At 42.7% G+C, this 54237-nt stretch overlaps 2 protein-coding genes across 2 annotated transcripts; both read left to right on the top strand.

Moving 5' to 3' along the window:
- Positions 1 to 8612: 8612 nt before the first annotated feature.
- On the top strand, positions 8613 to 40811 carry UBE4A (ubiquitination factor E4A). Its single transcript, XM_004585121.3, has 20 exons — positions 8613 to 8733; positions 16316 to 16477; positions 18995 to 19168; positions 19704 to 19816; positions 20858 to 21010; positions 21500 to 21659; positions 21908 to 22110; positions 22235 to 22426; positions 23345 to 23678; positions 26622 to 26742; positions 28376 to 28680; positions 30222 to 30354; positions 31384 to 31571; positions 33284 to 33384; positions 33476 to 33589; positions 34650 to 34824; positions 37019 to 37199; positions 37639 to 37786; positions 39242 to 39399; positions 40616 to 40811. Exons 2-20 carry the CDS (start codon positions 16357 to 16359, stop codon positions 40743 to 40745), a joined length of 3204 nt encoding a protein of 1067 aa, XP_004585178.2. The 5' UTR covers positions 8613 to 8733; positions 16316 to 16356; the 3' UTR covers positions 40746 to 40811.
- Positions 40812 to 46161: 5350 nt separating this feature from the next.
- On the top strand, positions 46162 to 52657 carry ATP5MG (ATP synthase membrane subunit g). Its single transcript, XM_004585122.3, has 3 exons — positions 46162 to 46319; positions 51081 to 51241; positions 52439 to 52657. The coding sequence occupies exons 1-3, from the start codon at positions 46268 to 46270 to the stop codon at positions 52535 to 52537; spliced, it is 312 nt and encodes a 103-aa protein (XP_004585179.2). The 5' UTR covers positions 46162 to 46267; the 3' UTR covers positions 52538 to 52657.
- The last annotated feature ends 1580 nt before the right edge of the window (positions 52658 to 54237 follow it).

Below are 54237 nucleotides of genomic sequence, written 5' to 3'. Positions count from 1 at the left end.
GTTCTGGCTTTGAACGCGCCAAGATCCCATATGGGTGCCGGTTCTAATCCTGGCAGCCCCGCTTCCCATCCAGCTCCATGCCTGTGGCCTGGGAATGCAGTCGAGAACGACCCAAAGCTTTCAGACCCTGCGCCCACGTGGCAGACCCGGAAAGAAGTTCCTGGCTCCTGGCTTTGGATTGGCTCAGCTCCAGCCATTGCAGCCACTTGGGGAGTGAACCATCAGACAGAAGATATTTCTGTCTCTCCTCCCTTCTGTATATCTGCCTTTCCAATTAAAAAAAAAAAAAGAACCACTGATCTACATTCATTTTTCAACTAACCAACAAATTAATCAATCAGAAGTTCTAGTTCAATTACTCCATTGGAAATTTCAATCAGAAAGTACTGAAAGTATGATTTGGTTTTCTGAATCAATTTTCAATTTTCTTTTCCCCAATCTAGATGTTCTCCCTTCAGTCCAGTTCACAGAATCAAAGCAATGCATTCCAAAGAGCTCCGAGCAGAGATATCTTCATCCCTAAATTTAAACTCAAGGCTCCCAGAGGTGACAAATGGAGAAGCAAGGCCACCAGAGAAAATTTTGGGTTTTCCCTATAGCAAAAGCGAAGCAAAACCAAATAGTGTTTTGGGAGCGCCACCTATTGGGAGATTTTGTACATGAAAAAGGAAGCGATCCAATAGCCCCAGTTAGAATGATTGTTTTGTTTCCATTTTTCTGCATTTTGGTACAGGTCACAGTTCATATGGTTTAAATACACACCCTCCACCTCCTTCTCTAGCCATCCAGCTGCCCTCTCCAGAGGCAAACTTTTTTCTTTTTTGCATATCTTTCTGGAAGCATTTTCAGCACATCTGAGCAAATTCTCAAGAGCATATTCACAAATGATATCAACTGTCCATCTTACATTTTTTTCCCTTAGTAAAACCTGAAGATTATTTCACACAAGTATATAAGCCACTCCTTTTCTAAGCAATTACATTATAGAGACCCACTTGAACATTTAAAATACGTATTTATTGACATAGCAGAGTGAAAGAGATACAGAGAAGGAGAAAGATTTTCTAACCACCATTTTTTAAATATATATTTATTTTACTTGAAAGTTACAAAGAGAGGTAAAGAGAGATCTTCCATCCACTGGATTACTGCCCAGATAGTTGTGAAGGCCAGAGTTGGGCCAGTCTGAAGCTCGGAACAAGCTTTTTCCAGGCATCCCATGTGAGTGCAGAGATCCAAGGCCTTGAGCCATCCTGCCTTCCCAGGCCATAAGCATAGAGCCCAGACTGGAAGTACAGCAACTGAGACTCATGCTGCAGGTGCAGGATTAGCTTGCTACAACCACTGCACCAGCCCCATACCACCATTTCATTCCCCAAATGGCCTCAATGGAGCTCCCCCAAATGGAGCTGGATCTGACTGAAGCAAAGAGCATTCTCCAAAGAAGGTGGCAGACTCCTATGGGTACTTGCACTTGGACCATCCTCACTTTCCAACATACACTTTCCCAGGTACATTAGCAAGGAGCTGGATCAGAAGTGGAGTTACCAGGACTTGCACTAAACCCACAGCTGCATATCATACTGTGTCACACAGGCCCCTCACTTGAACATATTCATCAGTCATTATCTACTAATAATAATTTATGGTGATTTAAATCTTCTGCTGTAACAATGACATTGTATAAATGTATAGACATTTTAAATGATTACAGTAAATATAATTTATATATCATAACATTCATTCATATTTTTAAAATTTTACCTCTTTTTCATAATTCTTAGTCAAATTACCCAGTGATAGAATCTAGCTTTAGAACATTCCCAATAGGGTTGACACTGTGAAACAGTGGGTAGAGCCTCAGCCTGTGGAGCCAGCATCCCTCAAGCAATGATTCAAGTCGCAGCTGCTCCACTTCCAATCCAGCTCCCTGCTAATGCACTTGGGGAAGCAACAGAAGACAATCCAGTTCTGCCCATGGCAATCATTTGAGGAATGAACCAACATATGGAAGATCTTTTTCTCTGTCCCTCCCTTCCTCTCTAACTCCGACTTTGAAGTAAAAATAAATAAACCCTTAAGAAAAAAAAAAAAGGTTGTGGCAGGGCAGATGTTGTTAAGTTGCTTCCTGCTAGTTTGGCACCCCTTGTTAGAACATCAGTTTGAGTCCTGGTTACTCTGCTCCAACCCCAACTTCTGGTTGAAGCACCTGAGAAAGCCGCAGATAATGACTCAAGTACTAGGATCTATGCTGACCACGTGGGAGAGTCAGTAGTGTCTGGCATTAGCCTGGCCCAGCCCTAGCTGTTAGAGCCATTGGGGAATGATGTACCAACAGGAATGTACTAATGGAAAATCAATCTCTCACTACCCTGCCCCCTCTAATGTTCTGACTTTCACCCAAATATTTTCTTATGAAGTTCATGGAAAAGCAAAATCAAAAGGTAAGTTTAATGCAAAAAACTTTAAAATTGATGCACAGTTTTTATGTAACACAAATTTTCCATGAACTTTTTTTAAGATGTATTTAGTTGAAAAAGAAAAGGAAAGAAGAAAACACAGAGATCTTCAATCTACCAACTCATTGCCCAAATACTGACAATAGCCAAGACTGGGTCAGGATACAGCAAGGAGCCTGGAACTCCATTCAGGCCTCTGACATGGGTGCCAGGGCCTAAGCACTTGGCCATCTTCTGCTGCTATCCCTGGTGCATTAGCAGGGAACTGGATCTAAAGTGGGGCAGCCAGGGGCTGGCACAGTGGCACAGCAAACTAATCCTCTACTATGTGGTGCCAGCATCCCATAGGGGCACCAGTTTGTGTCCTGGCTATTCCACTTCCTATCCAGCTCCTTGCCTATAGCCTGGGGGGGGTGGGGAGTCGAGAAGGCCCAAGACCTTGGAACCCTGCAACTACATGGGAGCCCTGGAAGAATCTGCTGGTCCCTGGTTTTGGATCAGCTCAGATCTGGCCATTTGGGGAGTGAACCAGCAGATGGAAGACCTTCTCTATCTCTCCTTCCCTCTGTAAAATCTTCCTTTGAAATAAAAATAAACAAATCTTGAAAAAAGAAGTGGAGCAGCCGACAAACTAACACCCACGCAGGATACTGGTGTTGCAGGCAGTACCTTAATTCACTGCAGCTCAACAACAGACCCTGTCCATGAACTTTTTGAAAATCACTTTATATATGATTTCAAAAATTTGTATACCAATATGAACTTACCTTTTAATTCCATTTCATCACAGACTTTCAATGTCTTTGTATGAACATACAAAATACACATTCATTCTTTTAGGAGTGAAGAATTGCTTGTTCATATTGTAAATGTATGTGCAACTTAAAAAAAAACTGCCAAACTGCTTTTCCAAATGGCTGAATGATTTTACATTCCCACCCATAATGCATAAAGGCTCTTTTTTCTATGCTCCCTATTGACATTTGTCCCTATCTATTGGAATACAGTGATGTAAATATAGTGATTTGCTACTATCTATTGGAATATAATGATGTAAAAATGCATCTCATTATGGTCTGTCTTTGCATTTCCCTAATGACTAATGATGTTGAACATCTTTTTGTGTGTGTTTTTAGTTACTCATATATCTTTACTGAAGTCTCTATTCAAATCTTGCTTAAGTCTTAATCGGGTTGTTTGTCTTCTCACTATTGAATTGTTAAGTTCTTTACTTTAGATGCAATTTCTTTATCAGATGATATAATTTGGAACTATTTCCCACCAGACTGTGATTCTTGTTTTCAGCTTTCTTAACTGCTTTTTCTGAAGTACAAAACTATGGAATTTTGACAAAGTCTATTTTATCATTTGTTCCTTTTCATATATTCTATTTTTAAGTATCATATGCAAGAAATCTTTGCCAAGCTCTCAGTCACAAAAATTTGCTCCTGTTTTTTTAAAACAGTTCTTGGAGTTTTGTACTTCTAGTTATAATAATGTCATCTTGGTCATGCTTATTTGCATTTGTAATTAATACAAATAAATGAAATCATTGGACCATTATGCATTTGCACTTGTAATTTGACACTGACAAACTATAATTTAGAGGCTATACTAATATACTATCAATAACAATAAGTGAGCGTGTTTATTATACCATACATGTTTCAATAGTGTATTATTAAACTTAAATTAAAATGATTTATTTATTTGAAAGGAAGAAAGAGACAAACAATAATAGCTCCCATCCACTGGTTCACTCATCAAATGCCTGCAACAGCCAGGGCTGAGCCAGGCTGAAGCCAGGAGCTGAAACTGAACCCAGTCTCCCAAGGCAGGGACCCCCACTCCTTGAGCCATCATCACCTGTGACCTTCCAAAGTGCACATCAGCAGGCATCTGGAACGGGGAGCCAAGACTCAAACTCAGGAACCAGAATATGAAATGTGGACATCCCATACCGCATCTTAACTGCCTCATTTCTGCCCCTATTACCAGATTTTTAAAATTTATTTTACTTGGGCCCGGCGGCGTGGCCCAGTGGCTAGAGTCCTTGCCTTGAACGTGCCAGGGTCCCATATGGGCACTGGTTCTAATCCCAGCAGCTCCACTTCCCATCCAGCTTCCTGCTTGTGGCCTGGAAAGGCAGTCGAGGATGGCCCAAAGCCTTGGGACTCTGCATCCGTATGGGAGACCTGGAGGAAGTTCCTGGATTCTGGCTTCGGATCAGCATAGCACCAGTCGTTGCACTCATCTGGGGAGTGAACCATCGGATGGAAGATCTTTCTCTCTGTCTCTCCTCCTATCTGTATATCTGACTTTCCAATAAAAATAAAATAAATCTTTTTAAAAATTTATTTTACTTGAAAGGCAATGAAAGAGAATTCTCTTGGTTTACTTTCCATATGCCTGCAACAGTCAGGTAGGGCTAGGCAAGGCCCACACAAGGAGCCTATGTGAGTGACAGGGACCCAAGTACTTGAGCCATCATCTGCTGCTTCCCAGGGTGTTAATTAATGGGGAAGCTGGATCAGAAAAACAGTAGCCAACAGTTGAATTAGGTATTCCTATGTAGGCTGCAGACACCCTAAGTGGCAAGTTAACCTCAGTGCCACATGCCCAACACAAACTTTTTAACTGTACCAATCTTTTTTTTAAAGATTTTTGAAGATTTATTTTAGCCACTAGGCCATGCTGCCAGGCCCAAACTGTACCAATCTAAGTTTAAAATGGCATCTCAGGGGACCTGGTGCAATGGCTCAGTAGCTAAATCCTTACCTTGCATGCACCGGGATCCCATATGGGGATCAGTTCATGTCTGGCTGCCCCACTTCCTATCCAGCTCCCTGCTTATGGCCTGGGGAAAGCAGCAAATGATGGCCCAAAACCTTAAGATTCTACACCCATGTGGGAGACCCAGAGGAAGCTCTTGCCTCCTGTCTCCAGGCTTCAGATCAGCTCAGCTCTAGCCATTGTGGTCACGTGGGGAAGTGAATCAGCAGACGGAAGATCTTTCTGTGTCTCTTTCTCTCTGTAAATCTGACTTTCGAAAAAAAAGGAAAATCTTTTTTAAAATAAAATAAGAATTAAATAATTAAATTAAATGGCATCTCAGGGCTTACAGTATGGCAAGGTAGGCTAAGTCTAAATCTTTGTCACTAGCATCCATGTGGATGTTCGTTTGAGTCTCAGCTGCTCCACTTTCAACCCAGCTACCTGTTTGTGGCCTAGAAAAGCAGCAGAGGATGGCTCGAGACCTCAGGACCTTGGGTCCCTGCATCCATGTGGGAGATTCATAAGTTCCTGGCTCCTGGCTTTGGATCAGCTCAGCTCCAGGTGTTGCAGCCATCTGGGGAGTGAAATCTATCTTTCAAATAAAAATAAAATTTTTTAAAAAGACAATTTGGCATGATTTTGTTTACTTTTTTATTAAACATGGGAGTGAGTCATTTGTTTTTCCTTTTTCATAAAATGCAAGCTGCTCTCCTTTGGTCATATTTTTATTTTATTGATTTGCACCAGCTGCTTAAATATTTGGAAAACTAGACCTTTTGTGATATTACTTTAAATTTGGTTATATATATATTTTTTTACTTATGTTTGGTTTTTATATGTACATTTTACAAGTCTGCATATAGTAGAATAAATTGGTCTTCTGTGGCTTCTAGATTGTTTCATATTTAGAATGGTTTTATCCCATTTTAAGATGGTTCCTTTTGGGGCTGGCACAGATGCACAGCAAGCTAAGCCTCAGTCTGTGGCACTGGCATCCTATACAGCTACCAGTTACAGTCCAGCTGTTTCACTTCCAATCCAGCTCCCTGCTGATGGCCTGGGAGAGCAGTGAAAGATGGCTAAAGGTCCTGAGCCTCTGTTCTATGTGGGACAGCCAAACGTTCCTAGCTCCCAGCTTTAGACTAGCTAGGCTCTACCATTATAGCATTTTGGGAAGTGAAACAATGGATGGAATATCTCCCTAACTCTGACTTTCAGGTAAAATAAATCTTCTTTTAAGGTAATTATTTTTTAAAAGATTATCCTTTTTAAAAAGATTTATTTATTTTTATTTAAAAGGCAGATTTTACTAAGAAGGAGAGACAGAGCTGAGCCAATCTGAAGCCAGGAGCATCTTCCAATCTCCCATGTGGGTTCAGGGGCCCAAAGACTTAGCCATTCCTGCTGCAGGGAGCTAGATCAGAAGTTGAGCAGCCAGGACACAAAGTGGTCTCCATAAGGGATGTCAGTGCCACAGGCAGAAGATTAGCTTGCTAAACCATGGTGCCAGCCCCAAAGATCAGTCTTTTTAAAAAGGTCTTCCATTAAATCTTTTAGCATTTTGTTGTTTTGTTTTGTACATTCAAATGTTTGAATTAATGTTATTAATTCAATATCTAACATACTTCACCAAATTTAAACCAGATAGTTATCTACTTAGGAAATGTTTATTTAATGACCCACCTTGTGCCCATTAATTTTAGATACCATGTAATTGCATCATTCTTCCCCCATTATAAGTTGCAGGAAGGAAGACCTGACTTTTATGTTAAAGTCAGAACAGTGACAGATACTCAAAAACAGCACCGTGCATTTGCAAGTGTGTATTGCAAATTTTCTGCAACATATTACTGACTACTTTAGCTATTTAAAATGCACTATTTAGTGTATTATGTAATCCACACTGTTGGGTAGCCATCACCACTACTTCCAGAACTTCTCCATCTTCCTACACAGAGACCCTGTACCCATTAAACCCTGTACCTTTTCCATTACTCCCAACCATTCTACTAGCTTTCTCCTTAGCCTTGTCTATTCCAGGTACCAAACATATAAGCACCTACACATTAGCTACTACGCCTGTGTAACCTGGTGTCACATTTTCAAGGACCATGCATGCTGTTCTTTTCAATCCTTTCTCGTGTTTCCCCTAGAACATCATTCCCTTTTTTAAGGCTGGAAGATAGCCAACTACACTTACATACCATATGCTGTTTATCCACTCATTTACTGATGAACATCTCAGTTGTCTATCTTTTGGTGAAAGTGAGTAGTCCCTGTGGATATTGATCCAGTAGTGTCTGTGAATTGCTGTTTTCAGTTCTTTCAGGTATCTGCCACCAAGTAGAATTGCTGGATCACAGTTGGATACTGTGCTTCTGTTTCAGAGAAACTGCCAAACTGTTTTGTCCCAAGTGGCTACACGATTTGACATTCCCATCATCAAAGCCTTAAGGTTCATCAGTTTTACCCACATCTTCAAGAAATCACTTTTCTTTTGCTTGAAATAGGCAATATGGTAAGTGTGAAGTCATGATGTCTGATTTTTACGATTTTTTTTTTAATTTGGGACAGAGACAAAAACTCTGCCCCATCCTTCAAACACACATACCACTTCCCAAATCCTGCAAAAGCCAGGAGCCCATCACTCCATCCAGGTCTCCCACGCGGGTGGCAGCAACCCCTAGTACTTCAGTCCCAAATTGTTCTCTACCAGGCAATGCATAAGCTGGAAGCTGGAACTCTACAAGTGCAGCAGGATTCCACGAGGCCTTCAGCCACAGGGACCCAGGAGACCCAAGCAACTAGTAATCACTGGGCCACAACACTTGGCCCCCTGTGCCTGTTCTCGGATTGTTTGGTTTCTCTATTGTTACATTACGGGAGTTCTTTCTATACTCCGGGTATCAATCCTTTATCAGACAGATGACTTGCTAGTATTTCTGTTATGCAATGAATTGTCTTACATGTGCACTGCTTTTAATTCTGTAAAAGCAGGCCTCTTCCAGTCACCTTTGTATCGCTTGGAATAACCTTGTAAAATGTCGACTTGAAGAATAGAGTACCAAAATCCAACCATGCTTGCAATCATTATCAATGTGAAGAGTAACAGAAGCGGCTTGGAAAAGTACAAGACCCATGGAAAAATAGAAAGCAGAAATCCAGAGACTGCGATCAGAGGCCGGGCCCACAACGTGATATCAGGACTCGCACTCCCACAAGTTCCCACCCACAACCCCAAAGCCGCCCCAATAGGATCCCCCAGACCCGTTCCGGGCACTTCCGCCCCTGCTTGGCCAACCCCAAGTCGGCTTCCAGCCAACTGGCGCGTGCGCCGTGAGGGCAGCGCAGGCGGAGACGACTTGCTTCCGGCGCGGAAGTGAGATTTCCCAATCCCCGGCGCTGAGCGGTGACGTCAGCTCCGGTTGCCGTGAGGAGTCGGAAGTGGGAACCTTCTGGCCCTAGAGACTGTCGTGTCGCTGCTGGCCCTCAGGCTCTGGTAAGAGAGAAGGCAGCTGGACGGGAGGGGTTGTTGAGTCTGCAGTGGGGTTTTTCTCCTGTGCCGTACAGGCGTGTGCTGCCGTCCTTGCTGCAGATTCTTTATGCTTTCCCAGCCTGGGATCTTCCTTCTAAACTTCGACCTGCCTGATTAGGAACCCCTGAGACGACCCCAGCTCCTGGGGTCCGCGCTTCCCTCCCCTACTCTGTGCCGTGTCCCCTCCTGGAAAGGCAAGGATACTGCATTGCTTGATCTTTGCACTTTCCTGGAACCTACACCAGGCTGGTGTGTCTCCCCCTTTCCCATGAATCCCTCCTGGAACCTAGAGAGATACAGTGTAGGAGGTAGACGACAAATCGGTAAACGCCAGAAAGGTACAGTTAAGTACCAGACATAGTAGTCAGACCAACTGGATGCATGTGTCCGTGTACATGTTTCTTAAGGTGAGCAGTGTCTTCCCCACACAAAACTTGTGGTAGTCAGCTTCCTCTTCACTTGGGTTTGAAAGACACTCCGTCTAGGATCTGGAGTGATGACTCTATGGCTAAATCCTCACTTTGCAAGCACCGGGATCCCATATGGGCTCCGGTTCATATCCTGGCTGTTCTACTTCCCTTGCAGTTCCGTGTCTGTGACCTGGGAAAGCAGTATTTGATGGACCAAAGCCTTGGGACCCTGCACCCGCGTGGGAGACCTGGAAGAAGCTCCTGGCTCTTGGCTTGGGATCAGCTTGGCTCCGGCTGTTGTGGCCACTTGGGGAGTGAACCAGTGGATGGAATGTCTTTCTGTATCTTCTATTCTCTGTATGTCTTTCCACTAAAAAATAAATGAATCTTAAAAAAAAAAAAAACAAAGAAAACTAACCTGGCTTCTCCACGTTTTCATCAAGTGATCAACCCTCTTTGTTCCTGTAACTTTTTTATGAGTGTACAGTTTTAGCTCTTCCTAATATATTTATTTTTGTAACTTTTTCCATTTGTTATTTAACACTTTTAAAAACATTTATGTATTAATTTTAAAGACAGAATTATAGAGAGAGATGGAAACTCTCTGTGTATGGAAAGACAGATCTTCCTTGCACTGGTTCACTCTCCAGATGGCCACAGCTGGTTTGATGGGAAACCAGGAGCCTGAAGCTTTGTACAGGTCTCCCATGTAGGTGCACAGATCCAGCTTGGGCTACTCTCTGCTGCTTTCCCAGGCACATTAACAGGGAGCTGGAAATGGAGCAGTGGATTTTCAAACCAGTGACCATATGGCATGCCAGCTCTGCTGGTAGCAGCTTTACCCATTACACTATAGCACTGGCCTGAGTCTGAGCTTTTTCTTTTCTTTCTTCCTTTCTTTCTTTTTTCTTCCTTTTTTTTTTTTTTTTTTTTTTTTTTTGGAAGAGTTTATTTTTTATTTGAAAGTCAGAGTGATAGAGATCTTCCATCTGCTGGTTTACTCTTCAAATGGTCAGAGGGACCAGAGCTGGGCCTGTCAGGAGCCAGGAGCTTCTTCCGGATGTCCCATGTGGGTGCACGGATCCATGCCCACTGCTTCCCAGGCCATTACCAGGAAACTGGGTTGTAAGTATAGCAGTTAATTGCCAGTGCCATGGGTTGATACTACTTGTTATGCCACTGTGCTAGACCTTAGCCTTTTCTATGAAAAGAGTTTGTGTGCAGATGTGAAGTGAATATGAAAAAGATTATCCTGATGATAAGGGGAAAAAAAAACCTGGAAGAGGCTTCTAACTCCTGGGTTTGGATGGGCCAGGCTCTGGCCATTCCTGTCATTTGAGAAGTGAAGTGGCAGATGGAATCTTGGAATCTCTTTCTCTTCCTCTCTCAGATTAAAGGAAAAGATAGAATGGAATAAATCTTAAAAAAAAAAAAAACTGGCTTCTGCACTTAAGGGAGTTTTATTGACTTATAACTGATAAGTCCAGAAGATGTTCTCTTTCTATGTCGTAATATATTTTTTTAATGTTGACTTAGTTTTGGGTTAGATATTTCCTCAAGGCTGTAAGGATGGCAAGTCTAGGTTTGTACTTGCCAGCTAAGCAGTCCAAGCAGGAAAACAAATTTTGTTTTCTTTCTTTCTCTATTATTATTTTTTTCTTCTTCTTTTGAGCTTTATTTATTTACTTGAAAGGCAGAGTTTACAAAAACTAGGGGGAGAGAGACAGAAAGGTCTTCCGGGGTCTGGTGTGATGGCGTAGCGGTTAAGGTCCTCCCCTTGGACTCCCGGGATCCCATGTGGGCACTCCGCTTCCCTTCCAGCTCCCTGCCTGTGGCCTGGGGGGGCAGTCAGGGATGGCCCAAGGCTTTGGGACTCTGCACCCATGTGGGAGACCTGGAAGAGGCTCCTGGCTTTGGATTGGTTCAGCTCCGGCCGTTGTGACCACTTGAGGAGTGAACCATTGAATGGAGGATCATCCTCTCTGTCTCTCCTCCTCTGTGTATATCTGACTTTGTAATAAAAAATAAATACATCTTAAAAAAAAAAAAGAAAGAAAGGTCTTTCATTCACTGGTTCAGTCCTCAAATGGTTGCATTGGCCAGAGCTGGATCAAAACAAAGCTGGGAGCCAGGAACGTCTTCCAAGTATCTCATGGGAATGCAGGGTTCCAAGGACATGAGCCATCTTTCACTGTTTCCACAGCCTGTTAGCAGGTAACTGGATCAGAAGTGGAGCAGACGACACCATAGGCTGGCCACTAGAGTTTTTTTTTTTTTTTCCTTTGGATCCAGCCAGAGCCTTGAAGTCTTTGTGCATTAAGTCTCACAGGCCTCAGTAGGGTCTTTTGCCCCATCCTGGTTTAGTTGCTTCAGCCAGAAAATGCTATACACTTTCTGATCAGGACAGAATTATTTGCCCATTCCTGGATCTAGTGGGGGAGATCACCCCTTCTGTACATGTGATCTCAGGGGAGAGGATATGCAAAGGAAAATGTAGGGTGTCATATTGAAATAGCATGATGGTGTTTCAAAACAGAGCAATAGTCACTGCACATTCTGCATTCCTTGGATTCAGAACGCCTTATGATAAAGGTTGGGTGGTGATCACCTGACAAGGAGATACTTCTTGCTGCCTCTAAGTGAATTAGGGGCCATTAGTTAAGCTGATACAGTAGTTACATGGGGGAAAGCCCTCTCAAGAATTATTGTTAATTTTTTTTAAGATTTATTTTATTTTTATTGGAAAGTAAGATTTACAGAGAGAAGGAGAAGCAGAGAGAAAGATCTTCCATCTGTTGGTTCACTCCCTAAGTGGCTGCAATGGCTGGATCTGAGCCCTTCCAAAGCCAGAAGCCTGGAGCCTCTTCTAGGTTTCCCACACGGATGCAGGGTCCCAAGGCTTTGGGCCATCCTCTACTGCTTTTCCAGGCCACAAGCAGGGACCTGGAAGGGAAGTGGAGCAGCCAGGACATGATCCAGTACCCACATGGGATTCCAGTGCATGCAAGGCTAGGACTTCAGCCACTAAGCTATCGCACCAGGCCCAATTGCTGTTAATTCTAACACCAAATAAAATGCTTTCCTTTTTATGCAGTAATAAATCCAAATATATGATAGATCAAAGGTTCATGGAAATTGAATTAAAAGATGTTGTTTTTGTGCAAAGTATTTTTAAAATTTTTGCCCAAGTTTTTTCTTAATGCATGTTGTCCATTCAGTTGTGAAGATCTCTAATATATAGCAAAAAATAAAAATACCATCTAAGAGTCTGATTGCTAGGATTAGCCTTTGGTACAGTAGTTAAGACAGTATGCCAGAGCTGCCCACATGCTGCGTTGGAGAGTCTGGCTCATATATAGGCTACTCTGCATGGAATCCAGCTTCCTGCTGATGGCATCCTGGGGCAGCAGATGATGGTTCAAGTATCTGGGACTCTGCCATTCTCAGTAGAAACCTGGGTGGCATTCTAGGCTCGTGGCTTCAGCCTGACTCAGCCCTGGATATTGTAAGTATTTGAGGAGTTAACCAATACAGGTGGAAGTCTCTCTCTCTCCCCTTTCCTATCTTGCAGATAAAACAGGAAATAAATAAGTTGTTCAAAGGATTTCTATTCCTTGAAGCAGTAAAGTCTTATACCACACTGAGAGGAGACCAGATGCTCTGCCCAAGACATTAGTACTAACTACTAATTTTTAACCAGAAAATGTAGTAGAGGAGTGTGAAATAACTGGTGCAGATGCCTCAGACTTGTTAAGAACTGTTCTCATCTCTTTAGCTTCTCCTGCTTGCACTTAGTTTTGTTAATACTCTGTAAGGTAGATTGTTTTCTTGTTTGTTTTTCATCTTTTGTATGCCTCTACTGTTTTTATGCAGTGGCCTTAAAAAACTCTGAAAGGGGAGAATGCCCTTTAGGGAGCTGCGTTTTTCCTGTTGTACCACTGAATCTGGTTGGCTTTGAAAAACAATATTGGAGCCACAAGAATGCAAATGCAGGCTCAGTCAGCTCCACTAAATACCTTGGAGCTATTTATTTGTTTTTGTTTTTATTTTTTATTTTTATTGCAAAGTCAGATATACAGAGAGAAGAAGACACAAAGAGAAATATCTTCCATCCGATGATTCACTCCCAAAGTGACTGCAATGGCCAGTACTGCGCTGATCCGAAGCTGGTAGCCTGGTACTCTTCTGGGTCTCTCATGCAGGTGCAGGGTCCCAAGGCTTTGGGCCGTCCTTGACTGCTTTCCCAGGCCACAAGCAGGGAGCTGGATGGGAAGCAGGGCTGCCGGGATTAGAACCGTTGCCTATGTGGGATCCCGGAACATTCAAGGCGAGGACTTTAGCCGCTAGGCCACTGTGCCAGGCCCTGTTTATTTGTTTTATATGAACATTTTGGGTCTGACAGAATTTGTTTCTACAGTATTATTTAAAAAAAGAAAAAAAAATTGGAGACTTGATGAAATTTAGAGTTGAATTAAAAGTCACTATTCTTTTGTTTTTTTATTTTTTTTAATTTATTTTTAATATTATTTACGTAGTTGAGAGAGATACAGGCCCATGTGGGTCTTGATTAGGGGTGGAGAGGATCCAGGTATGGAGGAAGGTTAGGTGGGACAGATGTTTTCATTGCTTTTTTCTACTGTCTGCAGTGGGTAAGGGGAGGGTGTCAATCCTTGCTGTCAAGTTATATGAGCACCGGGGCACAGAGAATGGTCCTTTGATAACACACCTTAGAGACGTCCAATATAGGATGAGTGTTCTGAGGGTGTTACTTGAGTAGTTTTGGTAGTTCTGAGATGTTATTAGCTTCATTGCTCCTGGGTTGAGAATAACTTTCCAAGATCTATTGGCTGACCAAGTCCATCTTAGCACATCCACAGACCTAAATGCTTGCTTCAGAGCTTGGCCAGAAGAGTTGTCCAGTCTGTTCTTGCCATCATCTGATGAGGCACTTGACATCCTAGATGAGCTTGCTGTCATGTCCTCCGTGTGCATGTGGGCATGCTGTCCACTACACAGGAATCAGCAACTGAAGAAGCTAAGTCCTGACACATGCACTCTAAGGTCATACCACATATAATGTGATTTTCCCTGTGGCCAGAGATTGAGTTCAGTGGTCTAGTTGAGGATTACCCCAAGAAACCTCTCATTTGAGGGGATCCCAGACTTGACTTGCATGTGCCAGCCAGTACAGGGTCAGGTTTGGTCCATCACCTGCACCAGCCCAGCATACATACTGGTGGATGCAGCTGCCTAGCCAGTTTCAATCCTATCTCTCAAATGAACTGATAGGTGTTGCAGCCTAGCCTAGCCCAGCCTGCCATAGGCCTGGTCTTCATGAACACCAGTGGGTGCCGCAAGCTAATCGGAAAAACCCCCAATAACCTCTCCCATCCCTGGTTTTTGCAAGTACTGCAACCCAACCCAATCTGTCCTACATCCCATCTAGCTCTCATGTGCAACCATGGATGACATGGCTTAGTTCAGCCTGACCTGCCCACAATCCTGGCTCACATGCTCACCAGAGAGAACTGCAACCCACCAGAAGAGTGCCCACAGTTCTCCTACCATGCTGCCCTGCCCTGGATTTTGCCCTTGCCAGGGGATGCTGCATTCCAGCCTAACATGACTTGCATCCAGTCCCAACACTTGCTAGAATGTGCTATGTCCTAGCCCTGCTGGACCATACCCATCTGGCTCTCCGCACGCCAGCAGGTATGGCATCCTAGCACAGCCTGGCCTGCCCCAGAGCAGCCCTCCCCCAATCCCAGCTCTCATGCTTACCAATGGAAGCAGCAGCATCCAGCAAGGGAGTCTCTGAGGTTCCCCTACCAGGCCCACTCCCAGCCCCAGATCTCAGGCATTCTGACTGGTGTAACAGTCCTGCTTAACATGATCTGCCCTCAGTCCTGGCCTTTGCATGTGCTGGTGGGCACTGCAGCCTGGCACAGCCTGGACTCTTCCAGCCCTGACTCCCACAAGTGTCAGTTAATGCCAAATTTGTGTTAACTACACCAATGTGTAACTATGCTGGCACATTGGTGTAGTTAACACAAATTTGGCATTAACTGTAACCAGGCACCGGATGCCCACCAGCTATTAGCTACTTATCTCCCAGCAATATAATACTTGCCTAGGTATAAGGCAACCTAGGCAGTTGCCTACAACTGGGAGCATTTCATCTTACTTCAAGAAGTGTCAATAGTTTTAAGCCCGTAAATAGAGATAGATTGCTTAATGTGTATTTTTTTAGGTTTTTTTTTTTTTAAGATGTACTTATTTTTACTGGAAAGACAGATTTACAGAGAAGAGAGACACAGAGAAATCTTCCATCTGCTGATTCACTCCCTAAGTGGCCACAATGGCTGGAGCTGAGCTAATTCAAAGCCAGAAGCCTGGAGCTTCTTCCAGGTCTCCACAGGAGTGGAGGGTTCCAATATTTGGGCCGTCTTCAACTGCTTTCCCAGGCCATAATCAGGGAGCTGAATGGGAAATGGAGCAGCTGGGATATGAACCGGCGCCCATATGGGATCCCAGCATGTGCAAGGCGAGGATTTAGTCATTAAGCCATTGTGCTGGGCCCTACTTAATATATGTTAAAGATATATACCATATAGCTACTCTGGTTCTGGTCGTGGTTTGCTGTTCTAAACCTAAACGGTGGGATTACAGTTCATCTTTATGAAACCGAGGAAGTCTGAGCTCTAATCCTAGGTCATAGGAGTCTGAGCAGATGCCACTTTTCCCTCCGCACAGTGAGTAAAAGCAAGTGTGCCAGCTGAGAGTCTTACACGAGATACATAGGTTTTTCTAAGTGCCACATTGTTGTGACAGTGGGTTCTTTATGCTTAACTTGCATTCTTGAAGGAATAGCAATAGATAAATACATTCCAACTAAATGCTCTTTCTAGGCTTTTTGGTGTTTTACTATGTCCAAATTAGGTCATTGTGTCCACTTGGTAGGTTTATATTGATTGTACCAAAAAATTGTGTTAAGCTTTGAAGCAAACTTTGTGAAGCATTAACCCAAAGCCTTTTGACATGTTTTATGTCTGAGAAATGGGGAAGGAAATAGGTGTGGGTGCCTCATAGCTGTTATCTGTTTGCCCTTCTGTGTTTGATACCTGTCCCTTGTATAGCCCCTCACCCTAGGTCTGGATGGAGAATACTTTAAAGTGAAATGACAGACCAGGAGAATAACAACAACATCTCAAGTAACCCCTTTGCTGCTCTTTTTGGCTCCCTGGCTGATGCCAAGCAGTTTGCAGCAATCCAAAAAGAGCAACTGAAGCAGCAATCTGGTAAGTATAAGAGCCAATAGTAGCAGATGAGCTGACCTGGAATGGGGTCTTCCCAAATGAAGTATTTCTTGGGTTCTTAATTGCAATTGGAATCTAAGTTTGAGAAAAAAATTGCTTTTGGTCATTTGGGGAAATTGTTTCTGTTGGTGATTTTTGACATGGGGTTCTGTGTATGAAGAGACTGGATAATAGGTAATTCCATAGGAATGACTGTCGGTTGGGACCTCAAAGCTGTCAAGCCATTAAATTTTTAAAAGGGGGGAAAAAATCACTGAGCAAAAGACACGTAAATAAATATTTTTAACGTAGTAAATTGAAGAGGTAAGTGAGGATATGGAAAGCAAGTCTTAGGCAGCTTTAGAAAGCATGTGTTAAAGGAAGATTACGAGAGCTTTTGACCTGAAGACAAATGGAATTTGTTCTTGTTAAGCTCAGAGCTTAAGAGGCTCTCGCCAGTAAAGTTCCTTCTCAGTGGCTTCTTCTGCAGCTAACTGATGTTTAAACCAACTTCTGGAAAAGTCTGCCCCTTATTAGCCTTAATGTGAAAAAAGTCAGAGTAATATTTCATTGATCAGAAAAATGATTGTCTTTATGTGGAACCAAGTTTAAGACAAGTCCAGCTTCCTCCGATCAGGAAACACATAGGCTAGAAGAATTCCAATATACAGACCCCAGGACATTCACAATGCTTAAAACTAAACATTACACCATTCCTCCTATGTCCAAAAGGGAGGAGAGGAGTTTGTCTTTGAGAAATAGGAAAGTGTTTATGTTTTCACTTTAAAAGGTGTATGTATTTTTTAAATGCATAGCTGAGTTGTGATCTTGCTTTCTAGCTAAAATTAGATAGGGTGACAGAGCTAAGACAGAATAAACACAGTGCTGACTTTTTAACTGACTGTAAACAGATCTAAGCTTGGCTAGTGGTGGGAGAGTTGCAGGCAGCAGGAACATGCCCTTCTGTTTCTATTTTGGCACCTCACCGCCTTAGCTTGTTTATCCTGAGTTTAGCAGGCCACCAGGTCCAACCTGTTTGCCTTTAGCAGTTAGTCTTCTGCCAAAACCTTTGGCCTCCTATACTGAGCTTTACTTTTACCAAACTCGCCACAGGAAGCAACACTTTCTTCTGGCTATTGTTTGAACTTTGAGAATAATCACCTGATCAATAGAGAAACTCAGGTAGCCTCGTGTGAATTGCAGTGCATAATAGCATATTTGTAGTCAGTCATTATGAGTTCTATTCTGAAAGAAATTACAGAAATTCAGTCAGTGGGTGCAGAGTCCCAAGGTTTTGGGTCATCTTCCACTGCTTTCCCAGGCGCATTAGCAGAGAGTTGGATCAGAACTGGAGCAGGCACAGTGGTACAATTACTCAATAGCTAAATCATCACCTTGAGGCGATCCTATATGGGTGGCAGTTCATGTCCTGGCTATTTCACTTCCTATCTAGCTCCTGGCTCTTGGCTTCAGATCCGCTCAGCTCTAGCTGTTGTGGCCGTTTGGGGAATGAGCTAATGGATGGAGGATCTCTGTCCCTTCTCTGCAAATCTGCCTTTCAGCTAAAAATAGATCCTGTTAAAAAAAAAAACCTTAAAAGTCAAATAATGGGGCTCAGTGCAGTAGTTTAGTGGCTAAAGTCCTCGCCCTGCACGCGCACCGGTTCGGTTACCAGCAGCCCCACTACCCATCCAGCTAGCTCCCTGTTTTGGCCTAGGAATGCAGTAGAGAATGGCCCATTGGGACCTTGCACCCACATGGAAGACCTGGAAGAAGCTCCTGGCTGCTGGCTTCAGATTGGCTGAACTTTGGCCATTGCAGCCACTTGGGGAGTGAATCAATGGGTGAGAGCTCTTCCTCTCTGTCTCTCCTCCTCTCTGTATATCTGACTTTCCAATACAAATAAAATAAATCTTTTTTAAAAATAATGAATGTTAGCACTGGAATAAAGGGGAAGAAATTCTAGAACATCGAGAAAATAAGTGGTTGCTTATGAGCAATTGGTTAGAGGAAACTTTCTGCACTATAGTTTCCTATAATTTGGAATTATTAAAACAAACATGCTCCAGATACACACACACAAGAAAATGTGGAAACAATGGTCTTACCCACTTGCCTGTAACCGTTGACCCTTTGTGTCCTAATCAACTGTGTAAAAATTATCAAAATAAAAGAATAATTTTAAAAGAATGTGCTACTCAGGAGAAAGCTAAGGATTTTTACCTGCTAAGTAATTCTTTGTTTACTAACAGTCCCTTTGGAAGAAAAAGTCGCTAGTTTTGGCAGTGTGGAGTACGATTAGAAGTAATAAAACTTCTGCCTTATAAAGAATGGTAAGATTATAGTCATGGATTTTACAATCAAATAATTAACTGGCCTGACTTAAGATGTTCACTAATTAGATGTTTCACTTGTTTCACGTTGAAATTATCCTCCCCTTGGTTACTTTTATCCTTTTTGGTGACATGTTTGATTCTTTGTAAGAAGGATGTAAGATTTAACAGCTTACATGTTCTGCAGATGAACTCCCAGGTAGCCCAGATGACTCAGATAATAGTGTGTCAGAGAGCCTGGATGAATTTGATTATTCTGTGGCAGAGATCAGCCGCTCATTCCGGTCACAGCAAGAAATATGTGAGCAACTCAACATCAATCACATGATCCAAAGAATCTTCCTCATCACTCTGGACAACAGTAAGTTTTAGGCTTGGGGCTAACCTGATCATCATTTTGCCTTTCCTACTTGGACTTGGTCTGTAGACTTGCTCTTAGAAACAAGCCTCATCTGATGGTTAAACAAGCCTATTTTGCCCCTCCCTGCAATGCAGGGTTTGTATTTCAGTGAAACTTAGGACTGACTTTTGATACTGACTGGGCCATGTAGCTACTTGGCTTTACCACCTTAAATGGGAAATGTGAACGGTAGTCAAACCCAGTTTCTTCTCTGATAGAAGCCTTGAGAGAGTTCAGTGTTTTCCCTGTGTACTCTCTCTGTGTAGTTAAATCCCAAAGTTAGAATAACGGCCAGGATTTACTCTGAATGTTATGATGTCAGAGCCATGCTCTGTGACTGAAGGGAAAATACTTACCTTTCCATAGTACTTTGTATATTAGTATCATCAGCCAAACTTGGGAGTTCAACAAAAATGGGGTCCTCATAAAATCCATTTTCTGTATGATATAGACAGGAATGTTATCCTTAACTTACCTGATTATAATCATTTCCCAGGTGACCCAAGCTTGAAGAGTGGGAATGGTATCCCCAGCCGCTGTGTGTATTTGGAAGAAATGGCAGTAGAACTGGAAGATCAAGACTGGCTTGATATGAGCAATGTTGAGCAGGTGCCAATCTTCTGTTTCTAATGTTGTGCCCTCAGCAAAAAATGAGCCCTCTCTGATGGCTGAACACTGCCCACCCTCTTCAGCTGTGGTTTTACTGACCTGTTTCTCTCACAGTGTGTATGGTGTTCCTCTTTTGTAGTATTCTCATCTACCTCATGTCTAAAGTCATCTTTCCTTAAGAATTGGTTAAAGTTCCATCTGTGTACGAAGCTTTGGCAGGGAGAAGTTGGTACTCCCACCTGCAAGTTCTTACAGTAATTACAAGAATCGTCATTTTCTGGCTGATATTTTAGCTTTTTTTTTAATGTACCTGACTCATCTCCTTTATTGCATTTTTGAGCTTCTTTCTTTGTTTTTTGTTTTGTTTTGTTTTTTGTTTTTTGTTTGCTTGCTTGCTTGTTTTTAACTTATTGGAAAATCAGATTTCAGAGAAAAGGAGAGACAGGAAGATCCTCCATCCACTGACTCACTCCCCAAGTGGCCACAACAGCCAGAGCTGAGCTAATCCGAAGCCAGGAGCTTCCTCTAGGTCTCCCATGCGGGTGCAGGGTCCCAGGGCTTTGGGCCATCCTCTACTGTGTTCCCAGGCCACAAACAGGAAGCTAGATGGGCAGTGGAGCAGCCAGGATACAAACCAGTGCCCATAGGGGACCCCATTGCATGCAAGGCAAGGATTTTAACAGCTAGGCTACTGTGCCAGGCCCTCTTGAGTTTCCTTAGGGCAAAGCCCATCTCTTTTCAGCTTTATATCCTTTCAAAATTCAGAGCAGTGCATTTTTCCTTACAAGTGCATCATTACAACTAAAGGAATAACAGCATGGTAGGGAAAACACGTACCATCTTGCAGTTTAACATTATGCACTTAGAAGCTTGAGTTAGGATAGCTTTACATCTATCTCCTGAAGTAATAAAATATTGGGTCCTGTGTTTCCCCTTCACTCTAAACCCAGATCTGATTATTCAATAACCTGTGTCAGAATTGTACAACTAATGTTCTAAGATTACAATGGGTTTTTTTGTTTGCATGCTTTTCTTTAATAGGCCATCTTTGCTCGCTTGCTACTTCAAGATCCAGGCAATCATTTGATTAACATGACTTCTTCTGCAACGTTAAACCTATCTGCTGATCGAGATGCAGGGGAGAAGCATATATTCTGTTACCTGTATTCCTGCTTCCAAAGAGCCAAGGAGGAGGTAAAGAAATAATCTGATAGGACGCTATGTTATCCTCTTGGAGTTAACTTTAGTGTGTAAGCCAGAGTTGGCAGTTGCATCAGTTTATATACATTGTATTCTATCTGGAACTGGAAATCACAGGCACTTTCAGTTTGTCTTCTAATTAGAAACTGTAGACTTTCTGTGGCTTGGAATCACCCCTCTCCCACATGAACCAATGCCTCCTATTTTTTCTACAAACTTCTTTCAGAATCACATCTTAAAAAAAAAGCCCAAATTCATTTTCATTGGGTAGGGGGAGGATGATAAATATTACAGTAGGCTAAGCTTGAAAATTTCAGGATTGGAATTATATCAGATACATTCTTAGGCAAAAGAATAAACCCTGTGGATTTTGATGGAGCCACAGGAATCCAGTATTACTTTGGGACACAGTATGCACTATGTCTGCCCTTGCTTCCAGTTGTCACAGAGCTGAACGCTCCTCTCTTCCTTGTGCTGTTGCAGATCACCAAAGTCCCCGAGAATTTGCTGCCATTTGCAGTGCAGTGCAGGAACCTCACTGTGTCTAATACCAGAACAATTCTCCTTACCCCAGAGATCTATGTTGACCAAAACATCCATGAACAACTGGTAGAGTTGATGTTGGAAGCCATCCAAGGAGCCCGTGAGTAAATAAACAAGAGACATGAGTTTCTACCTCTGAATTTTCAGATTTTAAATTCCTTTATTTGCCCTAGAAAGTCTAGAATCATTACAGTTCCGGTCTAAATTAGGACAGAGGGCTCACACTTTTATACTTGGGTTTAAATACCAAGAGATTTATCAGATACACCAGAAAAGTAAAAAGCCAGTGTATACAAGCATTTCAAAAATCCAAGTGACCTCCTTTGTCTCTGCTCTGTCTTTGGTTAGATTTTGAAGATGTCACCGAGTTTCTGGAAGAGGTCATTCAGGCCCTGATATCAGATGAAGAAGTTCGAACGTTTCCAGAGGTCATGATTCCCGTATTTGATATTTTATTGGGTCGAATAAAAGATCTTGAGCTCTGCCAGATATTGTTATATGCATATCTGGATATTCTCCTCTATTTCACCAGGCAAAAGGACTTGGCAAAGGTAGGTCTTAAAGGTGTTACAAATGCAGTTACACTGGAAATGTTTCCCTATTCTGAGAACACTATTATGATGCCTTAACCTTTATCACACCAAACAGATCACTAAGTAAGGTTTGTCTTTACAGGTTTTTGTAGAATACATTCAGCCCAAGGACCCTAGCAATGGACAGATGTACCAGAAAACCTTGCTAGGAGTAATTCTGAATATTTCCTGCTTATTAAAGACTCCAGGTGTGGTAGAAAATCATGGCTACTTCCTGAATCCATCTCGCTCCAGTCCACAGGAGATCAAAGTCCAGGAGGCCAACATCCATCAGGTGGAACTGTTTACTGGGGTATCCTAGCCCCCTGAGCTTAGATTAAATAATTTCCTCAGGAACCAGGTACAGATGAGGCTGCTTGAGTCTATTTGGGAAAGCAAATGGATCTGGTTGGCTTTTAGCATAATTATGGGGGAACACTAGCCTCTTTTCAGCATATGCTAAGAACAGAGGGTAAAGCTTTATATAAGATAGAATCAACTGCCAGGACTCTGCCCTGGCTGTAGCATTGCAACTTTCCTTAGCCACCCCTTGTTCTCACCAGGTTGTATCTTCTAACATTAGCTCCTAAAGTCACGTGAACTCTCTCATATACCCATATCCCGTTTATTTTATCTATGCACTCTTTATTTGGGCTTCTTAGTCTAAGTTATAGTAAGTAGATGTCTGGCCAACATAAGACATTTAAATGGTTGAAGCAAGGAAAGTCTCAATCTTTCATTCACCATTTCATCACAACTCTCTAAAGCAGGTGTCGGCAAATTACAGCAGTGGCCACATCTGGCCTGCCACCTGTTTTGCAAATAACCTGTGATTAAATACAGCTGTATTTATTCATGTATTGGTTATGGCTTGATTTTATACAGTGACCAAGTTGAATAATTACTTCAGAGACTTAAAATAAGCAAAGCCAAAAATAGGTGTCAGCTAGCCCTTTGCAGAAGTTTGCTAACTACTGCTCTGAAACTCTGATATTCACTGCAGTTTGGCAGCTGATCAGAAAAATCCCCTTCCTAAGTGCCCAGAAATGTAGTTTTTAGAAATCAGAAACAGAGCCTAAGGGGCAGGGACACCGAAGAGAAAGATTGGGATTAGTATATTTTTAGAAACTGCCAGTTGCTAAGGTTTAGAAGTAAAAAAATATTAGGATTGTGAAACTGGAATGTTCTGTGGTTGTGTTTTCTGGTTAAACAGTTCATGGCTCAGTTCCATGAAAAGATCTACCAGATGTTGAAGAACTTACTCCAGCTCTCTCCAGAAACCAAACACTGTATCTTGTCCTGGCTTGGAAATTGTTTGCATGCAAATGCAGGACGCACCAAGATTTGGGCCAATCAGATGCCAGAGATCTTCCTCCAAATGTATGCCTCGGATGCCTTTTTTCTGAATCTGGGTGCTGCTCTCCTGAAGCTCTGCCAGCCATTTTGCAAACCCAAATCTTCTCGGCTCCTCACCTTTAACCCCACTTACTGTGCCCTGAAGGAGTTGAATGATGAAGAACGAAAAATTAAAAATGTACACATGAGAGGTAGGGAGGTAGGGGAGGACTGGGCCTCTTACACTGTGTGTGTGTGTGTGTGTGTGTGTGTGTAATATGCAAGATGTTCATTCCCTTCTCTTTTTTTTTTAGCAATACACTCTTTCCAAAAAATGATAAGGCAGAAAGAAGAGGGTTTATTTGTTTTGTTTTGTTGAAGAAGAGCTTTAAAGAAAATTGAGGTTTTAAAAAAAGATTTTTTTAAGGTGTTTTTGTTTTTTTGTTTTTCTTATTGGAAAGTTAGATATACAAAGAGGAAGATCTGTGTGCTGGTTCACTCCCAAAGTGGCCACAATGACCGGAACTGAGCCAGTCTGAAGCCAGGAGCCTGGAGCTTCTTCCGGGCCTCCCACGTGGGTGCAGGGTCCCAAGGCTTTGGACTGTCTTTTACTGCTTTCCCAGACCACAAGCAGGGAGCTGGATGCAAAGTATAGCAGCCGAGACACAAACCGGTGCTTATATGGGATCCCAGTGCATGCAAGGCAAGGACTTTAGTCACTAGGCTAACATGCCAGGGCTGACCTGTGCGTTTTAACATTTAAGACAATAGTTGACAGTCCTCAGGGGTCCAAGACTTAGGCCCTCCTCTACTGCCTTTCCATGCCATTAGTGGGGAGCTGCCAGACTGCAAGCCTTTGCCCCCAGGGGATGCTGACACCAGCATCTGCTTCTGTTCCTGGGGGGTGCTGCGGCCTTAGATGCCACCATGCCAGCTCCATTCACTCATTTTTTATAAAAATGAATAAAGCATAGTCCCGGTTCATTTTTTAACTCGGAAGCTCCAGAAGAAGGCAGATATATTAGCTGATTATTATAATATGGCATGGGATTACTCTGAGAAAACAGAGAAGGGATAAAGAGTTCTGCAGAAGGAGAAAGTTTTCTCTTTTCAAGAGCAAAGTGCTTTATAGAGGGACTAACAAATGAAAAGGTACAAGACCTAGGAAAATTTTGACTGAGCAATACTGAGAAGCTCAATTTGGGTAGAACAGGAAGCAGATTGGGGTTGGAAGGTGGGAAGTAGAGGAAATGGTTCTGGGAAGGAAGAAAACTGGAATCAGAACATAGATGCAAAATAGTGGAAGCAAATGACTCAGATCTACTCAAAGTGAATCATGAAAAAAATTGGATTGTATTTCCTTCAAGTTTTTTTTCTAAAAGATTTATTTATTTTTATTGGAAAGGCAGATATACAGATAGGAGGAGAGACAAAGAAGAAGTTCTTGCGTCTGATGAGTCACTCCCCAAGTGGTCAAAACAGCTGGAGCTGAGCCAATCCGAAGCCAGGAGCCAGGAACTTCTTCTGGGTCTCTCCCACGTGGATGCAGGGTCCCAAGGCTTTGGGCCATCCTTGACTGCTTGCCCACGCCACAAGCAGGGAGCTGGAAGGGAAGCGGGGCTGCCAGGATTAGAACCGGCACCCATATGGGATCCCAGCACATTCAAGGCGAGGACTTTATTTTTTTATTTTGTTTTATTTAGTTGAAGTGCAAAGTGGCAGAGATCTTTCATTTGCTGGTTCACTCGCTAAGTGGCCACAGTGGTCTGGGGTACGCCAGACTGAAACCAGAAACCTGGAGCTCCTTCTGGATCTCCCAAGTCCTCTGCTCTCTTCCAGGCTATTAACAGGGAACTGAATCTGAAGCATAGCAGCCAGGATTTGAACCAGCACTGCAGTATTGGACACCTGCATTGCAAGTTGTGGCATAGCTCACTACAGCACAACACTAACCCCTGTAACTGTTTCTAAGTATAAAAGTGATAACTCTCTCAGAAGCATATAGTCTTATATATAGAAAGCCCAAAATAAAAGCAAACGCATTGCCTTTCACTTGAAAACCCTGGTTCTTGTGTTCTTTGTAAGTTTGGTGATTTCATGATCAGGCAAAAGAAATACAGCTATTTCTGTAGACAAGGAAGTAATATGTTAAGATTTGTTGTTAAAGAGAGATAACTGGGGCCCAAAGCGATAACCTAGTGGTTAAATCCTCACCTCACATGTTTTATCTATGGGGTCTGGTGCAGTGGCTTAATTGGCTAATCCTCCACCTGCACGTGCCAGTATCCCATATGGGTACTCGTTCATGTCCCAGCTGCTTCACTTCCCTTCCAGCTCCCTACTTGTGGCCTGGGAAAGCAGTAGAGGATGGCACAAAGCCTTGGGACCCTGCACCCAACTAGGAGACCTGGAAGAGGCTCCTGGCTCCTGACTTGGGATCGGCTTAGCTCCAGCTGTTGTGGCCATTTGGGGAGTGAATTGGTGGATAGAGGATCCTCCTGTCTCTTCATCTCTCTATAAATCTGCCTTTCAAATGAAAACAAAAATCTTTGGGCCCGGCGGCGTGGCCTAGCGGCTAAAGTCCTCGCCTTGAAAGCCCCGGGATCCCATATGGGCGCCGGTTCTAATCCCGGCAGCTCCACTTCCCATCCAGCTCCCTGCTTGTGGCCTGGGAAAGCAGTCGAGGATGGCCCAATGCATTGGGACACTGCACCCGCATGGGAGACCCGGAAGAGGTTCCAGGTTCCCGGCTTCGGATCGGCGCGCATCGGCCCGTTGCGGTTCACTTGGGGAGTGAAACATCGGATGGAAGATCTTCCTCTCTGTCTCTCCTCCTCTGTGTATATCTGGCTGTAATAAAATGAATAAAATCTTAAAAAACAAAAAACAAAAAAAACAAAAATCTTTAAAAAAAAAAAATAGGCTGTAGTGGAAATCATACTGTGGGACTTCCTCAGCTAAGTTAGAGAAAGCCATACAGTTTATGCCTGATTCTCTTTCTCTCTGTCTCTGTCTCTCTCTCTCTCTCTCTCTCTCTTTTTTTAATAAAAGAGATCACTGCCAACAGTGGCAGTCTGAAAGCTGAATGAAAGCAAGAGGACACTAGAGGCAGATGTCTATGACAAGCCCCTTACTATTCTTTTTAACTTTTTGAGGTTTGGACAAGGAAACCTGTTTGATCCCAGCTGTTCAGGAACCAGAGTTTCCCCAGAGCTACAACCTTGTGACAGAGAACCTTGCCCTGACAGAATACACCTTGTACTTGGGATTTCACAGGTAACTCTCCTGATGTCATTAGGAATGAACTCCTTGTACTGCTAACCAGAAGGTTAAAAGTGAGTCTTAAGAGAAGATTGCACTGTATTGTTAAAGCTCTCATTATTATCTAGTACAAAAAAGGCATTGTATATATTTAGATTTACATGATTCAGTTTCATCCAGATTACTTAAATTTGTTTTGAAATTTCAGTCTGTGAACTTTAGAAAAGTATAAGATATCTAGTATTTTTCTCTACATTTGCAAATTTTTGATTCACCATCTTCCTGTTGTCATTTGGGAAAGTTATACTGTAGAGATGAAGTTGAAAAAAAATCAAGAAAATATAGGGTTTTGATGAGAGTAATAGGATCATAAAAAAACCTGTGCTCTAAAATAAGAGAGGTTTTTTTTTTTTTTATTAATTATTTTGCATTATGTGACAGTTTCATAGGCTCTGGGAATCCCCTCACCCCTCCCCCTCCCTTTCCCCCTGGTGGATTCCTCCACCTTGATGCAGTATTACAGTTCAAATTCAATCAAGATTCTAAAATAAGAGAGTTTTAAGAAATGTGTAGATTTGAGAATTCGAGTGTATAGGTTCCAAAAAATGATTCTGGTTATGGCTAGCCCCATGTTGTCCGAAAATATTTTGTCTGCTTTAACTGATGATGGCTACAAATATAGATAAAAGGGGAAAGTATGTTGCTTCTCAGCCTTTTGGCTCAGGTCAAGTCTAAAAGAGAAAAATAGCAATCCAGCCATAGTTACAGTCTATAGGAACATGTTAATACAGCAGGATTTTCATTGCCTTCCCCAGATACTTAAATGACATAGCATTTTTCATATCTCTTCAGTTAATAAATCAGTAGGGAAAAATGAAATTTTGTCTTTATGAGAGAGTTTTCTAGAACCCTTGACATTTCAAATGATACAGGAGATAAACATTCTCCATGATTGTCAGTCATCTGGATCCAGCACAGAAATGAATGTCACCTGGTTTCTGAACTAACTAGCACTAGACAATATCCACACAGCCAAAGGAGATGATATGGAACTGTGTACATGGAGAAAATTATCCATAAATTGGAATTATGGCCTTTCCTTTTCAGTGGAGAATATTAGGATGACTTTTGGTGAAGAATAATTTCATACTGAACAACAGAAAGCTGGGAACTGCACTTAGCTTGTACTCCAGTGGGTCACTAGCTCATACCTGACCATTGCTAGCTGAAAGTCCCTTTGCACCAGCTTAGTTTTCTTCTAATCATAGGAAGATCATCCAAACATCCCCACTGCACTTGTATGATGTAAAGCTGTCCTGAGGCCTTCTTGTACTTTGCCTAATAAATATTTACTTTGCGTGATAACAACCCACTGTACATGCTGCTCAGCTGTTTGTTGGGTGGTAGATTTCAGCTTTAAGGCTATTTGTAATTACCTTTACCGTCTGTAGCGTTTTCCCCAGTGCCAACCTCCCGGCCTCTGTCCCGTCTGAAACTTGTGTATGTGCCCTGTTTGTCATCACAATAGCTGCTCTCCACATCCTCACAGAGAATAAGTAAAGGGAGATTTGTTTATCAGGAACAAACTTTACGAGATTGTCCTGTATGACCCTCCCTGAACCAATGTCTTCTGCTTTCTTGGGGCCAGGTTGCATGATCAGATGGTAAAAATCAACCAAAATCTGCATCGGCTACAGGTCGCCTGGCGGGATGCTCAGCAGAGTTCTAGCCCTGCTGCTGACAGTCTCCGTGAGCAGTTTGAGCGACTGATGACCATCTATCTTTCTACCAAGACAGCCATGACTGAGCCGCAGATGCTGCAAAATTGCCTCAATTTGCAGGTGTCCATGGCTGTTCTTTTGGTTCAGCTGGCCATAGGCAATGAGAGCTCACAACCCGTAGAACTAACTTTCCCTTTGCCAGATGGCTACAACTCCTTGGCTTATGTGCCAGGTAAGCATGTTCTAACCTGAGGTACTTTCTATTTATAGTCATCTAAGTGTAACTGGGTCACTTCGGAAGTTTGCTCTTCAAAACAGCATTCTTTTTTTTTTTTTTAAAGATTTATTTATTTTATTACAAAGTCAGATATACAGAGAGGAGGAGAGACAGAGAGGAAGATCCTCCGTCTGATGATTCACTCCCCAAGTAAGCCACAACGGCCGATGCTGTGTCGATCCAAAGCCAGGAGCCAGGAACCTCTTCCAGGTCTCCCACATGGGTGCAGAGTCCCAATGCATTGGGCTGTCCCCGACTGCCCTCCCAGGCCACAAGCAGGGAGCTGGATGGGAAGTGGAGCTGCCAGGACCAGAACCGGCGCCCACATGGGATCCCGGGGCATTCAAAGCAAGGACTTTAGCCGCTAGGCCACGCTGCCGGGCCCAAAACAGCATTCTTTAATGATCATCCAGTTATTTTTGGAAAAACAAACTTACACAGGCTACCTACTGAGCAAAATGTGGTGGGAACAAATGGTTTGTTCCTCACTCTTGTGGCCCCATTGCTGTGCATATCAGAAAATGAGTCTTCAGAGGATTAAATGCAGTTCAGGATTTCTATCAATAATATTGTTTATTTAACTTAGAAAATCGATGTGCTATAATTAGAAAAAAAATATTGTGTCAGTTAACCCAGAAGGGCAGTTGTATATGGATATGAATGTCAGTGAGGGGGCAGCAGGTATTGTCCATTGAGTCAGTTTCCATGTCCCGGAACACTGGTTTGGTCATATATGGCTGTATAACAAACCACCCCAAAATATTGCAGCTTAAGACAGCAAACATCTCCCCATTTCTGCACCTCAGGAATCCAGGTACACTCAGCTTCATGACTGAGTCACAGTTGCAGCCAGACTGTCCGTTAGGACCCGGTTGAGCCTGGAGGATACACCTACAAACCCCGTCATGTGGTTGCTCACAGCCCACACTTAACTTATGTTGCTGTCCAGCAGCCCCTTCTCCAGGGCATATGCATCCCTCCTCAGTACTAGTCAGGATCTGACACTGGCTCCCCCCAGTGCAGGTGACCAAAGGGCAAGCCTTTTACAGCATAATCTGGGATGTGACATACCACCAGTCTCACTGCCCTCCGGGTGTACCTTCTGCCCTGGAAGAGTGAGATAGGCCCACAAGGGTATGAATACAGGGGCAGGATCATCAGAGGATCCTCTTGGAACCTCACTGCCCTGACCATCTAATGTAAAAATCTCATTAGCACGTCTACAAACACCTGAACCTTTGTTGGAATCACAGTTAACCTTGAAAGTGAGAAGCATCTTAGTATACTGGTATGTTAATGATCTTTTCTGTCACTAGAGTTCATGTATTTGCCTTGATAAAAATAGAAATTGACATGTGTGAAATATTTCCTAATTTACAATCATCCCTGACACTAACACTTTGCAGTTTTTTTACCTCACTGAATGGAGTGAAAAGAAAGAAAGAAAGTGTGGTACTGCTGGATGACTGATTTCAGGGATTATCTTTCTCCCACAGAATTCTTTGCAGATAACCTTGGTGATTTCCTCATTTTTCTCCGCCGCTTCGCTGATGACATCTTGGAGACATCAGCAGATTCCCTGGAGCATGTCCTTCACTTTATCACTGTTTTCACCGGAAGCATAGAAAGGTGAAGTGCTGAAAGCTTGGGTCTGTCACTGTTTAGAGCTGCAAAAACATTCAAGAAACTTCTATACCCAGAAATAAACAAGCCTGAATCATAAAGGGTTGCCTTCAGAAGTTATGTTTACATTAATGAATCACCTAACCATCCTTATGGATACCCAGAAATCCCACTGTTGAGAGGCCTAATAAGCAAAGGACTTTGCCCACAGAGAATGTGAACCTGCAGATAAGGTACCTGATGGGAATTCTACTGTTAGTCCCTGGTTAAACTAGTTACAGTAGTGCCAGAAGCCTTGTCAGTTGCAGCCAGGTGCTAATTAATGATCTTGTAATAATCATGTGACAACAAAGTTTGCTCTTTTTTTCGAGTGGGATAATCAGGAAACTTGGGTCACTTTATTTCTGATCTCAAATCTTCTCACTCACAGCTTTTAATCCTCTTTTCCAAAGGAATATACTATCATTTGTATATTTTTTTGTGCATTGTGTATGTAGGCTGAAGAAAGCAGAAAGTTTTAAAAAGGAAAGATTTGCTGCACAATAAAGACAATGACCCACAGTTTCCTAGGCCATGGCAGTGAGAAGTAGATAGGTTTGCAAACTGGATGAAAAGTCATCAGTCTACTATTTTTTATTAGGCACACACTGTGCGTTACAGGTAATATAATTATAGCCCAGTCTTGACCCCCAGCAAGTTTGGAAAGCCAAGTTTATCCAAGATGAAGCTACCAGAGAATAATAGTAAGCAGGAAACAATGGGTTGTTACAAAACAGAAGAGAGAATGGCTAAACATTAAATAGAAACTGAAAAACTCACCCTCCTACTTTTGTAAGCTGTCATCTTAAAGGTTAAATGGTAAATCCTGAATCACCACCACCCTTTTAATCCATGAAGTTAACAACACAATAGAAGTAGATCTGGTTTCACCTGTCATGATGGTGTAGGACATCTTGGTCCTTATATGGAAAGAACAAAGTTGTGCATTTGGGAGGTAAGTACACTTACTCACCTCACTTTCTGCCCTATTTGCAGAATGAAGAATCCCCACCTAAGGGCCAAGCTAGCTGAGGTGTTGGAAGCAGTGATGCCCCACCTGGATCAGGCCCCAAACCCCCTGGTGTCCAGTGTGTTCCACCGGAAACGTGTGTTCTGCAACTTTGCACATGCACCACAGCTTGCAGAAGCGCTAATCAAGGTTTTTGTGGACATTGAGTTCACAGGTAAAGCAGCCAGGACCAGAACTGAGAGACTGATCCAGTAGGATCTGTAGCTCAGTCTGTGAAGAGCAGAGAATTGTCAAGCCACCATTGGCCACGTACCTACTCTAGACCAGGTTTCTCACATCCCTCATAGATTTGCCCATTTTACATTGGAGGACAGGGATGTCCAACAAGTTTCAATTATTTGTCTGTGTCTACAACTAATAAGCAATAGTGTAATAGAACCAGCTCAGTCTCACCTAAAATTATTTTTACTTCCTGTATTACTTGATTTGGTCAAATCATACTGAAAAAAAACTAGACTGTCCGATTAAACGTGGGCTGTCACTGGACTTCCAGAATAATGGATAATGAAACTGGGTACTGAGTACCTTAACTTCAGCCTTTACCTTTACCTTCCTTTATCTTAACCTCAACTGTTTAACAATCAAGAGCCAGGATACCAACAAAGTTCCATTTCTCTCTAACCCTGAGCCCCTAGGCTTGATTAAACAGTGCTGTGACTCAGACAGAATAAGTTAAGCAGTTGTTAAGACTGCTTTTAAAGGAAGTGTCTTACCATCCAATGGTAAGTACATTTGGTAACATTTTACAGAGGCATTTAATATTTTGCCAGCTGCCTTTCCATATTTAGATTCTGGTTTTATCTGTTCCTCAGCTCTAAGCTTTGGTTTCCTTACCTGTAAAATGATTGATGAGTATGCAAAATAGTTCATAATACATAAAAAGATGTATAGTTAATCCCTGCAGTTGTCCCATTATGTGACCAGGAACCCAAGGGTTATCTTTAAGTACTTTTCCAGTAACTCTCAAAGAGTTGAAGTTGAACAAAGGTAGAAACCTGCATGATGCAGAGCCAGAAAGTAAACCTTGTTCTGACTTAAGTCCTTTATTCTCCCTTGATTCTGCCCCTCTTGTGGCGCTCTAGTGATGCCTTTAATATTTTAAAAATGTATAAAGTCTTGGATATTTTTGCTCCTGGCCTGGTTCTTCCAGAGTAATCAAGAACTGTTTGGCTCTGCAGCGAGGTTGACTATGAAGAATGCGAGGACTTCTTAGTGTTCCCTTGGCCACAAGGCTTTCACTGCCAGGATGACTAGCCCAGGAAGGCCTCGTTCATCTGGGGATGCCACCTTTGCTTCTGGACGCATTCATTTCCCTTGGCTTTTATTCCTTTTTGTTTGTTTGTTTTCCCAGTTTAGGCCTTGCTGGAAAGGTACCTCAGTCTCCCCAAGGTTCTCAGTTAAGAGATGATGAGCAGTGGACCAGTGTAGACTTTTTCCCCCAGTTTTTGTTATGTTTTGTTTTTGTTTTTGTTTTTTTTATTGATATATACTAATTATACACATTTATGGAGTAAATTATGAAGTTTCAGTAAATGTGTATATTGTGGTACCCTCAAATGTTTGTTTCTTTGCCGATAATATTCCAGATCTTTTCCTAGCTGTTTGGAAATACATGACCCATCAGTGTGCACTGCAGACAGTCCCACTGTATAAGAGAGCACCAGAACCTATTCTCTGTGTCTCACTGCAACCTTGTTCCACTAACCTCTCTCCATTCTCCCCCAACTTCTCAACCCTGACTTTAGGGGGGAAGATTTTGCCAGTGGCTGTGTCATTCACAACAAAAGGATTACATATAGACATGAGCTCTTATTGTTTCCCTGAAAGCACTACCTTTCTGATATGCTTTTCTTACCTTTGTTCCAGGAGACCCTCATCAATTTGAACAGAAGTTTAATTACCGCCGTCCCATGTATCCCATCCTGAGATACATGTGGGACACAGACAACTACCGGGAGAGCATTAAGGTAAGAGTCTCTGTGAAGCCAGCTGCTTCAGATGGCTCAGCGAGCTGTGGTTCAGAACTCACGCTGGTTTCTCTTGGGCTGGCACTTACAGGATTTGGCTGACTATGCCTCCAAGAATTTAGAAGCCATGAATCCCCCACTTTTCCTTCGCTTTCTTAACCTACTGATGAATGATGCCATCTTTCTTTTGGATGAAGCCATACAGGTAAAAAATATCTAATTCCATAACATCAAATCATCATCATTATTTGTCCATCTTTTGATCATATTAAAGCAGTCGTTGTGCCTCTAGGTCTTGAATACCAAAAATGTACAAGTAGTAGTGCCCAGCTTGCCATTCCAGAGCTTTCTACATTAGTATTCTGATGAACTAGAGTGTCTTGAGCTAGAATGGATATTTTGGCAGGAAGTGTACTGACAGGAGTAATCAAGCCAACACTACAGAAGAAATCAGAGGATATTGCTTTGTGATTTTGCACTATTTCTTGTTTTTATTTATTTGTCTTTACTTGAAAGACAAATAAATAAAAGAGAAAGAGAAGTCGAGAGGTCTTCCATCTGCTGCCTCACTCCCCAGATGGTCATAATGGCTGGAGTTTAGCTAGTCTGAAGCCACGAGCTTTTTCCATTTCTCCCATGTGGGTGCAGGGCCTCAAGGACTTAAGTCATCCTCTGCTGCTTTCTGAAGCTATCAGCAAGGAGCTGGATGGGAAGTAGAGAGAGCAATCAGGACACTGGCACTACAGGCCTGGTGTGCTATACCACAGCATCAGCCCCTAGATTTAAGTTTAGCATGTTGTTTGGTACAACAGCAAGAAAGATGAGATTTAAAAATGTATCGTTTAACCTTCTAGACATCATGCATATTTGATATTTTGAGTGACTTTCTTTCAATGGTGGTGGGGTGGTTTTTGTGTTTCAGAGAGAATACATTGGCATCGGTTTTTTACTGTAGCCTGCTGTTGTTGGCCTGGGTTTTCTGTACTACACTGTTTGTCCTAATTTCTATTCCATGGTGCTGTACTCTTTCTAGAGGACCCATGTGTGAATCTGCACAAGTTGAAATAAATCTGTATGAAAGGAGAACTTTTTTTCTTATAAAGTTCTTTCTAATCTTTAGCCCTTTGCTGACAGACCCAAGTCTTTCCCTGTGGTGTCTGATTTTCCAGGCTTAGTTAGCTGGATTTTAAATAGGACCTCTTAAGTGTCATGTTCCTCCCACCTAGTCTTTCTTCTCTGATCTGTGCCCCCTCTGCTTTCTATAGTATTTGAGCAAGATAAAGATCCAGCAGATTGAAAAGGACCAGGGGGAATGGGACAATCTGAGTCCAGAAGCCCGCCGAGAGAAGGAGGCTGGCCTGCAGATGTTTGGACAGCTGGCACGTTTCCACAACATCATGTCCAATGAAACCATCGGGACGCTGGCCTTCTTGACATCAGGTAAATAAATAAGGCGCTGCCTCCCCAGAAGATCCATTTCATGTGAGGGATCTGCCAGCTGAACCAAAGAACTCGGACTCCAGTGACAGCGCCCTTTCCACCTCAGGGAATTGACTCACTGGCAAAGCTTCCTGCTCTTGACATGGGGCTGAGGAAATGGCTCCACTCGCAGAACTCCCAGAAAGCATCAGTCACTCAGATATTTTCTTGAGGACAGGTTAGCTGTGTATGAGTGTGTATGTGTGCGCACGCACACGCACGTGTGTGCATGTTCATCTGAAACATAGTCAGGAATCCTGGTTAAATATAAAATCTTAGTAGTTTTTATATTAATCACATATTAAAATGATGATTTATAATGCCTCAGTTAAAAGATATCTGATAGGCTGTAATGTGAAACACAGGTAATAGATGAAAACTTAGAATCTCAGGAGTAAGAAAAATAGAACACTCATATCACAAGACCATAGAGGCTAAAAAATTAGGAAGAACCTGTGAATACTGAAAACAACATACATCAGAAATTTAAACTCTTCGAGAGAATCTCAAAAAACTGCTCCATGAAAGTAGAACAGAAGGAAAGGATGGAAATTAGAAGAAAAAGAAAGGATAAGAAAATAAAAGATGGTCTAACTTGCAGGGAATTCCTGCTCCTAGGTTCGGCCTAGTCCAGCCCGTGCCATTGCATCCAATTCACCCAATTAAGTATTGATCTATCTCCCACTCTGCTGCCTTTCAAATAAAGCCTTTTTTCCCCCTTATTGGAAAGTCAGAATTACAGAGAGAAGGAGAGACAGAAAGATCTTCCATCCACTAGTTTACTCCCAAGTGGCCGCAATAACTGGAGCCGAGCCAATCCAAAGCCAGGAGCCAGGAGCCTCTTCTAGGTCTCACGCAGGTGCAGGGTCCCAAGGCTTTGGGCCATCTTCAACTGCTTTCCCAGTACTCAGGCAGGGAGCTGGAAGGGAAGTGGAGCAGCCAGGATATGAACTGATCACGTCACATGCAAGGCAAGGACTTTAACCACCAGACTACACATTGGGCCCTCCAATAAATCTTAAAATAAAATACAATATGATACACAAATAAATAAAATAAAGGAATAGGCCTAAGAAAGTGCCAAAAGAGAAAAATGAAGAGGAATTTATGAGATAATACCATAAGTTTTCTCCCAGATTCAAAAACACTCTAAATCCAGTGCAAAGTATCCTGCACAGCACCTTTTCTGAAGTTCACAGTAAGATGCATCATTGTGAAATGTCGGGAGGTCATGATGTCATGTTCAACAGTGATATCTAAAGCTGGAAAACATTCTGAAGGAAAATTTTTTCAGCTTAGAATCCTGCAGTCAACCATCAGATGTGTTTGCTGGTAAAATAAGGGGATTTTTTGCCATGAAGGTGTGAGATCTGTTGCTAATACACCATTTCTGGAGAAGCTGAAATAAGGTGTAACCCTCAAAATGAGACAACAAAGCTAGTAAGGGGCAGACCCTGTGCAGTGGCCTAGTGGCTAAAGTCCTCACCTTTAATGCACCAGAATCCCATATGGGCACTGGTTTGTGTCCCGGCAGCCCCACTTCCCATCCAGCTCCCTGCTTGTGGCCTGGGAAAACAATCGAGGATGGCCCAAAGCCTTGGGACCCTGCCCATGCGTGAGAAACCCTGAAGAGGCTCCTAGCTCCTGGCTTCAGATTAGTGCAGCTCTGGTCATTGTGGCCACTTGGGGAGTGAATCAGTGGACAGAAGACCTTCCTCTCTGTATATCTGACTTTTCAGTAAAAATAAATAAATATTTAAATTTTAAAAAATAAAGCATTTGAGGAGTTACAAACACATTGTTGCTCATTCTCTCACCTCACAATTTTAAAAAAAGTGTGTGGGGGAGCAGATCGGATCATCTGTTTGATGAAAATATTCTGAGCTGTCTCGTATTGTATGTACGTGTTGCATACATCCAGATAACACTAGAAATATGGCTAGTACAATTACAGAACTGAATTTTTTAATTTTGCCAATTTAAATTTTAAAAGCTACATGTGACAAGAGGGTACTATTTTGGACAGCACCAGCGTATACATTTATTAAAATGGTAAAATAAAAGTAGTCCCCAAAGATCTCTAGGAACACTAGACGTAATAAGTAAAAGATTGCAAAGCTGAGTTTAATAAGAGACTGGCTTTTTTTTCCCCCAGAAATCAAATCCCTATTTGTGCATCCTTTCCTGGCTGAGCGCATCATCTCCATGCTGAACTACTTCCTGCAGCACCTGGTGGGCCCCAAGATGGGTGCCTTGAAAGTCAAGGACTTCAGTGAATTTGACTTTAAACCCCAGCAGCTCGTTTCAGATATCTGCACCATCTACTTAAATCTTGGGTATGTGAGACTGAAATGGGGCAAGCCAGGGGGAAGCTTAAAGTTTTGTTCCATGGCTTTGAAGATTGAATGACTGGTTGGCATTGTGTGGAAATGGAAAAGAAAACACTGCGTTTCTAACTGGCTGTTGGAGGAATCTTCTGTAGTGTTAAATAAGGAGATGTGGTGTGACTCAAGGGAATATCGCTTAGGATTTCCAACATTCTGCCTTGATCTGTGCAAAGAGAAACTTTTCTGGTTGTACTGTTGTTGAACGAGTATTCTTTTATGGGTAGGGTTACCATATAGGCCTCATTCCCAGAACACGCACACACAGTCTTCCCAGATGAGAACATTGAGGGCTCGCAGGCAATGAGAATGCTTGCTGGGCAGTGTCTCTGTCGTCTCCTCCACTCACCTCCCCACTTGGGCTCTCTGACCTTCTGTGCTGGCCTTGCAGGGATGAAGAGAATTTCTGTGCCACTGTGCCCAAGGATGGACGCTCCTACTCCCCAACTCTCTTCGCACAGACAGTTCGAGTCCTGAAGAAAATAAATAAACCTGGGAATATGATTGTGGCTTTTAGCAACTTGGCAGAGAAAGTCAAGGTGAGGAAGAGAGTTTATTTGCTAACACGTCCCTTAAAAAATCACATTATAAGGGCTGGGCATTGTGGCAAAGTGGGTTAAGCCACCACTTCGCATACCTACATCCCTTTTGAAGTGCCTAAGATCGAACCCTGACCCAGATTCCTATGCTGGGTGGCAATAGATGATGGCCTGGGCACCAGGATTCCTACTGCCCACATGGGAGACCTGGATAGAGTTCCTAGCTCCAGCCTGGCCTGGTTTGGACAGTTGTGGGCATTTAGGGAACAAACCAGCTGATGAAAAATCTCTGGTCTCTATCTCCCACTCTTTCATTCTGTCTCATTTGCCTTTCAAATCAGTCAGACTTTTTAAAAAACATATGGTCATCTCAGCTGTGCTGCTTTTTAACCCTGTTTCAGGAAGAAAAGCAGCATTACCTTGAAAAATGCAGAAACAGGTGCTTCCTGGTTAGTTAATAAACAAAACTAACATTCTTATTACTAACACTACTTTTGGTATGATAGTGAGAGCACACTTAAACTTCTACCAGAAGAGGGGAATATACACATTCAGTTAGGCCATTTAAAAAAAAAAAAACTTACTCAACCTGCCATCAGTAGGTTTGAAAATTCAGAATGTTAGTCCAAAAGAAATTTTTAGAATTATATTCAAGATAATTATTTTCATTTCTTGATTTTTGTAAATTTTTTCTTTTCTAGTCGGCAGTTGGTAGTTAGCTTATACTGGCATATGCATACAATTGAAAAATGCTGCATTGGTATTTAGCTATTCCCTTTGGAGTTTGAAATAGCATTAGAAGAAGCAAAGGAAGAAAAAGTATAGCAAACAAGACTCATGAAAAATTCTCCCTATTGATAACAGTCTTCCCTCATTGCATTTTTTTTTTAATTGAACTGAGCTCCATCTTGGCCTGCAGCTTTGCAGACCCCTGGGGAGCTACAGCTACAAAGGAATCCAGTGTTGAAGTCACTTTTAAATGCCTATTCCTGTTTGGACCAAACACCTGAAACTGCTTTTCATACATAAGCTCATGATCTGACTGTGCCAGCAGTGCCCTCCTGCCCAGCTGAGCCTCACCCTACTTGGAATAGTGGCACACACAGCAGAACTGCTGCCAGGAGAATGCTGTGTGTGCACACTTACGCCTCTCTTCCTGCTAACACTGAGACACAGTGCCAGTCCAGCCGGAAGTTTCAGATTTGGGGGTAGCTGCTGCTAATTTTGCACCTGAAATATCTACCCTGGCTTACTCTTTAAAAAATAAAGCTAAGGTGGGGAGCCGAGGCAACCCCACACCCTACGGAATTATATCCTAAAAATCAAAATAAAGAAAAAGAAAATAAAGCTAAGACTCCTCACTCTTGTCAAGGGGTGTTAGTGACCAAGATTAAGAGGTCCTCTGTGAGGATTTGGAATGTGGCTGTTGTTTGTCACTGACACGCATATGCTCAGTCCCTGGCAGACCTGCAGCAGCAGGAGGAGGAGACCTATGCAGATGCCTGTGACGAGTTTCTGGATCCCATCATGAGCACACTGATGTCTGACCCTGTGGTGCTGCCGTCTTCCAGAGTCACCGTGGATCGCTCCACCATTGCCAGACATTTGCTGAGGTATGCCAGTCCCCGGAGGTAGCCTTCGACATGCAGGGCCATGCTCCTGGACCATGTTTTTTTGTTTTTCTTTTTTCTCCCAGGTACCCACTACAGCAGTTTGCACGCACTGAGTGCCTTGTAATTGCTGATTTATTGATGTGTTGGAACATCACAGTTTGTAATTACTTGATCGTTAAAGGTTTAAATATTTAGAACATATGTTATATAATCTGTCAACATGGAGTAAATGTTGACATGACATGATTCTCATTTTATATTCATCCTGTGAGCTAACACATTTTGTTACTCTCATTGTACTCAACCACGCTAACCCTGAATTTGCCCCAAGCCTGCCTGCACTTGGACAGTCAGCCTCCTGATTATCTACAAAAAAAAAAGTAATACATCTGTAGGTACAAAATAGTAATTAGTAGCTGATTTATTGCCTGAATAGACCCTTCACACTGAGGGGCAAGGGCTTGACCTAGTGGTTTAGACATTGGTTGGAAGACCTCCATCCCATATTGCAATATCTGGGTTTGGGTCACAGCTTCTCTCCTGGTTCTAGCGTCCTGCTGATGCACACCCTGAGAGTAACTCAAGTTCTGGGTCTCAGGGTTGAGTTCCTGGCTCCTGGCTTCAGCGAGGTACAGCCCAGGCTGATACAGGCATTTAGATGATCACCAGTACGCAGGAGCTCTGTGTGTTTATTTCTCTTCGTCACTTTCTCTGCTTCTCAAATCATTTTTAATCCTCTCAATTGATCCAAACTTAAAATTTCTAATAATCAGAAAACGAATTTTCTGTCTCACTTGGTGTTTGGTATTAAACATTTGTTCAAAGCATGATGCTGTGCTAGTTGGTATGTCTTTCTCTAAGGTGACAGTGAAATTCTGTGTTTTATATTGGCTATACCTTGGGGAAATCTACAAGTTGGTGACAGAAGGAGAGCACTTTAAGCCACAGAGAACAAATGCTATCTATCTGCTAGGGTTGTTTTTGTTTTTGTTTTTGTTTTTTAAGCTGCAGAGATGCAACTTTAAAAACACACACACACTCACTTTGAGTCACTCCTTTTTCATTCTTTCTAATCCCTAAGTGACCATCTGGCATTTGGCTCAGAGCTGTAATGCACTCCACGCTTGTCACAAAGTGAGCTCCCCAGTATTCTATATTTTGACTTAATATTTTAGAGTTTACAGAAACAACGTTCTCTTTCTTTTCTTTGTCTCAGTGACCAAACAGATCCCTTTAACCGTAGTCCCCTCACCATGGACCAGATTCGGCCAAACACAGTACTAAAAGAAAAAATCCAGCGGTGGCTCGCGGAGCGGAAGCAGCAACAAAAGGAGCAGCTTGAATAGACGCAGTGGACTAAACAAGCCAAAACCAACCCCGGAATGCAGATAAACAATTGTTTGTGGTTTCTCCTTCTGGTTCTGTTGCTTTCTTTTTCTCCCCCCCTCCTTTTTTCTCCTTCCCCTTTACTAAATTAGAGAACCACTGTTACTCAGATTATGATAATTAAGATTCCTAAGAACTTGACAATGCTCCCCTAGCTTGCAGGAAATTATACTTCATGTAACATCACCATGTTTAGACATAATCACTGATTTTCACTCTTTGGTTCTCTCGTCCTTTTCTTCCTTTTCCCTTTTCCTACTTTAAATTATGTTAACTTTAAGTACTAAAGCTTTCTGCCACCTTACTGCTTTTCTTGCAAACATTGCTCAGATGTTTCTGTTGAGTGCCCCTTTTCATCTAGTAAGTCACATATTTTCAGTGACAGCTAATATTTTCAGAAAACCATGTTAATCCTTTATGTTCGCTAGTTCTTATAATCTAAACATAAGCCTTTCCTTTCACATAAAAGCAGATGCCTTGATGTTTGTGTAGGCTTCTACAGTAATAGGTGAGATTTTAAAGGAAAAAAAAAAGCAAGAGGAATCTTATGTAACTGTTGTTGGTAACTGCAAATTGTGTTATCTTGTAACTCAAAGATGGCATCACAGATGCTGTCTTCTGTGGTTTTCATCACTGAAAATTCAGCCCTGTAGGCTTTTTCATGAAGATTAATAGTGCAAACTTAGTTTTAGTACTTCCATCAGAAAAATTTGGGGGTGAAAAATATAAAGGGGGCTAAGAAATTTGTTGCTACAGGAACTAGACCTGAGTAGAAGAGTTAAGCAAAAAATTTTGTAACCATGAAAAATGTCACTTTAATGTACTGATATCAGCATTGTATGTCAGTGTGGGTGTAGGTATGCACACTGCATTTTTATACTGGTCTAGTGTAAACCAAGTACCACTTTATATTCCCTCTTCCATGTAAGATGTAGGCGGTATACAGCCATATTTACTAACTCATTATAAATGAATAAAACTCCAAGGCTATCAAATGTATATAATTAATGTTTGCTTGGGCTTGTGACCTAACTTCTAAGAGCTGTTTTGAACACAGCTTTGGGTCATCAATTAACAAAATAGGAATGTGAGCAAACTTCTGTGCACAAGCCTTTTTAAGTATAATATCCACTGAAACCTAAGTAGTTAGTAAATAGATGGACCTTACTTTTCTCAGTTGAGCTTGAGCGCTCTGCTCATTTGTCCAAGTTAATGTGCTGAGTGAGGCAAGGCACTGTCTCTATCACCAGCCCTATATGCCTAATGATAGCATAACTGAAAAAGGAGATATGATCTTTAAACAGGTGTTCCTTCAGAGGACAGTACATAGCCTCCTAAGTAAGGTGATAATAATTTTAGGATATTCCAACACAGGGTTTTACAAGTCAGTCCTCGATTTTTGTTGATATCAGCTAGGGAACCTCACATCAGCGAAGACCTCCCAGTCTGAGTGTAAACAGATATTGCCTAATGCTGTGCTTATAAATAAAAGCAAATCTAGGATACTTTTACAAATGCCAGCATTTAAAATCATTTCATTGTGCCCCCCAGATTGTTGAGGCACGGATTGACAGAACTTATCTATTTGCTGAAAATGAACTTTACTTCATATTTATTATCCTCCTTTACCTCTCTGAGACCGAACTGGATCTGAAATCTGCTTCTATCCACTTGCATTTATCTCCCAAGCCTAATCTAGTAATATGTTTTCATTTTAAAAAGAAAAGGGCAGGGGAGGCCAACTTTCCAGTTAACACACTATGCTGCCTCTATTGTCTGCATGTACGTCTATATTTAATCTTCAAAACTAGAAGCCATCGCTTCTCGGCCTTTTGGCTAAGATCAAGTGCAAAACTAGAAGCCTTTCCTGGCAACCTTTTTTTTTTTAAGCACTTTTCCTAAAACTCAATGAATGGCTGTGGCAGCAACAATGCTGCTGGCTCTCTCTACTCATCACAAAGTCCAGAGTGTAGCTGAAGGCCACTACTGCTGAAGAAACCAAGTGTCCTCTGTGCCCTTTTGTTTGTTTGTTTTTCTTTCTGTGAAATAATTTAAGGATATCCTAAAAATGAGCCTTGAAAAAATGCCCACCTTGGTACACCTGAATGAGGTTGTTTCAACTCAGAAGCAGCTCTGAATGTGTTAGAGAGACTTTCAACATACCCAGTGTTACATGTTGGCTCTTCAGGACAGTGGGATAAGCGAAGATTCCTGAAGCAGCCCTGGAGTGCTCCTAGCCTACCAACAGGCTAACACTAAACTTGGAAAATTATTTAAGTAGGTTTTATCAAGCAATCTGTTTTGTTTTCTGTTTTTGTTTTTAAATAAAGTTGTTAATGGACGTGTAAAAACTGAAGGAAACTTTAAAGATTTTTTTTTAATAGTACAAGTGAAGATGCCAGTTGCTATTTGGTATCACCCTCTTAACAAACATTTCGTTCTCTGATGCTGGTTGCTAAGCAGCCATTCCACAGAGCTTAAATCTGCCGGGTACCTTGACAAGCCAGAGGCTGATGCTACGCTGCGGCTGTCCTGCGAGGAAACAACACACATGCTGCAATGGCCCAACAGCAAAGGAGCCTAGAAATAGAGAAGATCAAAATAGAGAAGAGGTTGATTGAAATAAAACTTGATCAACATAATTATATTTTAAAACATTCCAGGAAGGTTACTTCTTGTCAAACTTGCCTGGGGGTGTTTGTTCAAAATCTGTGTTTAATAAATGAAACACCTGACTTACAACTTTTGTTCTCATTTTATTACAGTAGTGGACAGTTTGAAAAATCCCTCTGAAACATAGGGGTTTATTGACTTTTTGTTAATGGTTTCAAGGGTGTGAGCCAGCTGAACTCTGTTTTATGCAGTAGGCCTCTGGGAGGGATCCTGGATTACCTTCAGAACATCAATCTCAGGACGTGCTTCTTTCCAAACCTACTCCCTATTAGCATTACTTTTCCTCTTCAACTAGACTGAGCCTTATTTTAATAATTTACTATTATGTTCCCATTTCTTGCCCCTAGCCATGCAAGACTTCAAGCCTAAATGAACCCAGCCGTTCACTTCAGCTCATGTCCAAGGTGGACACTGCTGTTGGGTTCAAAGCAGCACAGTCCTTAGAATGTTGCAGCCACAAACCAAGGACTATAGTATTGCCCACCACTTTTTCCATGTCTTTTTTTTTTGAGATTTATTTTATTTTTTTTTTATTGGAAAGGCAGTTATACAAAGAGGAGGAGTGTACAGAGTAAGATCTTCCGAGAAGTTTACTCCCCAAGCAGCCACGATGGCAAGAGCTGAGCCAATCTGAAGACAGGACACAAGAGCTTCTTCCAGGTCTCCCATGCAGGTGCAGGGTCCCAAGGCTTTGGCCCATACTCGACTACTTTCCCAGGCCACAAACAGGGAGCTGGATGGCAAGTGGAGCAGCCAGGATACAAACTAGCATCCACAGGGTATCCCAGCACGTGCAATTTGAGGACTTTTAGGCTACCAAGCCAGGCCCAGATTCATTTATTTTTATTGGAAAGGCATATTTGCAGAGAGGAGAGGAGAGACAGAGCGATCCTCCATCTGCTGGTTCACTCCCCTACGTGGCCACAATAGCTGGGGCTCAATGGTCTGAAGCCAGGAGCATCCTCAGGGTCTCTCACGCAGGTGTAGGGTCCCAAGGCTTTGGACTTTCCTTGACTGCTTTCCCAGGCCACAAACAGCTGGAAGAGAAGTGGAGCAGCTGGGATACCAACTGGCGCCCATATTGGATCCTGACGCATGCAAGGTAAGGACTTTGGCAACTAGGACCTTTCCATGTGTTTTTAACCTCAACAGCTATTCCAAAGCTTAATCCCTCTTCTCAGTTTCTCTCCTCCCCTCCCCTTTTCCCTCCACACTAGGATGGCTTTGCCTTCTACTTCACTGGGCAAAGAAAGACAAGAGCCTCCATGTAGAAACTTGTGCCATCACCTCAGGTGGAGAGAAGGTGCCACCCTTCCTCAGCAGGGCTCTTTTCAAACCCCCTCTCCACCTTCACTATCTCCCTGGAGTGCCACATTCCCTTCCAGCAGCCTAACTTGTATTCTTTACAGCCATATTGCCTCACAGATTCACTCTGGCTTCTAACTTTTTGAAGCTGCTCTAACATAATGCCAGGCTTTCACATTGATAAATTAACTTTCCCATACATGATTTGCTTTCTGAAGCATCTAGGGCAAATTAATCACTCCTTGAAAAACACAGTTGCTTTATACTGTTTCAGTGTTTAAAGGCAGGATTAGAGTCAGGGAAGATCGGGCATCCACTGGGCCACTCCCCTAATGACTTCAACTGCCAGAAGCTGGATCTGGCCAAAGCCAAGAGATGGGGGCCCAATTATTTGGGTTACCTGCTGCTGCTTTTCCTGGGGACACTGGTAGGCTCAGAAGTGGAGCAGCCAGGACGTTCATACAGAATGCCAGCATTGCAGGCTGTAGCCCACCCAACTTGCTGGGTCACAATGCGGTCCACTCAATAGAACTACTCAAATTTCTTGCTATCTCTAAGCTTTCTCTGAGTATTACTTTTGCTCAGTCTTCCCCAAGATACATTACTTAGAGTTCTGTTCTCATCAAATGTCACTTGGCAACAGATGCCCTTTCAGCCCGCTGTTCCTGACCATCGACTCGAGCATCTCTAGGGAACCATCGCGGATCAGCACCTTGATCCCATAATGACGACCTGCTTCTTCCTGTCTACACTGAATCCTCCTCAGATTCCAACTCGGCCACTCCGCACTCTAGTCTTTAGCCAGTCCCAGTCTCCATGGGGAATCCAGACCCCGTGCCCAGGCTGTCGTTCAATTCCAAAACGTCCAAGCGCATTGTAAGTGCGGCGTCGTCCCTCCCGTTGGCATGACTCCTGTGGCTGGCTGGAGAACTGGGCAATGGAGTCCAAACCCTGACAGAATGCTGGGGACACAGGGATTTAAACAAAAGCTCAAGAAAACGAGCCAAATCGTTTGACGGCGTTACTACGGTGCCAAGAGGCGGAACCTCATCTCACAGGCTTGTCCTTGGCCCTTTCGACCTCTGAAACGATCATGTTGGGTCACTAGAATTTCAGCTCCCTCAAAAAAGCTCAGAAACAGACCTACACATTAAGAAGAGGTCGGGGCCAGCAGAGGGCCGGAGGAGCTCGACCGCATGCGCATTTTGTTGCCTTTCCGGGCTTCCGCAGGTGGCTGCCCCAAGATATGCCTGTTTCTCTGTAGAAACAGATTGCTTCTCATCTATCCTCTGAGCTCATCTTTTGTTAGCCACATTCTCTTCCGTGACTGAACAAAATAAGTGGAAAGACTAGATTTCGCGGAGATGCTGGGACTCCCGAGGTATCGCGACAGGCGCGGAAAGAGGCGACCGGACCTTGGAAACGGGACGGGGTCCTGTAGCGGGTCCTTCCGGGGGTGACATTCAGCCGGCCTTGGGGGCGACGGACTCCGCAGCCTGCCACCATGGCCCAGTTCGTCCGAAACCTCGCAGAGAAGGCCCCGGCGCTGGTGAACGGTGAGCGCGGGCCCGCGAGGCAGGGGCGCGGGGAAGCGGCGGGGAGCGGGCCGGAGGCTGGGCAGCCGCCCGGGGTCTTCTCACAACCCCGCGGTCCCCGAGCGCTGCTGACCCTGGCCGACGGGAAGGGTGACTGGAAGGGGAGGCCGACGTGGGTCCGGCCTCTTACGGCGGCCTGTTTCTCGGAGGAGCCGAGGGGCAGCAGCAGCAGGAGTGCTCAGGGACGTACGTTCTTCCGTCCTGCCCAGTCGGCTGACTGGTATGTGACCCTGGGCTTTGTGGTCCAGTAGCCTCCGGGCCCAGTAAGCCTGGGACTGGGGTTTCTATCAGCAGTCAACCTTGTTACTGCAAACTAGCATTCTCGGAATTTTTATCATTGCTCGGCGCTCCCCCAGAGAGGAACGGGGAGCCTGTTGATGCCTGCTGAGTCTCTGTTCCCTGCAGCAGCCCAACAGGACCGTGGCAGGTCTTCAGGGCCCAGTGCCATTCCCCCGTCGTGCAGAACGCTGCCCAACGAGTTTAGGTTTCCACTTTGATTTTACTAGAATCCTAAGAGGCTCTTGGAAAGCCCTACAATTTCTCAGACATAAAAACGGAACTTACATCTCTAGCTCCTACAGATGTTTTCAGGCCTTGCTTTAATGTCTCAAAGTGACGTTTTTTCACATTATGGGTTTCCCATACCCTAAGTGATGCCGGTTGAGGAATTGTGGACTGCTTTAAAAGAAAATAAACTTTTTAAAGATTTATTTATTTTTATTGGAACGGCAGGTATACAGAGAAGAGACAGAAAATTTCTGTTCGCTGGTTCACTCCCCAGGTGACCACAGCAGTTGGAGCTGAACTGATCCGAAGCCAGGAGCCAGGAGCCGCTTTCTGGTCTCCCACACAGATGCAGGTCCCAATGCTTTGGGCAGTCCTTGACTGCTTTCCCAGGCCGCAAGCAGGGAGCTGGAAGGGAAGTGGAGCAGCCGAGACATGAACCGGTGCCCATATGGGCTCCTGGCTAATACTGATGGAGGTTTAGCCTGTTGAGCCATGGTGCGAGTCTCAAAAGAACAAAAAAATTTTTTTTTGTTAGGAAATGTGTAAGCCTCCTCTGTTCAAGTGCTGCTCTTCCAAAAGTCCTGGCAAATGAGGAGTCTGTCAGGGCCACAGAGTTGATGTAGAAATGTATTTTGCTTTGTGACATTAAGTTTGTGTATTAAACAAATAATAAATGTCTAGTAAAAATTGTAGATTGGATTCACTAGCGCCTCAGGGGATGAGGGAGGTTGTAACAGTGTACGATTTTGTCCTTAGACTTCCTTGAGGAGCTCAGAGTCGGATTTTTATTCTCCAAAACTAAATTCTAAATTTTGTTTGAACTTCTATTTTTTAAACTTTCTATTAATCTATTTCAGTTGCAGAATTCAAACCAGGGCAGCCCATTTACTTGTGTTTCGTTGTTAGATTTATCTCAGCTCTTAATCTGTGGCGATTTTCCAGTCTTTCCTTGTTTCTCATGAACTTGATTATCGTGAGATATCTAAGGATCTACTCAGAGAATCCTAGAAAAAAGTGTTCCTCATGCTGAACTTTGCTGATGCTTTTCTTGTGGTTAGTCTGTGAAGAGATGTAGTACCTAGTCACATATCAGGTCAGTGATAGCCATGTGACAGGACATCATTGGTGCTTCAAGCTTCGCCTCAGACACCTAGTATTAGGCTGTGTTGGTCAGATTGCTCCAGTCTAGGCCCTTGGGGGCTATGGCCCTTTAACGTGCCTCCTTCATTTTTGTATTTCTCCTACTCCAGGCTTAGAATTATTCAGCCACTCCCCCACAGAGCCCTAGTTCCTTTTATTGGACAATGGAATTTAGAAAGCAAGATATAAATCTGCTGATTTGGTTCTTTGCTACTAGAATAACTTGTGCTTTTAGGCCCTCTTTGGTGTACAGAGATGTATATATGGGGAGGGGTGTACGTGTGTGTTGTGTGTCATACTAATGCATTTATATACATGCAGATGTGTAATTTATCCATATAGTAAGTTCAATATGAGGTCATTTGATATCTCCAACTCTGACCAGTACCGTGGGGTTTATTTATCTTGTTAGTCTCTTCTTCTATGAGAAAACAGGTTCCACCACCCCATCATTTACATCCCTGTGTACATGTAAAGCAACTTCCGACTTTTTTAACTTTGTATACCCCCAAGAAAAAAACAACCAACTAAAGCAGTGTTTATGTACAGTGTACTGATTCTCTTAAAGAGTTACAGATGAGACGTCTTCCATAAACTGGTTCAGAGCTGAGCTGGTCTGAAACTTAACTGGGAACTGGATCAGAAGAGGAGCAGCCAGGACTGGAACCAGCACCAATGTGGGATGCCAAGCCACGTGTGGAAGAATAGCTTGCCACTCCATCATACCAGCCCCGATCCTTTTTTCTTTTAAAATGATCTATTGTTAGTTTCAAAGATAGTTGAAATTTTTTCTTTGTCCTATGTTGTAGACATTAGGAGTTGTGTTTGTTTTTCAAAGCTATGGGTGAGGTTTTTTTTTGTTTTTAAGATTTATTTTTATTGGAAAGACAGATTTATAGATAAAAGGAGAGACAGAAAGATATTCTGTTTGCTGGTTCACTCTCCAACTGGCTGCAGCAGCCAAAACTGAACCAATCCAAAGTTAGGATCTTCTTCCAGGTCTCCCACATAAGTGTAGTATCCCAAGGCTTTGAGCCATCCTCTATTGCTTTCCCAGGTCAGAGGCAGGGAGCTGGATAAGAAGTGGAGCAGGGCCCAGTGGCATGGCCTAGCGGCTAAAGTCCTCGCCTTCAACGTGCTGGGATCCCATATGGGCGCCAGTTCTAGTCCCGGTAGCTCCACTTCCCATCCAGCTCCCTGCTTGTGGCCTGGGAAAGCAGTCGAGGACAGCCCAAAGCCTTGGGACTCTGCACCCGTGTGGGAGACCTGGAAGAAGTTCCTGGCTCCTGGCTTTGGATCGGCACAGCATCGGCCGTTGCGGCTCACTTGGGGAGTAAATCATCGGACGGAACATCTTCCTCTCTGTCTTTCCTCCTCTCTGTATATCTGACTTTCCAATAAAAATAAATAAATCTTTAAAAAATAAATAAATAAAAAAAGAAGTGGAGCAGCCAGGACCCAAGCCAGCACCCATATGGGATCCCAGCACATGCAAAGTAAGGATTTAGCCACTGAACCATCTCGCCGGGCCTGACATTTGTATTTGAAACAATCTCTATAGCTTTGTGTCTCCTTAAAGATTTCTCCATGTCTCCAAGTACAGATGGTGAGATAGGCAACTGATTCTAATAACCAAACCTCTAAATACAGGCAATTAATGATAACATAGCCATTGAAAGCTTTGGATAATCCATATTTGAATAGGCATTTAGTGGATGGTTTGGCTTCTGAGTGTTTTGTTTTTTTTCGTTTATTAAGATTTACCTGTTTGAAAAGCAGAATGACAGAGAGGTCTTCCAAAAATCATGGATTCACTCCCCACATAATCATAACAGCTAGACGTAGGCCAGGCCAAACCCTGGAGCCAGACAGTTATCTGGGTCTGCCACCTAAGTGTCAGGGTCCTCAAGTACCTGGCCAGAGGTGCACTGCTGTCTCTGGTATCTTAGCAAGAAATTGTATCAGAAGTGAAGCAGGGCCCGGCACTGTAGCCTAGTGGCTGAGGTCCCATATGGGTACCAGTTAGTATCCTGGTAGCCCCATTTCCCATCCAGCTTTCTGCTTGTGGCCTGGGAAAGCAGTCGAGGATGGCCCAAAGCCTTGGGATGCTGCATCCACATGGGAGACCCAGAAGAAGCTCCAGGCTCCAGGCTTCAGATTGGGTCAGCTCTGTCCATTGTGGCCACTTGGGGAGTGAATCAGCAGACAGAAGATCTTCCTCTCTGACTCTCCTCCTCTCTATGTATCTGCCTTTCCAATAAAAATAAATAAAATCTTTTTTTTTTTTTTTTAAGTGAAGCAGCTAGGATTCAGACTAGCACTCTGATGTTATGATCACAAACAGTGGGTGAGCCACAGTACCAGACACTGTGCTATTTTTATTATAGTCTCATTTTTTTTATAAAACTATTTTGCCAAAGTCAAATTTTTCTGCCATTTATTAAGGATTCTCTTCTGAGTATAGTAAATACCTTGAGGAAAATAAGTAAGAGATACTGCTCTGAATCATGCACTGAGGTTTTACTGTCTTTGCAGTGCTTTTGAAAAAGGGACACTTTATCCTGCAGAAACTGAGGATACCAAAAACGGATGCTGTCTGAATTGCATCTAAATCATGTTTTCAACCTTATTCTTCAGGTTTGCTGTTCTACATAGCTCCTTCTTTCCCCTGCTACACCTCTACCTTCCCGAGTTTGTGGCATCTGTACCAAGAAAGTGAATAAATCCCTGCAGGTTTCTTGTCATTGAATCGAAATTCTAGTAACTTTTCCTTTAACTGGAGTTGCCGTTCGTAAATGCAGTCATAGTACTGGCAGGCCACCAGGGAAGCCTTGGCATCCCAGAGTGCACTTCTAGCTTCCTGCTGCTTGGACGCCCTGTGACACAGGTGCTGTGCATCTCAAAAAGCCTCTTGTGACCAGGGAACAGCTTTGACTTCTCACACCGGCTGCACATTTGGTACGAGCAGTGAATGAATGCAATGCATGAATAAATATTTGTGTCCAGCCCACACATCTGCTTCTTTTGGTCTCTGGTGAGTTCATCCTAGGTTTTTTGTTTTGTTTTGTTTTCCAGCTGCTGTGACTTACTCGAAGCCTCGATTGGCCACATTTTGGCACTATGCCAAGGTTGAGCTAGTTCCTCCAACCCCTGCTGAGATCCCTACAGCGATTCAAAGCCTGAAAAAAATAATCCACAGTGCTCAGACTGGTAGCTTCAAACAGCTCACAGTTAAGGTAACCATGGGCTAAAGTGAAAACGTATGTGCATAACAGAAAATGTGTGCCCTTGGGATTTTTTTGATTGTTTTGATTAATGCATGCATTTTCCACTGAGGTTGGATCCCATGGAATGAGAGATAAGTCTTCCAAACTGCTGAGGAAGAAACCGCTGTTCTGATTTGGTCCTGCTGGGTAGCAATAATTGGCCTATTTTATGCCTTAGCCTCCTAGTAGTTTTACACTGTAGCAAAAAAAAAAAAAAAAGTAAGCATTTTTTACCAGGAAAATGTTCTGCTCCGTTTATTTTAGCTAGTACAGTAAAACAAGATAGCTTATTTTGCTGGATCTGTGCTTTTATTCTTCGGTAGTCTACTTCAGCCATATGATCTCAAACAGTATCAGCATCAGAAAATTAGTGCTTATTGTGGAAGACAAAAGTACCAAAGCTGGGGTTATTGAATTTCCTGAAGATAAGATCAAACAACGATAAGAATCGTTGCATGGTTTTTATGTTTACTTAATTCAGGAACAAGATACAATAAGTTCTGGTCTATTTTGAAGAGGAAAACTCACTTCCAGAAGTGCTAAACGATGAAGGCCTGGATTTATTACGGAAAAGTCTTTTTTCAACTAAAATTTCAAGACCCTAATTTGTGCTTGTGTAACATAATGCTTCCTGGACTCGTTTGTATGGGTTTTGTTTTAAAGGCCCTAATATATCAAGTGCTAAGTACTAAGGAAGAATTAAACTAAATTATTGTAAATGAATAAAAATTATCTACGAGGAAGATAGTGCCCTTCATCTTGGAACAGATTTGGCGGGGTAGGGGCCAGACATAGCCTTCCTGTAGCCATCCTTTCATATGAATGCCCTAACTCTGTCAGCTATTTCCAGGATGTGGGTGGTTTTAGGGCCTATAAAGTGTCTCATAAACTATAATGAAAGGGTTAAGTCAGTTCAGGCCTTTAAAGAATGCTTTGAAAGAATTTATAAGCTCTGTACTACTTACCTTACAAAATTGAAAGTTAAAGTATTCTCAGCAGTTGAACGAAGTCAACTTCAGTAAAACTCAACTTTGTTATCCACTGGTTTTAAATAGCATCCTTATACTCTGTCACTTAATTATGGAAAAAAAATAATTTTACATAGCTAAGAAAAAAAGAGGGGACCTTAAAATTTGTGCTTCTTTTTTTTTTTTTTTTTTTTTTTAGGAGGCTATGCTGAATGGCTTGGTGGCCACTGAGGTGTGGATGTGGTTTTATATCGGAGAGATCATAGGCAAGCGTGGCATCGTTGGATATAATGTTTAAAGACCAATCTTTAACATCTGATTTATTATTTGTATGGTTTTGGACCATGTGTGTTGAAACTGTTATCTGAATATGTCAAAAATAAATTTCTCTCTTCAGATGCTACATACTGAGTCACAATTTCTCCTGATGTTAGACTGGGTTCTTTTGCTCTGACACAGTAATACACCTCCAAATGCATGCAGGGCTTAAACTGGAAAGGATGTATGTAAATATATCAACTTGATATATGGGCATATGAGGATAACATTTTTCATTTGGAGGTTTGCCATTTATGATATTTAAGTTTTATTTCCAGCAAAATCAAAGAAAAGGCTTTTGGAAAGTCAGAATTTGGTCTTGATAAGTTCCTTGAACAATAGCTTTGTCTATAAATGTTGAGATAATTAATGTCAAAATAAATGGCCTTCCTAAGAGAATAGTAGAGCAGTAATCTAAGAAGTGTGCTTATAACATCTTTAACAGTAGGACACAGTGGATGAGAGCCATGATCTACATTTTATTTCTCATGTTGGTATGTTTTTAACCTGCTTTACCAATTTTAGTAGCTATCTTTACAAAAATAAAATAGCCTGTGGCTGTTTGAAAGGGCTATAACCAAGTGTCATCCATGGATCTCAAATAGTACATTATGTCCTGAAATGAGTAAAAGTGATTAATTCCAATCTGTGGGGCCTGGCGGCGTGGCCTAGCAGCTAAAGTCCTTGCCTTGAACGCCCAGAATCCCATATGGGCACCGGTTCTAATCCCGGCAGCTCTGCCTCCCATCCAGCTCCCTGCTTGTGGCCTGGGAAAGCAGTCGAGGACGGCCCAAAGCTTTGGGACCCTGCACCCGCGTGGGAGACCCGAAAGAGATTCCAGGTTCCCAGCTTTGGATCAGCTCAGCACCGGCCGTTGCGGCTCACTTGGGGAGTGAATCATCAGACAGAAGATCATCCTCTCTGTATATCTGACTTTGTAATAAAAATAAATCAATCTTTAAAAATAATAATAATTAATTCCAATCTATGGTCTTGAAACTTTGTCCAAGTTAAAGAGACTGATCATTGGCTTTTTCTGGGACTCTGTCATCAGTGGCTGGCTCACGGGTACATTGGTAAATTCATCATTAACTCTTCAGACTCAGCAAAACGTGCAGTGCCAGCTGCTGATGATCAGAAGGGAGTCGATTTCCATTCTGTTACAAATGTATTATAACACACAGAATGGTAATACTTTAATAAGTTTGAACCTTATCAGTCCGAAATTATCCTGTGTGTTTATACAACTAATGCTTTACTTGTTTTTTATTTGAGAAACAGACGAGAAGAGAGACAGGCTGGTTCATTTCTCAAGTGCCTGCAATGGCCAGAATGAGGCTGGGCTTCAGCTAGGACTTGGAAATTCTATCCTGACCTCCCAGATGGGCAGCAGAAACACTGTTACTGGAGCCAGAGCCAAGAATGGAATCTAGGGACCTGATGGAGGATTCCACTTGAGTATGCTACTCTAGCATAATGGAGGGCAAGGAGGTCTCTATAGAGTCTGCTGCTCCTCTGAAATAGGAAATAGTCCCAGCTTACTGCTTCTGTTATAAACACAGGTGATCAAAATTGAAACCAGGTCTTTGCAGAAGGTTAAGATCAGCCTGTACAAATTAGAACCTGCAGACACCTAGTTGGTTGATACTATGTGATGTGACTATTTTAAACCACATAGTC

Source organism: Ochotona princeps, chromosome 4 (genome assembly GCF_030435755.1).
Source record: "Ochotona princeps isolate mOchPri1 chromosome 4, mOchPri1.hap1, whole genome shotgun sequence".
In the NCBI taxonomy this organism is placed as follows: domain Eukaryota; kingdom Metazoa; phylum Chordata; class Mammalia; order Lagomorpha; family Ochotonidae; genus Ochotona; species Ochotona princeps.
Note: the sequence above shows the minus strand (reverse complement) of the source record. Positions and strands in the feature narration are given on the sequence as shown.

What these genes read in the sequence shown, in the direction of transcription:
- ATP5MG (XM_004585122.3), top strand. Translation starts at nt 46,268, where the DNA reads ATGGCCCAGTTCGTCCGAAACCTCGCAGAGAAGGCCCCGGCGCTGGTG. An exon ending in GGCCCCGGCGCTGGTGAACG is followed by an intron (nt 46,320 to 51,080) that starts GTGAGCGCGGGC and finishes TTTGTTTTCCAG; the next exon opens with CTGCTGTGACTTACTCGAAG. An exon ending in TCAAACAGCTCACAGTTAAG is followed by an intron (nt 51,242 to 52,438) that starts GTAACCATGGGC and finishes TTTTTTTTTTAG; the next exon opens with GAGGCTATGCTGAATGGCTT.
- UBE4A (XM_004585121.3), top strand. Translation starts at nt 16,357, where the DNA reads ATGACAGACCAGGAGAATAACAACAACATCTCAAGTAACCCCTTTGCT. An exon ending in GGCAAAAGGACTTGGCAAAG is followed by an intron (nt 22,111 to 22,234) that starts GTAGGTCTTAAA and finishes TTGTCTTTACAG; the next exon opens with GTTTTTGTAGAATACATTCA. An exon ending in TTCACCGGAAGCATAGAAAG is followed by an intron (nt 30,355 to 31,383) that starts GTGAAGTGCTGA and finishes CCCTATTTGCAG; the next exon opens with AATGAAGAATCCCCACCTAA.